General features: G+C 32.7%; 9 protein-coding genes across 13 annotated transcripts; 4 read left to right on the forward strand and 5 right to left on the reverse strand.

Moving 5' to 3' along the window:
* Positions 1-496: 496 nt before the first annotated feature.
* LOC25494212 (peroxidase N) lies at positions 497-2,585 on the forward strand. The gene is made up of 4 exons (XM_013603004.3): positions 497-795; positions 1,054-1,239; positions 1,430-1,595; positions 1,976-2,585. The coding sequence occupies exons 1-4, from the start codon at positions 577-579 to the stop codon at positions 2,395-2,397; spliced, it is 993 nt and encodes a 330-aa protein (XP_013458458.1). The 5' UTR covers positions 497-576; the 3' UTR covers positions 2,398-2,585.
* An 11,423-nt stretch (positions 2,586-14,008) lies between these two features.
* Positions 14,009-29,530, forward strand: LOC25494213 (uncharacterized). Its single transcript, XM_039832830.1, has 18 exons — positions 14,009-14,278; positions 14,370-14,401; positions 14,526-14,621; positions 15,431-15,507; positions 16,419-16,464; positions 16,889-16,949; positions 17,037-17,090; positions 17,202-17,282; positions 18,129-18,168; positions 18,266-18,378; positions 19,217-19,327; positions 19,866-19,965; positions 20,112-20,344; positions 20,921-21,035; positions 25,875-25,944; positions 26,059-26,165; positions 27,531-27,961; positions 28,558-29,530. Exons 1-18 carry the CDS (start codon positions 14,066-14,068, stop codon positions 29,191-29,193), a joined length of 2,616 nt encoding a protein of 871 aa, XP_039688764.1. The 5' UTR covers positions 14,009-14,065; the 3' UTR covers positions 29,194-29,530.
* LOC25494214 (uncharacterized) lies at positions 20,462-22,065 on the reverse strand. Of its 2 annotated transcripts, XM_024781286.2 has the most exons (3): positions 21,937-22,065; positions 21,709-21,799; positions 20,463-21,365 (listed from the first exon to the last, which is right to left on the reverse strand). In XM_024781286.2, the coding sequence occupies exons 2-3, from the start codon at positions 21,773-21,775 to the stop codon at positions 20,707-20,709; spliced, it is 726 nt and encodes a 241-aa protein (XP_024637054.1). In that variant the 5' UTR covers positions 21,776-21,799; positions 21,937-22,065; the 3' UTR covers positions 20,463-20,706. The 2 variants fall into 2 exon arrangements, with proteins under 2 accessions (XP_039689917.1, XP_024637054.1); XM_039833983.1 differs by having other exon boundaries at positions 20,462-21,365; positions 21,709-22,065.
* Positions 29,531-31,259: 1,729 nt separating the features above from the next.
* LOC25494216 (diacylglycerol O-acyltransferase 1A) lies at positions 31,260-40,654 on the forward strand. 4 transcript variants are annotated; one of them, XR_003011529.2, is made up of 16 exons: positions 31,260-32,104; positions 32,770-32,856; positions 33,341-33,414; positions 33,514-33,589; positions 33,767-33,834; positions 35,053-35,176; positions 35,537-35,632; positions 36,535-36,636; positions 36,766-36,902; positions 37,658-37,739; positions 37,856-37,876; positions 37,981-38,225; positions 39,280-39,327; positions 39,590-39,652; positions 40,103-40,156; positions 40,270-40,654. XR_003011529.2 is itself a non-coding variant. In XM_024782430.2 (16 exons), exons 1-16 carry the CDS (start codon positions 31,775-31,777, stop codon positions 40,372-40,374), a joined length of 1,530 nt encoding a protein of 509 aa, XP_024638198.1. In that variant the 5' UTR covers positions 31,264-31,774; the 3' UTR covers positions 40,375-40,654. The 4 variants fall into 4 exon arrangements, 2 of the variants coding, with proteins under 2 accessions (XP_024638198.1, XP_013458467.1); XR_003011530.2 differs by having other exon boundaries at positions 38,002-38,225; XM_024782430.2 differs by having other exon boundaries at positions 31,264-32,104; positions 38,163-38,225.
* A 1,106-nt stretch (positions 40,655-41,760) lies between these two features.
* Positions 41,761-42,655, forward strand: LOC25494217 (uncharacterized). Its single transcript, XM_013603014.2, has one exon. It carries the CDS (start codon positions 41,981-41,983, stop codon positions 42,350-42,352), a length of 372 nt encoding a protein of 123 aa, XP_013458468.1. The 5' UTR covers positions 41,761-41,980; the 3' UTR covers positions 42,353-42,655.
* A 5,330-nt stretch (positions 42,656-47,985) lies between these two features.
* LOC112421398 (putative disease resistance protein RGA1) lies at positions 47,986-51,534 on the reverse strand. The gene is made up of 2 exons (XM_024783053.2): positions 49,874-51,534; positions 47,986-48,239 (listed from the first exon to the last, which is right to left on the reverse strand). The coding sequence occupies exon 1, from the start codon at positions 51,507-51,509 to the stop codon at positions 49,998-50,000; it is 1,512 nt and encodes a 503-aa protein (XP_024638821.1). The 5' UTR covers positions 51,510-51,534; the 3' UTR covers positions 47,986-48,239; positions 49,874-49,997.
* LOC25494218 (putative disease resistance protein RGA3) lies at positions 48,068-53,034 on the reverse strand. Its single transcript, XM_024780827.2, has 2 exons — positions 52,687-53,034; positions 48,068-52,633 (listed from the first exon to the last, which is right to left on the reverse strand). The coding sequence occupies exons 1-2, from the start codon at positions 53,032-53,034 to the stop codon at positions 51,650-51,652; spliced, it is 1,332 nt and encodes a 443-aa protein (XP_024636595.1). The 3' UTR covers positions 48,068-51,649.
* Positions 53,035-54,232: 1,198 nt separating this feature from the next.
* LOC25494219 (casein kinase 1-like protein 1) lies at positions 54,233-61,999 on the reverse strand. The gene is made up of 14 exons (XM_013603016.3): positions 61,400-61,999; positions 61,281-61,321; positions 60,620-60,689; positions 60,367-60,515; positions 60,183-60,278; positions 60,016-60,086; positions 58,429-58,490; positions 58,265-58,328; positions 58,104-58,188; positions 57,887-58,013; positions 57,659-57,741; positions 57,510-57,573; positions 56,878-56,954; positions 54,233-54,990 (listed from the first exon to the last, which is right to left on the reverse strand). The coding sequence occupies exons 1-14, from the start codon at positions 61,473-61,475 to the stop codon at positions 54,691-54,693; spliced, it is 1,365 nt and encodes a 454-aa protein (XP_013458470.1). The 5' UTR covers positions 61,476-61,999; the 3' UTR covers positions 54,233-54,690.
* Positions 62,000-66,138: 4,139 nt separating this feature from the next.
* LOC25494220 (IQ domain-containing protein IQM1) lies at positions 66,139-69,594 on the reverse strand. Its single transcript, XM_013603017.3, has 8 exons — positions 69,122-69,594; positions 68,446-68,906; positions 68,254-68,319; positions 68,044-68,132; positions 67,826-67,916; positions 67,495-67,725; positions 67,137-67,238; positions 66,139-67,033 (listed from the first exon to the last, which is right to left on the reverse strand). Exons 2-8 carry the CDS (start codon positions 68,884-68,886, stop codon positions 66,632-66,634), a joined length of 1,422 nt encoding a protein of 473 aa, XP_013458471.1. The 5' UTR covers positions 68,887-68,906; positions 69,122-69,594; the 3' UTR covers positions 66,139-66,631.
* Between the last annotated feature and the right edge of the window lie 830 nt (positions 69,595-70,424).

Genomic DNA, 70,424 nt, shown 5'->3' on the forward strand with positions numbered 1-70,424 from the left:
AAATAAAAGGAAGAAGCAAGCATGCATGAGTACATATATTATAAGCAAACTTGGGGTGATTTAAATATATATAACAAGATTGATTAATTAAGGATTTTATAATTGATGCGTGCGCAAATTGAGCTGGAGTGTCTTGATTCATGAACTTGAAGAAGTAAATCGAGAAAAAGATTGACCTATCTTGTATTTGGTCCACTATCCTTCATTCAGCTAAATTATTTGTAGGTGTAAACAACTTAAAAAAAAATTAAAATAATAAGCCAATATTCATATTGGCCTTTGTCATCTACGCTGATCTTTGAATTTAACTTGAATATCACCTATAAGAATACCATTTAAAATTATTTACGTAATAAGGTGATGAATTCAATCAAACACGATAAGCACTGAGACGAATAGCAAATTATGTCAAGTGGTGAATTTATAGGAATAAATAAATGTGTTACTCTAACATAGGATCAGAGTGTTGTGTACTATAAATTAAGCCTTGTGGTTTCCACATTCATCGTGGTCTACCCTCTGGTATAATCTGCATATCGCTGCTTTTGTCTTAGGCTACTAATTAAGTAATTAACGATGAAGAACTCATTTAGATGGAGCTGTTATTACTTTGTGCTAATCAATATGTTCATGTTGCATTTTACAGTAAGGTCCCAACTGACAACAGACTTCTATAAGTCATCTTGTCCTAACCTTACAAAGATAGTAAGGAAAGAGGTTGTAAAAGCTCTAAAGAATGAGATGAGAATGGGTGCTTCTTTGCTTCGTCTTCACTTTCATGATTGCTTTGTCAATGTAAGCTTAATTACTTGAGATACATGTACATGCATGCATAGTTTTTTATTTATTATATGCATACATAGTATTAAGAAAAATGCTATTTCTAGCGAAGGAACTACCTAGCGAATTTTTTCCGGAAACATTATTTCTCACAAACATGACAAAGTCCAAAACAACGTACAAATTCGTGATAACAATATTTTGTGACATTTAGCATTTTACAACATTTTTTATAACAAGGATTCACTTTCAAATTATTATTTTGATTATCAGGGTTGTGATGGATCAATATTATTAGATGGTGGCGATGATTTTGAAAAGTCTGCATTTCCTAATATCAACTCTGTTAGAGGATTTGATGTTGTTGATACAATCAAAACGGCAGTGGAAAGTGCGTGTAGCGGAGTTGTCTCATGTGCTGATATACTTGCCATAGCTGCCAGAGATTCTGTTCTTCTTGTAATTATATATTCCAATCCCATAACGTTCTTAATTTATTCATATACATATTTTGTTTATAGTCAAGGAGCATGCATAAAACTAAATATGAAATCTAATTTCAATTAATTACTTATATAGACTATAATAATAAATTTCTTTCATACTTTTTAGAAAAACTATATCATGACCATTATATAATGTTTGGCAGAGTGGTGGTCCTTCATGGAGTGTTATGTTAGGACGAAGAGACGGAACAATCTCAAATGGATCTCTAGCAAATGTGGTGCTTCCTTCTCCATTTGACCCACTAGATACTATTGTGTCAAAGTTTACCAATGTAGGGCTCAATCTCACAGATGTTGTTTCTTTATCAGGTAAATAGTGAATTTCACTGTGGAGATCCATAGAAATTATATAGGCCTAAAATAGGGGATGATCCTATTTTTAGAATTGAGTTAGACTCAAATCTAAAGCCCTTAAAGATTGTTAGCTAGTTTGGAAGAGATGGCAACTCTTAGAATTTAAGTTTGATTTTTAATTTTTTTTATATTAACCTTCTGATTTTAGTAAAAGCGAACCATAGTAACTAGGTATTCAACGATCGGGTACATAAAGTACGGTCAATAATTGTAAAAATCAAATGTTGAACTTGTTGCTCCTAAACGATTTGACCTTAAGTAACACTTGAATCGATCTACTTGCTTAATTTTACCTTTAATTAAATTGCTCATATGTATATGCTTAATTTGTGAAGGTGCTCATACGATTGGGAGAGCAAGATGTGCACTGTTTAGCAATAGATTGTTCAATTTTTCTGGAACAGGTTCACCAGACAGTACACTGGAAACCGGTATGCTAACCGACCTACAAAATTTGTGTCCTCAAACTGGGGATGGAAACACAACTGCAGTTCTTGATAGGAACTCAACTGATCTCTTTGATAATCATTACTATAAGAACTTGCTTAACGGAAAGGGTCTTCTTAGTTCTGATCAGATTTTGATTTCTACTGATGAGGCAAATTCAACTTCTAAACCATTAGTTCAAAGCTACAACGATAATGCTACGCTTTTCTTTGGAGACTTTGTCAAATCTATGATCAAGATGGGGAATATAAATCCAAAAACTGGGTCTGATGGAGAGATTAGGAAGAGCTGTAGAGTGATAAATTCGTAGAAATATGTTTTAGGGCTTTGCAAAATATTAAATAAGTGGAAGATTAGGAGTGTGTCTTCCTTGTGATAGTGCAGTTATGTTGTTGTTGCTAACTTGTAATGTTGTTTGTAAGGGTGTGCTTCTCGAACAAAATATAATCATACAAAAATGAATAAAATTCTAAATATAGGATTGTTGTTTCTAGCTTATGTTGGATTGGATTTGAAGAAAAAAAGAATCTAGTATCTCTCTCTTTTTTTTTTTTTTTTGTTATATAGATAAAATGACAAAATCATTATAAACTCACATACAAGTGGAGGTACCGGGATTCGAACCCCGATCATAGCATCCAGCCTAACAATTTCAGCATTTTGTCAGTTGAACTAAGACTTTTGGATAAAATCTAATATCTCTTTACTTCGTGAAAATATTTTTATTTTCATTTTCTAAAATATGTCTTAATTTTACTTGTTACTAAAGACGTATGATAAAAAATGATAAATTGTTAGGTCGGATAAGTATATCTTTTTATGCCTATTTTTCTTCTTCTTGGAATATAAGAAAATTGAAATAGCCATCTTATAATCCTTTCTGGTCTATGATTTTTTTTATTTTTTTTTATGAAGTTTGTGATATGAAACTTATATATTGAAGGGTTAAATAGGTTTTTAATATTATAAACTAGTGTTGCCTCTTCAAAAAAAAAATTATAAACTAGTGTGATTATCCGTGCAATGCAAAAGATAATATTATAATTTCAATATTATTTATTTGTTCATTTTTTTGAAGGATTATTTGTTCATAAGTATATGCATAATTTTAAATGATTTTTACTCTTCCTGTGTTTAAAATATTCTTGACAAAAAAATGTATAAAATATTCTTGACAAAAAAATGTATAAAATATCAACTTTAATTATCTATAGTTTGAGATGATATTAAGTATAAGTAACCTCAATTAGTAAACTCAAATTGAGTTATTTGACAAGGTAAGGCAGTGAGTGATCGGTCTCCCGCTCCTTGTCCTAACCCTATAAAATATTTTCAATGACCACGGGCGATTTCATTTCCCTCACATTCAAGAGGCCTATCCCCGCAGATATATAAAGAAAAGCTATTAAAATGAATCATGATTATCTTATTCCGTTAGGAAGGAATGTAATGAAAGCAGTAAAGGATATTTCCATGTATTTGGAAAATGAAATTGGAATATAGGTTGCCATTTATAAATTTTGTTTATTTCAAGGAAAAACGACATGTTAGATTTTTTTTTTTTCCATGAGGATCCCTGGGAGGCCTTGAAACAAAGTCTTGTGTATTTTTTTTCAAGGTGAACTACTTGGAATTTTTTTTTGTCTATTTTTAGATTAATTAACTTGTGTCCTTAGGATACAACTTTTTTAAATCTAGAGGTCATCGGTCACGCTAAAAATTTAAACTTGTTAAAAAGCAAAATGTTGGAACTTTGCATTGGAAAAATAATTTTTTAAACTTTAGACAGCTTTATCCATCATTTTCGAAAGAGAATAGTTCAAATTTAATTTTCTTAACAAATGCTTTATGGGAACACTTTAGCATTTTCTAAATCTAATACTTCTTAAGATTTATTCTATGAATCCAGGACCTTCTAGTGAGAGTGTCTCAGTGGTAAATACCACTTCTTCCATAAAGCTATATATATATGGATGTATCAAATGAGAGGAGTTGTTATTGTGAGAGGGTGAGAGGAGCTATTATTAGCCTTTGGATGAAAATGAAGGGTTGAGATTACATTGTATGGATTAAGTCTCACGTGAGTTTATGTTTTCTTCATAGTCCTGCCAATTTCTTTTTCCCAGTTCATGATGCATCTTCATTCTTCTCAAATTGTTTAAAAAACCCATTAATATTTTGTGAATACAAAACTGAAAATTAAGAGATTCATAATTCTTTGATGAAGAAAAAAAATTAAAAATTAAAAGGGTTATTTGATACAGTTGATTTTAAGAAGAATTCAGAGTTCTTGCTATTTAATCTTTTCTGAAGAACAAATCTCCATTCGTTTCAGAGACCTTCGATTGAAGAATTATGAGGTTTCTCACCATGGATTTTTTATGAAGAAAAAAAAACTCCCAAATATAAGAGGTTTTTGACGGGGAACAAGGAGATATAACCAAAGGGTGATAGGGTTTCAAATGAGAGGAGATGTTAAAATGAGAGGAGAGAGGGTTAAATGTCACCCATTAGATTAAATGTAAGGTTCAGATTAGAGGAGTTTTTAAACCACCTCACGTGACACTCTTTCTCTCTCATTCAATTGCCTTCTCTCCCATCAAAGTATGCCTCTTCCACTCCTTCTCTTCTGGGTATGAATCAACGACACAAATCAAGCATTCATACATCCTTCTTATATTTTATTTATGACAAGAAATTGATTTAAGATTACCAAAACTTCCAGATTAATATACGAATTACACTACTGAAATCACACTAAGACTTTTCTAATTTATTGGCAATTTCATTGCATGGAATCACACCAAAAAGAAGTTGGAATAATTTATTAGATTCCAATCTACCCAACAAGAATTGAATGAATTATAAAAAAGGAAAAAAAAAAGAAAAAAAAAACAGAAACGAGACAAGATGGAGAGGTGGGAGAGTTCAAATTCAATTGGAAATCAATATGGAGAGGTGCTTGATCTCACTTTAATTTTGTGAATCGGCCATTCCAAATGGATTTTGTGAATCAGCCTTTACAATTTTGTGTTGACGAAATGGTGAAATCAATATTATGAAAAGAAGAAGACACAGAGACAGTATTGAGAGAGAGAGAGAGAGAGCTACAAAGTGTAGAAGAGGAAAGGTGTAGATTACAGTACTTGACCTTTTTTAAAGAGCAATTTAATCTCAGGCGTTGGTTTAGATCCAAGGGTTGAGATTTAACCCTCTCACCCTCTCATTTTATAGAGTCATCTCATTTGATATGTCCTATATATATATATATAGATGTATACTGTGAGAATGACAATCTTATATGAGAATGATGAGAATGATCATCAACCATTAGATTAAAAATAAATGGTTGAGATTAAAAACTCACATATGTAACTTTCCACACTCAATCAACATGAAACCTTTCACTTTATCGTCTTCTCCAGATCCACCGTTCTGCAAAATTGTATGTCTGGTTTTAATTCATCAATTAACCACACCATGTTCTAATTGGTTTTAATTAATTAATTTATCGGTAAATCACCAAGTTCCAATCGTAAGAATTCTAAAACCCTCATTTCTAAAAAATAAGAAACAAAAAAAGAATTCTCAAACCATAATAATTCTTAACAGCAACTCATGTTTTGGATCCTAGTAGCGATGGCAATGAGATGATGGATAAGCAAAAGGCAAACAATTTTACTATCTCTTAGATTCGATTTTATTTTATTGTTTTCATGGAACAACCGCAGTCGGAAGCATCGGTGATGGCAGAGACGGTGGTTGATGTCGTCTTGCCGCCGCAGACAATCATGTATTGTAGAAGAAGCTTAGATAGTTAAATCGATTCAATCCAACACAAACAGTCAGATTCCTGAAACCATTGTTTTGCCTCGATTCAATCCAACACAAAAAATTCATAGTTCTGTAACGTTCACACACACCATTAACTTAAGAAAGCAATCGTACATAATTTAAAATTCCATTTTCACATGGTGGTTCGGCGTTCTGTACCCAACAATCAAGAAAGAAGATGAGGAGTTCAATCGGTTTAGAAGAAATAATATAGTAGGGAGAGACACATGTATTGTTTAAATGGAGTTTTTTAATCTAAACCATTAATTTTAATCTAAGGGTTGAGAAGTATTCTCATAATTCTTATATAAGATTGTCATTCTCATATATATATATATATATATATATATATATATATATTTGCTAGAACACACCCACTAGTTTTTATGGGAGAGTGTTTTAGCAACCTACACCTTAAGGTGTATTTAACTACTTTTTAGTTATAAGTTGTTATAACACACCTTCTAAAAAATAAGTAGGTGTATCCTAGCAAATGTCTATAGGAGTTGCTAACATACACCCACTTATTTTTTATAAGGTGTGTTTTAGCAACATTCACCTTAAGGTGTATTTAACAACTTTTTAGTTATATATTTGCTAAAACACACCTTAATAAAAACTAGTGAGTGTATCCTAGCAAACCTCATATATATATATATAGCTGCTAACTTGCATCTTAGGTGGGTGCAAGTTAGCAAGCTGCACCTACTAATCTTTTACAAAAATAACCCAATTTTCATTATCTTAGATAACTTATAATTAAAGGGTAGTGCTGTCAATTCCAAAAAAAATCAGAACAAAAAACAATACCAGCGAAATAGTCGGTGAACATTGAATTTTTTAAATGTTCTTTGGTGCAACAAAAATATTTAATTAAATACACAAAATCGCAGAACTGAGAACCCATAACAAGAAAAACACAATCGATTGAAGAACAACACTTGCTAACCTGATTTGCTTCGAATTTTCTTTGAAATCATGAATGGACGTGAGAAAGTATGGTTTTGAAAATCATCGCAGAACACAATCGATCGATTGGAGAATTATGGTTTTGGAAGAGGAATTTTGGGGTGTAACCAAGAAAGAAGGAATAGGCTTTTTGAAAATTAAATTTTATGAAAGGATAATCTTATCATTTTAGGATGCAACCATGATTAACTAGGGTGTAAGTAGAAAAACTCAATACTATAATTAATAATGTATTATTTTTTTAACGTCAGAGTCATAGTAGTGTATTATGTACATGTATATTAAAAAAGCTTCCGTTGATATTTTATTTGTTTTTTCCACAAAAGCTTCAATCTAATTTTTTTGCACAAGTTTATTAAAGAAAAAAAACTTCAGTGGCTTATTTGATAAAAAAAAAAACTAAAAAAGTTAGTGTCTTTGAGTACATATAGGCCACAAAGCAAGCAGCGTAAAAATAGGAGTCAGTTACCAGTGTTTTTTTGTTTTTAAATTAAAATTGACAAAAATTATAAGTGGGTGTAGCTTACTAACCTGCACCTTAATGTTTTTAGGTGGGTGTAAGTTAACAGCCCCCTATATATATACATATAAATATGATGAAGATGTGATGTCTAAGTCACTTCTATGTTGCCTAAAACTAAAATGATGAGGATGATGATGATCTACTCGACTCCATTTATGCTTCATCGATGGTATCCGAGTTAATGGTTTGACCGACTCTAATGTCGTAAGTCTCCCTGACCATGGTAGTCAGGAGACATACTCAGATGAATGAATGGATTCGTACATGAAATTGTTATAGCATATTAAATGTGTATAATAAATGGACCAAGAACGATTGTTGTTACAAAAATACGTAGTTGTTAGCTATTTTGAATCCAAGCCATTTGTTCTAAATAAGATGCTTTAGATTATATACCATCAAAACAATCTCATATGTTGATCTTAGATCAAACGGTCTGAACAAGCAATTGTGTGACGTAGTTAGTGCATTAATATGAATCCATGATAATTCTACATTGAACATAGAGTCACGTGCGGATCCGATAAGGTGTGAGGGTACACACCTGCACACCCAATAGTTTTCAAATTTGCACCAGCAATCCTATTTTTTTCTATTTCGCATACCCTGAGTTTCAAATCTACAATTCTACAATGATCACTTAATGAATGAATGTCCTTCCATGTTGACAGATTTTTGAATGGATAATTTGTTAGATTGACTTATATCAAAGATTCTGATCGCCTAAGTTCTAGTTCCTACTCTGTTCTTAGTCGAATTAGGTCATATTCAACGTTCGGATTGATTGTATTTGACATTGTTAGTCAGTTGGGCTCGTTTTGGTCATTGAAGAATTGTCCTTCCGTTCTATGAAAATCTTCCAAATATTAATCATCGTTCTATGAGAACTTCCTAAGACTTAATTCCATTCTTTGAGGATCTTCTTAAGACTAATTTTCGTTATATGAGAATATTCTAAATACTATCTATTGTTTTATGAGAATCTTTCAAGGACTAACTTTCGTTATGTGAAAATCTTTTAAATATTAATTATCCCTAAGACTAACTTCCATTTTTCGATAATATTCCTAAGACTAACTTCCGTTCTACGAGAATCTTCTAAATACTAACTATTGTTTTATGAGAAACTTTGAAATACTGACTTCCGTTCTATGAGAATCCTCCAAAGGCTATCTTGAGTTCCAAGAGAATCTTCATAATACTAACTTTTGTTTGAAAAAAATCTTCTTAAGACTAACTTCCACATACAATTGCAAATTTTGAATTTATGTTGATTTCATACTAGAATAGTCAATTGAACACAAATGAATTGGATTGGAAATTTATGCAATCTCCAACATAAGGGAGGGTAATTTAATCCTTTGTATGTGGTTGATGAATTTTGTAATTTATTGTTACTATAAAATGATTGATGTAACAAATGAGTTTTATATTGAGATCATACGATTGCCTCAAGCGAAAATTGTCTTATTCAGACAATCTTTTTATTTTGTTGAATTAAACACAAAAAACTTTTTAGTCCCAATTCTATTAATTTAATATAATACAAATATTTATTCATTTCAACTTAACATTTTTTTTAGTAAATGTCAAATTAACATCTTATAGCTTAACATTTCCTTTCTTAAAAAAAAAACCCTAACATTACGTTATAATTTTTTTTTACAACGGTATAGTAATGTTATTTACTGAGGTTAATATGAGTGAAAGGGGAGTACAAATGAATTTAATTAAAAGAAAATTAAATTATACAGGGGTTTAATGAAATGAATTTAATTAAAAGAAAATTATATCTTACAGATGTTTAATGTTGTAAAAATTGTAACCCAAAAATAAATAATTATTAATGTCTCTCAAACGTTTGTGGGGACATATCAAATTTTTCAAAGCAATTTCCCAAAACACCCTTTACTCTATTAAATTCCAAGTTCCATTACATTATTTTAAATTAATATTAAAGTGTAAATAACAACATTTCAGCCGATTAAAGTACCTTTAAATAACAGTCATTCACTACTTTCCATGTATATTCAATGGCTCATATCAATTTTGCAAACAAAAAATAAATAAATAAGTGGTCTCGTATGGTACACGACCCATTGCGGTCTCGACCGGAGATGCCGCCCAAGTTTTTCCCTAAAAAAAACATATTACAAGTTTTTTTCCCAAAAAAAAACATATTACAAATAGTTTTGGCACACTTTTGTGGACCTTCTGACACCTTAACGTCTAAACTTAGGTCACAAGCTTCCATGGTCAACTTGGCAACATATTACAAATTAAAAACAACAACATATATAACATATAGCATGATAAATAAAATTAATATTATGATGTAAAAAAATATCATTTATATTTGTAACTTACTAATGAGTATATTATTAAAAAATTGATAAGTCCACATGTTTCAATTTGACCAGTAAAAATGTCAAAAAAATTAGGTTGAATGTCGTGAACATTGTCAGAATTCCGACTCTTCTACTTTATGTGTATGACTTTTTAAGTGACTATTGTCACTTAGTCTATCTAAAAAAAATGATAAATAATATTTTAAAGCATTATCTCATACTAACAATAAGCATTAAAGATTATATTTGCAATCTAATTCGATTTTGAAAAAGAATTTAAAATTCATTATGATTCGATAACAAAAGATGTTCGATAAACAAAAATAGTGTCATTTGGTTATTCGGTATTTAGTCTGTCATTTTATTAAGAGATATGCACACCCATAACTGTACATTTTCTTCAAATTATCTATCCATGTAAAAAAAAGATGCTAGACAGTGCAAGAATAATGCTACATATTATGAAATCTGTTATAAAATAAACTAAAAGCACAAGATAAAAAAAAATAAAAAAAATCACTATTACCTCATAGCTAGAACCAAATATCATTTGATGAGCAACCTCAACAAAGCATCATAAAAAGAAGGCTTAATTGCACTTTTGGACCCCTATCTTTCCAAAAGTTGCGGTTATGGACCCCTAACTAATTTAAATACAAAACGGCCCCCTATGTTTTGATTCTTTGGCAGTTTTGGACCCCCAAGGCAAAACAAAAAAAAAATATTTGACACGTGGCACCTCACTTAGGGTGCCACGTCAGCGTTGACCGAGTCAACAATGGACTGGGGGTCCAAAACTGCCAAAGAATCAAAACATAGGGGTTTGTTTTGTATTTAAATTAGTTAGGGGTCCATAACCGCAACTTTTGGAAAGATAGGGGTCCAAAAGTGCAATTAAGCCTAAAAAGAAGTAACGAGAATCAATATTACCTCAAGTACTTGTAGAGCCTCGTGCTTATAACGTGTTATAAAATAAACTAAAAACACAAGATCAAAGAAGTAGAAGAAGAAGATGATGAAAACATTTTGTATTATTCTCTTCACAAATGTGTCTTTACACTGCAATATGAATCCTATTTATAGGACACAAGATGACTAAGTGAGTGATCAAAGAAATTAAGGTCCACTAACTATTCACTCACCAATAGGGGTTATAGGAAGGTGGAAGACTAGGGATGGACATTCACTAAAGTCATTTATTCATAACAAAGATAAATTTTCAATTCAAAGGTTCAATCTCGCCCTCAATATCATGAACCAATGATTGTGTCTTTGAACATTTTTAATGAACTTGTTTTAAGAGATTTATTTTGAGTTTTACATCCTACCGATAAGTGGGTTTTAGAATATTACATCGTATTTGTGCAATTCATACATATTTTCAATGCTACGTCATAAGTAAGTTGGATGTTACTGTAACACCCCGTTTTCCCAACATAAAAATTTCGTAACAATAATCAGAGTATTCACATAAACGCAATGTCACATTCTTTTCTTAAAATCATAAACGGAATAATTAACTAATTATCCTTCAAAATTCAATAACATAATATTTAATACTTCGCAGGGGAATTTATTCGAACATCTAAAAATAATTTTGGCACAAAGGCCTCATCAAAGTATCTCATAAAAATCCAATTAACAACTTAATCATGTAAATTCATAAGCAATACGTAAGGAATAGAAAAGCATGCAACAAAGTTTCCATCCCGTTACGTATCAGAGCACCTAAAGACACACATGAGAGATAATCCACTCACGAGAGCAATCTAACAACAACTTAATCTCGATCACCTGCAAGTTACTCATACGAAGAGCAACATTTCCAAGCAGAATGAGTGAGATTTCATAAAACAGTAATATTAAACATATAATTCAACAATTATATTTAACAACCTAAAATCATCATAATATTCATCATAGACAATAATATATCATATATCACATCTTTAATGGTTCATATAAAGAATCACAGCTTCAACAACTTGGCAACTTAAACATCTTTGACTCAACAAATGCGACTCCAACTTGACTATGCAACTTAGACCTCTTATATGCATGTGGTACCAATCCAGGGCATCAAGTCCCCAACGTATTTGAGCGTAAATAGGCTCCCAGAGCATCAAGCCCTCAACTTATTTGAGCGTAAAAAGGCTCCCAGGGCATCAAGCCCTCAACTTAATTGAGCAAAGGCTCCAGAACATCAAGCCCCCAACAATGAAATGCTAATGGATGGACTCGACCTCTTAACATCTTAAATCGACAACCTCTTATATAATCCAATAATTTGGAACTTCATGATCTTAATCAACTTAGACCGACTCATGCAGCTTAGTTAAATAACAACCGCAACACAACAGTATACAAAAACAGCATGACATAATAATATCAAATGCAAGTCAACAACGTCTCAATTATTCACATATAATTCAAGTAATGCATATACAATTATATCACAATATAACAACATCAAATAATAATCAACATCTTAAAACATCATATATACATATAACACTTCATTAATCATGGACAATATCGTATTCACAACATATACATACATATACTAATTCATCAATCATAAACAACATCATACTCATAAACATATACATTCATATACTAATTCATCAATCATATTCAATTATTCACTGTGACCTGCGTGCAGTAATTGACTATAACTCAAGTTCTATAAATCCTTTTGAAGTAAAACCAACGGCATTAGAAAGCTAACATTCATACCTACAACTTTCGTGTTTACACCTAAGACCAATTCTGTACCAATCAATACCAGTTTTCATTTCAAATTCGGACAAACTTGTGCTGAAATTCATAAAAATTCACTGTGACCTACGTGCAGTAATTTGACCATAAATCAAGTTCTATAAATCGTTTTGACGTCATACCAAAGGCATTAGAAATCTAACATCCATACCTACAACTTTTGTGTTTACACCTAAGATCAATTCTGGACCTATCAATACCAGATTTCATTTCAAATTCGGACAAAGTTGTGCTGAAATTCATAAAAATTCACTGTGACCTACGTGCAGTAATTTGACCATAACTCAAGTTCTATAAATCGTTTTGACGTCAGACCAACGGCATTAGAAAGCTAACATCCATACCTATAACTTTCGTGTTTACACCTAAGATCAATTCTTGACCTATCAATACCAGATTTCATTTCAAATTCGGGGCAGAGATGAAAAGAAAAATCAGAAAAAGCACCCCATATTATTTAACTTCACTTTCATTCAAAATCATCACAATCATCACTCTTAACCTTAATTCTCTAATTCTCAAAAACTAAACCTACAACATATTAAATACAATTTTCAGAATCATAGACTTAAGATTATTGAATGTTAGTCCCACCCTTACCTTGGAATATAAAAATCGCAGCTTCCTAGGTTTCTATCCCTTCTCTTGGCTTTTTCTCTATTTTCTTCAAAATTGATCGTCCGTTATGTTTTTCTAAACTAGGTCTCTCCTATTTATAACTTTTCTTTTCTATTTTATCTTATTTCTCTTTCTCCCCCAAAACTCTCTAAAATCTCATAACAACCCCTAAACTCCTATATATATATATATAATATAAAATATTTATATAACAAATAACAAATATATCTCTATAACAAATATATTTCTATAACATATATATTTCTAAATCAAATAGGATATATATTATACTAATAAATACCAACATATAACATAACAAAATATCACTCATCAAAATAAATCATATAAATCACACAAATCATATAAGTATATTCTAAACTCATTAAAATAATCAAATAATTAAAGAGGGCGTTACAGTTACACTATTGCCCAAAACATGAAGGTATTTAACTAAAACAAATAAGAAAAATAAATTCTAACTTAAAAAAAAAAAAGCTAAATCATCAATAAACGAAAATAAAGACATTCAAATCCTCAATACAAAAATTTATATAGCAGATTAGCAATCTGCCGCTTTTGTCGACTCAACCATCTCTCTTCCATTCAAAAAATAGAATTTATGATATCTCTTTTAAATAAACAAATACTTATGAAGATAATTAAAGAGAACTAACCTTCCTTGCATAAGAGAATAAATAAACTATTTTTAATTATGACACAAAATACACAATGAGGCAAAAAGTTTGTTTGTGTCAAAACCCCCTCCGTTGGTAGAAAAATTAGTTAGTGTTTAAAAATAAAAATGAACTAAATCAACACACACACACAAAAAAAAAAAAAAAAAAAAATTAGTTAGACTAGATTAGTACATGTAAACACGGGTAGGTTGAAGAAAGAAAAAGCGAGTGATGGGTACAATGTTGGGTGACGCCACGAACTGGAACGAAGATTCGTACAGAGAAGCCGTATTGAAAGAAAGAGAGATTCAAACACAAACTGTTTTCAGAACAGCTTGGGCTCCTTCTCAATCTCAACCTCAATCTCTCTTCGTTGCTTCCAGTGATGGTTCCATCGCTTCTTACTCTCTCCCTTCCACCATCACCGCTTCTAAGCTCAAAAATGTTAACTATTCTTGTTCTTATTCAATTCATCATTTCACTGCTTTTAATTTGAAACTACTAATTCATATTTAATTTTTTGTATTTGTTGTAGCCATTTGGTTTTGTTAATGCTTATGCGGATGAGTAAGTTTGCATTTTGCATTTGTTATTGATTTTGTTCTTATTTATTATTATTAGTTCAAGCTTATTAGTAATTATTATTATTATAGGGTTTAATTGTGTTTTCATTGCAATGTGATTGGTGTAGTTTATTGGCTGAGCCAGATTGCTTATTTCAAGCGCATCATGGGTCTGCTTATGATGTCAAATTCTATGGTGATGATGAAAATGCTCTCTTGCTCAGGTTCAAATTACTTACTACTTCTTATGATGAACTATTAGTCTCTTTGGATTGACTTATTTGAGTTTATCTACTGACGTAAGTTTTGTGAGATTGTTTGGAAGAACTTATCAAAACAACTTATCACATTATTCATAAGTTGCTTTCAGCTTATTTTCATAAGTTTTCCAAAATAGCTTATGGAAACAACTTATAACTTTACTAAAAACAATTAAACTTTATTTCATCTTTTGCTGTAGAAATAGCTTATACATAGGCACATCATATCATGATCAACACTTGTCTTATAAGCTGCAAATAAGCTGTTATCCAAATAGGGCCTAATTCTAAACTAGGATACTTATCTATCCACATTCATATAGTTTTTACGCATTATTATAGAGGAAGATTAAAATATTGGAGCATGATATTTGTTTTTGGGCAGTTGCTTCTATCGTTTCTTATTTTCCTCTAAGTTTTTTTTACAAATAAATTTGAATGCAAATATACATCCCAACTATGATGACACCGTATTTTTTTACAGATCCATTTAGAATTAGAAAATCTTGTACTAATCATCTTGATTCCGCTATTGAAGGGTCAGAATTTCAGCTGCTATATTTTGTGTTAACATTTTGATTTTGGTTAATTGAATTTAGTTTTTTTAAGTTTTTTTTTTTTTTTTTTCATCATGCTCTCCAATGTTGTGTTTAGTATTATGGTTTTGAAACAATTGTTTGAGTGATGGCCTATTTTGTGAACATGCATTAATATAAATGAGGGTGTTCAGTTTACCATTTGGCATAAATCCTGACAGTAGTTTTATTTGACAGTTGTGGTGATGATGGGCGGATTCAAGGATGGAGATGGAAGGAACTTACAAGCTTCAAGTATACTATTTCTTCAGAAGGTAATAATATGTTACAGTTGTGATAGAAATTCAAATCAGTTCATCCATTTTGATCTCTTTTATTTCTCTGAAGCAACTTACATCTCTATTTTTCTCTCCCTGATTATTGCATGAAGTTGTATATGTCTGTGATGTTACACCTACACCTATGAATCTTAGCTCATGGAGTTCAAATCAGTATTTTATTTTAACTTGGATGTGTTTCTTTTTTTATATTGAGACCAACTCTTGGATTTATTCATTTTCATAGCATGGCTAAATCTGGTAATTGCATTTTTTAAATGTTTAATATTAAATCTGGTAATTTCCAAGGGTCAATGAGAATTGTGCTTTGTTTCTTTGTAATTATAGAGTAAAGATGGAAAGAGTAGAGAAATACAACTTGAGTGATATCATGAAAAATCAATCATATTGGTACTATGATATAAAACACTGAACTTTTACTCCTATTTATTTTCATACCAATATTTCAGGTCAAGTACTTGCTATTACAACTTGTACATAGCACAAACCAATAACACATTGTACATTATAAGACTCATAAAAGGATGTGTCAATAAGAATCCTATCATCTTACTGTTGAGTTCCATCTCATTTTCATTTTCTTAAAGAATTTATAATTATAAGTTTACATCAACATAGTTAATGTGATGCAATAAGGCTTTTGACTTTTTTTTTTCCAAATATAAATATTAAGCTTCAACCAAATTTCGCTGGTTTTCGAAGGCCTATCGTGATATTTTTTACCCTCTACCATACACTCACAGGATTGATTGTGCATATGATCTGATTACAGAGTTGCACTGTTCACATTCACTTACTTCTTCTATGTCAGTATATAGTTTCTTATTTTTTCTTTTGGATTGGTAATTTGTTCAAGGTCTTAGATATGATATCCCTTAATGTTTCAGGAAATGATATCAAGCCCGTCCTTGATGTGGTAAATCCTCAACACAAGTAAGTGTTTAGAAAAATTCATGCATACTTTCTATAATTACAACAGAAGTAGGGGATGATGTTTCCTTCTTGACTTCCGAGTCATTTTTCATTTTTCCAGTTTCCTGTATATTATCCGAGTTCCTCACCTGGCATTATTATTAATTGCACCTAACAAAATAATTTAAAATAGGGCATGGTGTTTGAAATTATTGCTTATCTTACAAGGAGTATGTTTTTACTTTTTACAATTGTTGGTTGTAATATATATATATTTTTTTTGCTATTTGCCTAACTTGAGACCTGTCAGAGAGAGGGATTCTTCACACGATCTGGGCATTTGTAGAATCTTTCTAACTTATTATATAGTATCATCAGTCCTTTATTCCTCTATATGTGGTTTTTTTTATTATCGCTGATATGCCCACTTACTGTTGTCTTTCAGAGGTCCTTGGGGTTCACTTTCACCTCTCCCTGAGAATAATGCTATTGCTGTAAATACTCAGGTTTGTTACTTTTTGCTTTGTCCCAATGTTTTTCTCTCTCGTTATTTTGTGATTGAAGTAGTGTCTTTATTTTTTACTTAACTGCAGGCGGGGTCTGTTTTCGCTGCGTCCGGTGATTCTTGTGCATATTGTTGGGATGTGGTATGCATTTAGTGAGGGTGAATTTAATTTACGTGTATTAAGTTTTTTGATACAACTTGACTTATAGTCGCACCTCTGTTGATGCTGGTCTAACAAGTTTAATGTTTCTAGGAAACTGGTAAATTAAAAACGGTATTCAAGGGACACTCTGATTACTTGCATTGTATTGTTGCTCGCAACTCATCCAATCAGGTCTTGATTCTTAGCCTTATACTTCTTTTCCTTTTTTGACTTAATGTTGGTTATTGACTGAAAATTGCTAAACCAGAGGTGAAGAAAGGAACTTGCTTTACTTACTTTTACAGCTATGCAAAATAAATAAAATAATAACACATTGAACTGAAAATACAGAACTAAAACAATGAGCCTAACGGAAACATCTTTATATATTTAATCGTAACGATTTTACCACTTGAAACTTTGTATATTAACTACTTCAAGAATGTTCGCTTTTGATTTTAATATGCTGTTTAGATTTCTCCATACGTGTTTTGTTTGTAGACATATAAGCAATAGAATGTCGCGCAGAACATTTTGTGTGCAATTGAGATAAAATTTATGAATATAAGAAAAAAAAAGAACCGGTCCTAGCAGATACAACAGTATTAAGAAAATAAGGAGAATGGAGAGATAACACAGAGTTCAATTATTTAAAGTAAAATTTATAATTTATTTTAAAAATAATAATGGTCTATATGTGATGTTCTCTTTATTAATATTATAGTTATATATAAACTCTTTTCGAACGTACAAGAGATCTAAACAGAACAATAAAAAAAGTTACCTTATAAAAGGACATTGAAGGGGAAATGAGAAAAAAAGGGAAAATATATACCGTTGAACTTAAAGCAAACTAAGACATTGGAGAAATAGTTTTTCCACAAAAAAGGTGAACCCCAGTAGTAGAATTTAAATTCCACTATTCTTCTGGTGCCAGATATATGTGGGATGGAATTCTCTTATGGTAATCTTACTTGTCTTCCCACACACGATGTGTTGCTTGAGATTTTAACTTGCTTTCTTCTGAACGATGTGCAGATCATAACCGGTTCAGAGGATGGGACAACACGAATTTGGGGTACTATTTTATCGCGTAAATAAACTGGTTTTCTTAAATACACTGGATAATCTTTATTGGTTACTTAATACTTATGTTATTGTGACTTATTTTCTAGATTGCAAGAGTGGAAAGTGTATCCAAGTGATTGATCCAGCAAAACATTTGAAGTTAAAAGGACCTATTTCATGGGTTGGCTCTGTTGCTTTAGATGCAAGTGAGAGCTGGTTGGTAAGTGAATATCTTTTATTTTGTAATACCTTATCTCGTCCCTAGTATTTGGTTTACTTGTGCCACTATAGTAAAAGGAACATGAATGTTTAGACATATTGGTCACTACTGGGTGAATCTACTGATGTATGAAGATATGAGAACAGATATTAATGATTTCACTTTTAATTTATATTTCTTTTGGAATATAGAATAGTTATGCATGTATGCGTTGCTATTGGTTTATGGTGTATTGATGATTAAAACTTAGAAAACACTTTGCTAGCTATGATACAATTTCTATATTCTATGCGTTTACTATTGTTGCTAATGTTTTTTCCATTTGATCAATAAAATAATCACACCTTTCTGGTCAGTATAATCTTCGGGTGTGTTTGGTTTGCAAAACAGCAAGTACTGGACATAACAGTACAAGATAGAACAGTACAACACAAGGCAGAACAACACAGGACAAATTTTTTATGGCATTGAGTAATTTGTTTTATACGATTTTTGAGGGACAAAATGTTATTTTGACATTTTAGACAACTTGTACGTGGGACAAAAAGTTGTGCTGTGGTTTGGTGAGGGACAAAAATATGAGTTTTCGTCCTGTCCCTTGCCTCCAGTTTGTCCTGTACCTGAAACAGTTTTACAAATCAAACATTGGACAACTAGAGTTGTTCTGTTCTGTCCTGTCCTTCATTTTTTAACAAATCAAACGCACCCTCGTGTGCTAAGATTGTCCTTATCTATATGCAATCTAGTGAAAAGCTTACATGCTTAGGAAATTATGGTGTGTTTTGTTATTATTCCTAGTTCTGTGATTAGTTATGTCACCATTGCCAACGTTCTACAGGCTTGCAGTAGTGGACGTAATATATCACTTTGGAACCTTCCTGCTGCAGAGTGCACGTTAAATTTTTCCACTCGAGCTTCTGTACAGGATCTGTTATTCGACAGTAATCAAGTTAGTTGGCTACCTGTCTCTTATTTCAGTTCTTTTGAACATGGCATAGCCTCTGAATATTCCCAATTGTAATTTGTTACGTGCTCTTTTTGTGGGGGAGGGGAGGGGAGTGAATTTCCATTTCGTTCAATGTTCTTTGTGATATTAATTTAATATATGTGTGATGGACTGGTATGATAACGGTGTCAATTTATTGGGTCAAAAGTTAATATTAACTTCAAAAAGAAAGGATAGGTGCTCTAGAAAAAGATCAAGTTACCCCTCTTGGATGATGATTCTGTAGATTCATGTTTCAGCACCCTTGCTCTGTCTTCATATTTTTTATTGTTGCCTTTTATGTTTTTCTGGGGTAATTGACATGTGAATTTTCCTTCTCTGTTGACCATAAATATTTCAATATTTTAATTATCATCCATGTTTGTCTTTTAAGAATTGTTGCCCTGTTATGAATATTGACTCATTAGATGTTCTTATAATAACCGTATTTGTCCCTATTATTGTAGCTATCTTATTATCGTTGTTAACTTTTGCATTTCAGATTCTGACAGTTGGTGCAGATCCTATACTCAATCGCTTTGACATGAACGGACTACGTTGCTCCTCCATCAGCCTTTTCTATCTCCTTACATCCAGCAGGGGTATGTTTTTATTCAAAACTGTTTCCTATTCAAAACGGGGTTAGAATCTTTGTTTAGGTTACCAACCATCTATTTAGCTCAAGCATTCTGCATGGCTCCTACTGTCTGCTTTAGCTTATTTATTTGGTCTATTCCGCTCGTTTCAGGTTATTGCCGTTGGTGGCTACGGATGTCTTGTGGATGTAATCTCGCAATTTGGCAGCCACATGTGCACATTTCGATGCCAATGTGTTTAGCTAGGTTCGCAATATATAGTTGTAGTCAAGAGCCAAAAGCCCAAAAAATATTCCCAGCTCAATGTATAACAAGATCATTTAGATTTATAATTGTTGATTTGGCAGTAGATAAAATAATTATCTATTTCCCTAAGGTACCCTATTAAAAACGGTGTATCCGATCCCGTGGCGGAGTTGGCGTAATTTTTCAAAGGTCAAATATATGCTCTCGGTATTTCACCTCAAACCACATATATGTACACGTACCAAAGCTCATACTTCAGTGTAAATTGAAACCAACAAAATGGAAAAATAGTTGCTACTGAAACCAAATCAATGCGTGACTAAATGCAAGGAAAAGTCATTCATTACATTGTTCAAAGAAACGTGAATAAAACGGCTAGCTTAAAAATACGTAAGTTAAATAATAGCAAACTATCATAGTATGACCAAGTCAAAACAAAATTAATTAAATATAGTGATTAACCTAAAAATAATAGATTAAATAATTCTAACGCTGTCATTTCTATACTGTTGAGGTCGGTAGAAGAACCAAAAGCCTAAGCCTACTTCTGTATCTTGCAATGCGCTTCAATCGTTCTTCCCTTAAATGTGTACTAACCCTTTTTGCACGTTTAATATGTCCCTTTAATAGATCTTGTGTTGATAAATGTTCAACAGACTTCTCATCCTCTTCTTGTTCATCTTTGTCATTTTCATTATCTTTCTTGTTGTTCAAGGTACATTTAACCATCATAGATGCAGGCGATGGTTTGGGAAGTGCCAATGTTACACCTTTATGTTGTGGTGGCTGGCTTTCATCATTTAAGCCATTTCTCAACCATGATCTACAAAGTGCATAAAGAGAAGCATCCTCGGTTATTCTGACTTTTCGGTCTCGGACAACAGTGAGTTCATCATCTCTGCTTCTTTTCCTCGCACTTGCATCTTTATAGCCATTGACATCTGAAACTGTTGATCTACTAGTACCCTTGCGGTGTCCTTCAATAGGTGGAGGCATAGTAGCAGCAAGATGAGGGAACTGCTCATGAGAGAGGGGTCTAGTCATATGCAAGGTGTTACTTAAGTTATCCAAATTCACACCACGAACACTGCCCCAGTGAGAATACAAAAGTGGTGGCCAAGGTGGTGGATAACTGCCAACAGCTTGATTTGCGGTAGCACCTGAGAGAGAAGCGAAAGAGTTTAGTGAACGAGGAGGAAGCCCTTGTTGGTTTGAATAATGAATTGGTTTTGAGTTTGGGTTAGGGAATGGAAGTAAAATAGGTTCTTGTCCTAATGCCTCATTGCTGGCAGGAAAATCATCGTCCACTAATCATCATGATTCATAACAACAACAACAATAAATAACAGATTAAAAAAGGGTAAATTCGTAGGCAAAACTCGTTAATTTTTTTTTTTGAAAATGGACTACCATTGGATGTGAGGTGAATATTAACCAAACTCCAGGACTACCATTGTATTCATCTTTAAAAACTAAGAAAAAGGGATTTTGCGATTGACTTACTTGGAAGAGAACGCGGCGGCGTGGTTGATGGATTGATGTTGTCGATAGCACGATATTTGAACTCCATTGAATAAAAGGTTGAAACTTGAAACTATAATATTCACATAGGAACCAACACAAAAACAAAACTGGTATGTTAACAAGTAAGTACTAATAACGTAGTTGAAATTGAAAAAGCTAAAAAACAAAACAGAAATAAGAATGTTGTTTGGTAGGGAAGGAACTCACGCGTAGGACTTTAATTCGGCTTTTTTTAGGTTTATTTGATAGTTCTATGAAAAAGAAGAAGAACCAGTCTCAGTTTCATAGCTAAGTTATATAGGAACGCGTTTGTGGTCTAAACTCTAAACTAAACAAAAAAACAAAAGCCTACAAGCAGATACGGAGAGAGAAAGTGACGTTATTTTCTCAAAATAATTCTGTATAAAAAACTAACTGCCTATTTTGATGATAACTTCATGTCCAAAAAGGAAAAGATAAGGTAAGATTTGATGGTACCTTTTTCTGGGTAATAAAATTTTTTGATAAGAATATTTAGAAAAAATCTACCAAAAAGAAGAATATTTGGTAAAAGTATATTTCTCCTGACATGAATTATAAATTAAAAAAACTTTATTTTTTAAATAAAATATTCTCTCATATTTTTTTTTTTTTTTTTTTTTTTATGGTGTCTGGGGTTCGAACTCTGGACCTTGCATATATTATTGCATTGTCCTTACCCATTGAGGTAAGCTCACATGGACCTCTCATATTTTATCTACAATCAAAGCTCATATCCTTAAGATAAACAATTTGTTGTACACACGTCAATTGTGTATTTGGGCGAAAGTGGCAAGGTTTGATAGAGCTGATGGGCAGGAGGAGAGGAGGGTGGTGATGGAGGAGAAGGGAGGAAGTTCGGTGGGGAAGGAAGTTGTTAGGATTGAGGGAGAAAAAATTATTTTGAAAGGGGAGCATGGGGATATATGCATGGGGGAGGGAGAAAAAATTGAGTTTGGGTAATAGGGTTGTTGGAAGAGAGGATGTGGGGGTAATAAGGGAGAGGGTGGACGAGGGGGAGGGAGTATGGGTGGAAGAGGTGGTGCTATGCATGGAGGCCGTGAAGGAGAGGAAGGGGAAGGGTGAGAAGGTGGTCGTGGTGCTCATGTGAAAAAAGGTGTGGTAGATGAGACGAAGGCGGTGAAGGATCCTATAACTACATGTAATATTTGTTATGAAAATAAAGTTCAAAAAGTTGGTGCATGTGTATAGGTCCATCACGTAGGATTTGAAATGGGCAAGAAACGGAGTGATGGCAACGGTGATTAACGGGGAAGTTGTTCCGTTGGTTTAAGAAAGAATTGAGGATGCGGGTTTCAAAGAGTTTGATATTATACAGATGCCGACAAAGTTTTTATCCATAGCCTGTCGGAGACAAGAGTTCTTTGCGAGTTTTGAGGGGAAGAAAATGAAAGGCTAAGAAAAGGAAGGGAAGTAAAGGGATGGAAGGGAGAAAGGAGGAAAAACCTTCATCTTGTTTGGGAGTTAAAAAACCAACAAGGAAAGTAGATGGAAGACTTATGTTATAATTTTACTATTTTACCCTTTTTTCTCTTAAAATCAATACATTATGTTATACTTTGTAATTTATCTTGTAATTTATTCAAAACAGCTTATCTCTGAAAAACAAATTATTACGATCTATTTTTAAAAAACAGCTTATACAAAACAACTTATTTATAAAAAAAAAACTTATTACAATCACTTTTTAAAAAACAACTTATTTATACAAAACAGCTTATTACAGGGGAACTTCTGCGGTACACCTCACAAATTGAGGTGTACCGATACTCCTGCTACATAAATTTATAAATTTACAATCATTTTATGAAATAAGTAGTTATTTGTCAATCTTTATATTTTAAAAAACACCATCTCATGAGAAAAAAACATAATTTCATTGTTTATAAGAATTATATTAAATTTTTAACATTTTCTCATAAAAAATAATCAATATTCTTCGTTATGAGCAATAAAAATTCAAAAGAGTAAATTTTATTCCATCGAAGCTTTTGGTAAATAAGATTTAATTATTATAATTGTCAATGATAGAAAATATTTCTTTTTTCTTCAAAAAAACAACTAATTTAAATATTAATTTAATGCTTTGGTGTACCGGTACACTCAAAATGTTGGGTGTACCATAAAATTTGCCTTAAATGGGAAACAGTCTCTTTTTGAAAAACATCTTATTCAAAACAACTTATTTATCCAAAACAACTTATTACGACCTCTTTTCAAAAAACAACTTATTCAAAACAGCTTATTTATACAAAACAACTTATTTATCCTAAAAAATTTATTAAGACCTATTTTCAAAAAACAACTTATTCAAAACAGCTTATTACGACATCTTTTTCAAAAACAGCTTAATACGATCTCTTTTTTAAAAACATCTTATTTATCCAAAACAGCTTATTACGACCTCTTTTCAAAAAACAACTTATTCAAAACAGCTTATTTATACAAAACAACTTATTACGATCTCTTTTTCAAAAACAACTTATTCATGCAAATAGCTTATAAGAGAAAATGACAGAATATTTGGCCATAAAATATTATTAAGATAATGTTAATTAGAAGACAAAACTCATATCCTTAAGATAAACTAATTTTGTTTATTTCAATATAAAAATTCATATTTAATTAATGTTTTATTGATTTTTTTTTTTAAGAGAGATTCTTATATGGTACATTATAGGATGATGACTCAAATAAGTCTCTCACTCATATATCATTTTATAAACATTCATGAAAAAACTCATTCAAAACTTCAAATGATATATATGAATTGATTAAAAAGTAAAGATCAAAAGTGGTGATGAAACAAATAATTTGGACTAAAATAGAATTTTAATTAAAAAAAAAAAGGTATCATCATGGGGTGCGGTTATGGTGCAAAGAAATCCTTACGCATCTTGCATAAATCCAGAAATGATTTTGAAGTACAATCACAGAAACCATTTCCACAGCAAAATGGTTTTGACATAATTTAATACAAAACATACTATGATTTATGTAGGGTGCTGGAAACCATTAAGTACATCTAATGATTTTAGAGTACAACTCGCAGAAACTATTCCTGAATTTATACGGGTTGAATAATTATGCACACAGCCATCATCATGGGGTGAGAAAAGATGACACTTGGTAAAATGGTTTTGGGTCGAATGAGGGAAAGGGAAAAGAATTAGAATAAATCAAGTGATCTAGTTAGTTTGACCAATTAGCATTGACTGAGAGGGGTAAATTAGGAATTACAAAAAGCATCATCTACAAACCCTTCACCTTACCCTGTTATTCGTTTTATCGTATCACTTTACACTCTCGTACACTGCTCTCTTTCGTTTTCATCCCTCAACTCCGCGGCGTAGATCCGGGGAGTTTTTGGGAAACCCTAAATCCGTTCACTAACTCCGTTACTTTTTCCGTTCCTCCACTCTCAAGGTATCTCGTTCTTCCCTTTCAATCCTCTTTCATATTTCACCTTTATCGCGACAATGGAATAGTTTTTTTATTTTCCTTTTATTTTCGTTGTATGATTCATCACTTTATCACTGCGTTCTATTCTGTTAATAAATTACTCTATTGTTTTCTTCGATCCTCTTTGCTTTTCCATCTATTTTTATCTTATTTTATTATTTATTCAATTCATAAATTTTATGTTTTTTGTTTTGTTTAACTGTTAAGTTTGGTTAGCTTATGATGTTTTTTTTGTTTTGTTTTATACTGTTGGGTTGGGTTAGGTTAGCTTATGATGTTTTTTGCGTGTTTTGTTTTATGTTATATGTTATAATTGTTAGGTTAGGTTAGGTTAGCTTTAGGGCTGATTTGACTGGTTTATTTGAGCTTATCTACCGACTAAATGACACAAGTAAGACAATTTGGGCAAACTTATGTTAATAATTAATGACATTATGCATATGCTTATTTTCAAGATAGTTTATGAAAAAGGCTTCTAGCTTATACAACAACAATTTAACTTTATTTTATCTTTTATCATTAAAATAGCTTATACATAAATAAGCGTTTATGCTATTGCTGCAAATAAGTTGTTTAGCCAAACAACTCCTTACTCATGTTGATCTTGTTGATAAATTGTAACAATTACGGTTTCTATCTTGCAGTTATGGCTGGACTTGCACCCGAGGGGTCACAATTCGATGCTGGGAAATTTGATCAAAAAATGAATGACTTGTAAGACCCTTCATTTCTTTCATGTACTAGTTTTTTTTAATGTAGGAATTTTTGGTTTGTTTGAAATCATTATTACTAGTTTGGTTACCTTTTTTCTATGGCTTTTTCTCTCAGGATTGCAGCTGATGGAGATGAGTTCTGGACTTCTTACGATGAGGTTTATGATAGTTTTGATGCTATGGGTTTGGCAGAGAATCTCCTCAGGGGAATTTATGCATATGGTGAGTTTAATCTTCTTTTTAGTATATTTTTCTTAATGTCTTTGGCCTTTACATCCGGAAAATATTGTTATTCTCTGTCATGGACGTCCCTTTTTATCACTCTCACTTTCACTTTTCACATATATTGAGAAAAATTGGTAGAAGTGTTCCTTAGAGCACAAATATCGGCAGTGGTATTGACTACGTGTGCCTGTGTGTCAGTTTGGATACTGCTAATTGATATTGTGGTGGTGGCAATTGTTTACTACGGTGCCAAGAATGGCAACGGTGCCATTCTCTTCCTTTTTCATCTTTTATCAATATTTTATTAGTTGAAAATATAAAATTGAAGTATATTGTAAGATTAGTGGGACCTATTTTAGAGTTTTGGAGAGTGGTATGGATATTTAGAAAAATGTAGTTGAGTGATTTAAATAATTGAAAAGTGTGAAGTAATATAAAATATTATGTGGGACCCATTTATACTACTCATATGGGTGGCATGGATGTGGCTGCTCTTAGATGGTAAAAAGGAAACATTTAATGTGTTGGGATGTGGGTTCGAACCTGCAATACCCCACGTCTCTGCTCTTCGGGTCTGTTTGGCAAGTCACATTTTTGAGCCTATAGCTTATATGTTTATACGACCAAAAATGACCCGTTTGGTAACAATCATTCACTCGTGAGCTCATAGCTTATTTGTATTACCTTATTATAACGTTTTTTGATAAGCTAATTCAAGTAGCTTAAAGCTTATAATTTTTTCTCTCAATTTTACCCTTGTAGTCTTAACTAAAAAAAATTCATGAAATATAATTTTTGAAGTAAATTCATATTTATAAGCTAGTTCAACTGCTAATTTTACCAAACACTACAAATTCAACCAGCTAGCTTATCCGCTGTTAATTATAAGCTAGCTTACAAGTCATCAGATTTAAGCTAGCTTGACAGCTATCCGCTATTTTTTTAGCAAACAGAGCCTTAGTTTATGTGTGTTTTGTTGCTAACTTTTTGAAACAAAAAATAAAATAAAATTGTGTTGTAACTAATGTGTATATTTTGTGCATAACTAATTAACTATTGGTTAATTACCCTTTGTGTATAGGTGTATCCAAGACAAATTAGTAGCATCAATTAGTTTTATGTTTGAAAAAATCAGTAATAGATGTATCTAGTAATTTGAAAGATGCCTTATTTTTGGGGGCATTTTTTCTCCAAATTGTCCTTATAATTAGTCATGGAAGGAGTATTGTTCTACCGTTGTACTCTAAAAAATTCAAAATATATGGTAGTAACTTAGTACTAGACACTTTATGTTTTCTTTGGTACTGTTTTTTTTCTTTATGATGGGTTCAAATAATTTAACTAGTATGACTCGTGCTTTAGGTTTTGAAAAGCCATCTGCCATTCAGCAAAGGGGCATAGTTCCCTTCTGCAAGGGACTTGATGTTATTCAACAGGCTCAGTCTGGAACCGGGAAAACAGCAACTTTCTGCTCTGGTGTTCTCCAGCAACTTGATTACAATGTGACTCAGTGCCAGGCCTTGGTTTTAGCTCCAACTCGTGAACTCGCTCAGCAGATTGAGAAGGTTATGCGTGCGCTTGGAGACTATCTAGGTGTTAAGGTGCATGCTTGTGTTGGAGGTACAAGTGTTCGTGAAGACCAACGTATTCTATCAACTGGTGTTCATGTTGTGGTTGGTACTCCTGGTCGTGTGTTTGATATGCTGCGCAGACAGTCTCTTCACCCAGATTACATCAAGATGTTTGTGTTGGATGAGGCTGATGAAATGCTTTCTCGAGGTTTCAAAGATCAGGTACTATCTATTTCATAACTGTTGTATTCCTTTTTCACTTTTGTCAATTACTTGCCTTCTGTGTTGTTTTTTATGTGTACAACCCACACTTGTCTTTTTACTTTTCTATATTGATGTTTAAATTCGTTCATATCAAAATCTATTTCTCCCTCGCTTTATCTTATAATTGTTTGATTTAATATGTTCCATTTTCAGCCATGTTAAGTGTTTTGTTTCTTTTTGGAATTTGGAGGGGAAGAGTGAAGAGGGCATGGAGGGGTTGGAATAGCTATGACTAATTTTTTACTTGTTGAGAGTAGTATAACAAGATAGGAGGATCTAGGGGATTTTTCAAAGTCCTCCATAATTCTCTGAATTCCTTCCCGAATTCATTTTTTAGTTCCCCCCCCCGCCACCCAAACATCTGCCCCTCCCAAACAAACGCTTCACTTTTGGAATTTCTTATATAGTAATAATGTAATAAAATATGCAAGTAATTCTCTTTCAATCAACTTAAGAATTTAACCTTTTTTCTGGCCTTACTGGTCTGTAGTCATATTTGGACTAGCTTTGATCTATGTAAACCGCTTTAACCTCCTTGGTTTTTTTGTTATCAGATCTATGATATCTTTCAGCTGCTGCCGGGTAAGATTCAAGTAGGAGTTTTCTCTGCTACAATGCCTCCTGAGGCACTTGAGATCACAAGGAAGTTTATGAACAAACCTGTGAGGATCCTTGTGAAGCGTGATGAGCTCACCTTAGAGGGTATTAAGCAGTTTTATGTCAATGTTGAGAAAGAGGAGTGGAAGCTGGACACACTCTGTGATCTTTATGAGACATTAGCCATCACTCAGAGTGTCATTTTTGTGAACACCAGGAGGAAAGTTGATTGGTTGACTGACAAAATGCGAAGCCGAGACCATACAGTCTCAGCTACTCACGGAGACATGGATCAAAATACCAGGGACATTATTATGCGTGAATTCCGTTCTGGGTCTTCTCGTGTTTTAATAACTACCGATCTGTTGGCTCGTGGTATTGATGTCCAACAAGTGTCTCTGGTTATAAATTTTGATCTCCCTACGCAGCCTGAGAACTATCTCCATCGTATTGGTCGTAGTGGAAGGTTTGGTAGAAAAGGTGTTGCCATTAACTTTGTCACGAAGGAAGATGAAGGAATGCTGCGAGATATCCAGAAGTTTTACAATGTGTTAGTTGAGGAGCTGCCATCAAATGTTGCTGAGCTTCTCTGATGAGATTTTGTCCTCCATATATTAGACGGAAATTAGTACTTTTGGCATGTGTTATGAGTATTTACTTTACACCCTCCCCTTTTGGTTTTATTTCTGCTTTTGAACTTTGTCTGTTTGATAGTCTTGGTAATTTATGTTGCATTTTGAAGTTGTCTGAATATCCAAGGGGTAGGTACTTGCATTGTTGAATTCATTATTGGCCAAATTGGTGTTAGACACTCTTGCTTATTTCTAGAAGGCAATTTTTCTAGAGTGAGTTTTAACGTTATTTGTTTATTTGTTTAACTTTAAAGACATTGTTATGTTTTTCTTAACGTATTTAGAAATTGTGTGATTAGACGTAGTGGCCATTAGACTCATTGATATTATGTATATGCTTCTCTTAAATTGAATCATTTTATTCTCTTGCTTTTATCTTTTAAATTTGCTTCTGTTTCTTTTGCCAAGTCTCGAACAAGTACCATAAGGACTTGTAGTAATCATACAACCAAATGGCTTATCTGGAAATTGACTATCTTTTGAAATTTAATTTATGAAATATTAAGAATATAAGAATAAAATAATTATATCATTGTGTGGGTCATTTTTTTATAGATAAATGAATGTGCAAGAAGATTAATCAACAGAAAAGCTAGTCCTTTGTTTTGTCCAAACTAAGTTCTATTGCATTGCTTGCGTTTTAAGGGGAAAAATAAAGATACTTTTTTTTTTGAAAGAAAGAAAGAAAGATAAAGATACTTAATGGTGATATATTCTGGCCACTGCATATTAATTTAAATTGAATTTTTTTACTAAATTATTTTTCTTTTGTTAAACACTACTTTCTCCATCTCGAAAATGATTGACCAACAATTTAACCTCGTCTGCTACAAGGAGAGTATTCAAACTATAGGGAGGGTATCTTAAATGAACTGATGATTAGAGTCACCTCTCTATTCTATCTTAACATGAAAATCAGCAACTACTTCTATTTTTGGAAAGTATGGACCAACAATACAGACCCAAGACGAGGTTCGGAAGATCAGCAACAACATGCGGTGGTTGCCACCGGAAGAGGATCACGTGAAATGTAACATAGATGCAAGGATCAAAGGAGCTATAGTATTGTGTTATCAGAACAATTATTTTATAACAATTTATAAGACAACGAAATATATATTGGATGCTGACACAGAGAGCAAAGCAAGTAAAAAATAATTAAAAGATCACTTTTTTTTTTTTGGTCAAGTAGCTTAGTGGTTGGAAATTCACTTTTAAAGTGAATAAGTGGGGTGTCCGGAGTTCGAACCCCGGCCCCTGCATATATCCACATGATCTCCACCTAAAATCTTACGACATATGAGTCATATCTATTATATATCCAATATTTTGCGCATTCATAGCAAATTGTTACAACAATAAGAACAACATTATAAGCAAATTGTTACAACAAATATATTACTCTCTCCACTGAACCCAGTAAACCAACAACATTCAAAGCAAATGCTTAATTGCATCTCACAACACTCTGATCTGACAAGAGTATAAGAGAAAAGGTAAAAAAAAAAAAAAAAAAGAGTATAAGAGAAAACAAAAGAAAAAGTTGAATACAAACTTGACGTGTTTTCTTATGGTGTGTCTTGTAACAAAGAATTTTCACATTATCTTCATCAACAATCATAATTCTAAAGAACTAGCATACTTCATCGTAAAAGGTTATACTTAGTTTGAAGCCAAACACCCCAAGAATTTCCACATGTCAAAAATCAGGTTAAAAATTTATGATGCAATTTCGATGTTGGCATGAAACTCTTGAACCACCGACATAATCTTACAACACATCTAACATTAATGTCGGTCAATGCTTGTGTGCTCGTAATTTCAATTGTATCCACACATCCTTAACTTAAAAATTCCATAAACCAAAATTGATTATTCCATCAATTTTCTCTACCTAAACTTTAAAGCGTGTAATTGCAACACTTTCACAACGTTACAATGTAACACACTAAGAACTCATACGTCTAGACATAGCCAAAAGCTTCGATGGTGTATTAATTAATCAATCCATAGACATAACCAAAAAAAATCTCTACGGTGGTCACACATTAGAATTTTTGAATAAAATAAGTAGAAGATGAACCGACATTAGTCAGGGCATAACAGAAAACGTGGCTATGAAGCAGCAAAATAACTGGGTTAAGATTGACGTGTCTCCTTCAAGTTTAAGTAAAGTTTTGTGGTGGTGCGTGCGGGTTCACCTTTCTTTGCTTTGCTGCATGCATTTACCTACCTACCTTCTTCGCTTCGCATGTGCTCAACCTCAAGCGATTACCATTTAAGCATTTTCCTCTATCTCCCTAAAATATTCCCCACCACCTTTTACTATTCGAATTCGAATCAAATATAATCAGATTCTATTCTTCCCTCCCTGCATTTGCGAATCAACACTTTCCCCTGTCTCAACTCTCTATTAATAAATAATAAATAATATAAAATATTATTATTTATTTCTTCGGTAAATCTAGATAGATATCTAAATATAACAGATCGTTTGAGGAGGAGTAGACCCAAGTAAAGTAAACTTTGCTTTTATTCTCCGATGGCGATTTCCGACGACCCTCACGGCGCCGTCCGGAACCCAAAGGTTCTCAACGACTCCTCTGTTTTACGTCGCAGGCCGAGCGCAGCCTCCGTCAGCGGCTTCTTCGAATCGTCTGCCACGGTGGAAAGCGAGAGTTCCGGTGAAGAGTCGGTGAAGGATTCTAGTTCCGATGACTCTATCAGCAGTGACCAAAACATCGCTGCTGCCAATTCTGATCAAAATCGAGGGCCTGATATTTCTTCGATCAAATTCACTTACCGGCCTTCTGTTCCCGCTCATCGTAGAATCAAGGAAAGTCCACTCAGCTCCGATAACATTTTCCGTCAGGTTCTCGCTGTTAATATAAGCTCGTATTGTAGTAAATTGCAATGTTAATTACTCGCTTATATAAATTGTTTACAAATATGTTACCTTATTTGGCAGTGGTTTGGTTGGTAAATTTTGTTTTTATTTCTAAATTAGATTATAATTATAATTTGGCAAGAGACTATAAAAAATTGCAATGAAAAAAAGTTGGTTTGAATAAATAGAGCAAAATCAGTATATGTTTGGCAGTTTCACCAAAATCACATTGAACCACATGATTTTACTGAAGCTAGAGAGTGCATGTTTGTTATCACGATAGGATAGGTTAGGTTGTCGGATTGTGATAATCACAATGACCCATTGCGATTTTATAGAAAGTTATACTTCATAGCTTGCAAGCTTTTCCAAAATCACAGTGGCTCATTGCGATTCTGGCAAAGTTACTATAATACCGAACATGTAAAAAGTGCATGTTCGTTCTTCATTAATGTGAAAAGGAGAACATTAGAAAAATATGAAGTGTATGTACAGTGTACTAGACGGTACTAATTGTTACTCCAGTATCAATTAATGCTTTGAATTGAATAGAATGGCAGAGTTGTGTGTTTTCTGCTTCAGTTTTGTTGTTATAAATGAACATGGGTTCTGATCAGGTAACTGTATTTCTTTACTAATTATTGAATCAGTTGCAGAGTCATGCTGGCCTCTTCAACCTCTGTATAGTAGTCCTTGTTGCAGTGAACAGCAGACTTATCATTGAGAATTTAATGAAGGTTTCCCTCTTCCTATCCTCTTTAATATGATGAACGTTTCTTTATGGCATTAAGATGCTGTTTGGATAAAAAGCTTAATTTCCAGCTTATAGCATAATCACTTATCATGGTAAGCGCTTGTCATGTTAAGCGCTTATGTATAAGCTATTTCAATAATAGCAAATAAAAAAAAGCTATATTGTTTCTATATAAGTTATAGGCTGGTTTAATATTAATTAGCTATCTAGACGAGGTTATAAAGATAAGCTGAAAACAGCTTATAAACTGTTCTCATAAGTTTTTTCAAATAGTCCCAAGTGCTTACGTCAATAGATAAGCTCAAAACAGCTTATAAACATGTCTTAAGCCGTTTTCAAAGTTTTTTGAAATAGTCTCACAAGTGCTTAGGTCAGTAAATAAGCTCAAATAAGCCAATCGAAACAGGCCCTAGGTTTGACAGTTCATTTTTTGTCCCTTTTCAATGTGTGATTTTTTTGTTCTGCAGTACGGTTGGTTGATTAAGACTGGCTTTTGGTTTAGTTCAAAATCATTGAGAGATTGGCCCCTCTTCATGTGTTGGTAATGTCTCTTAATTATTTATTATTTATTTTGAAGAATGAATTAGGATTCTTTCTTTACACTTAATTTGACAGTAAGTGCTTTATGCTTGTTTTGCAGTCTTAGTCTTGCAATATTTCCTTTGGCGGCCTTTATAGTGGAAAAGTTGGCACAACGAAAGTGTATTTATGAACATGTAAGCTATCAGAATTCAAACCAGTTGTACTTTTTGAGTGCTTGGGGGGACCACATGAGATCCTTGTTTCCTTTATAGCTAAAATAATTGGAAATGATGTAGGTTGTACTGTGGTGTTCTATTTCAAACTACATGATAAATATTTAATGCATGAGAATGTTCATTTGAATTTTGCAGATTGTTGTTCTACTTCATATAATCATTGCAACAACTGCAGTTCTCTATCCTATTTTAGTAATCCTCAGGTCAGTTTTGTACTTTGTGTATTCCTCAGAATAGATTTTGGAGCTTCAATCTAGACTCGTTCTCTTAGTTTTAACATTTCTGATTAAACTATCAGTCAACTTTAATAGAATTTGCTAATGAAATATGAAGTTAAAAGAAGTACACAATGATAATAATTGTTATTTAATTAAATCCTCAGAATATGATACACTAATTCCTAGGTACCCGGGTGTTACAGAAGCCTGGCAACTCTCCTCACAACTGCTTCCAAAATACCTGCTAACCCCCAGTTCCTATTTTCCCACTTTTTTGTAACTACCACTGTATGTTACTCTGTTACAGTAACTATTGCCCTGAAAACTTTAATCCCGTATTGTACTGGTTACTTTTTCTAATGTAAAACTTCTGCATTGGAGCTCTACTGTCACCGTGACATCATCTTTCACAGGAAGTTTATCCATAAGTCCTTTAGTTAGTTAGTGGGTGAGGATGTGATGTAATATAATAAATTGGAAGAATTGGGAAATAGAAGGGTGTGATGGATGTCTGTGAGTTTGGAAGTGTTGGGGCGCTCACAAAGCAGCATGGATTTCGGCATTCTTTCCCTCTGATCACATTGATCCAGGGAATAATTCATGATACAAGTCTCCTTTTCTGTTGATTCTTCTTGTTTCTCCTCCTCCCAATACCAGCTGAGCTATCAAAAGTTTAAAAGCATTATTTTTAATTGAGATATGAAGCTCTTGGGTGAACCATGGGAGTGTTTGTTTTTATCATGTCGGAATTGAATGTCTAGAAAATTATTATTGGAAAGTTGAAATGGACGAGTAAGTTGATTCTTCTTGTTTCTCCTCCTCCCAATACCATTTGAGTCTATCAAAATTTTAAATGCATTATTTTTTATTTTTAGTTGAGAGATATGAAGCCCTTGGGTGAATCATGGTTCCACGTTTGATTCTTAACTTTTATCATGTCGGACTTGGAAATTATTATCGGAAAGTTGAAATGGACAAATAAATAAGGAAAATTGATAAATTAAAAAGAAAAAAAAATTGAAAACGAGCAGGACCTTCCTTATTTTCCTAATATGATACAGGAAGCCTGTTTGTAGACATGTGAGTTGCTTTATGAGGGACAAAGTAAAGATGACCACTGAGGGAAAACTAATTATATACTTGTGCATTTTTGGTCATTTCAATAGATAAGGCTATAGCGAAGATGCTTGTGTTTCTCTGCAGGTGTGATTCTGCTTTTGTGTCAGGCGTCACATTGATGCTACTTGCTTGCATTGTATGGTTAAAACTGGTTTCTTATGCACATACGAACTATGATTTGAGAGCACTTACAAATTCAATTGAAAAGGTAATATTTGTGTTCCACCTTTTAATTTGTTAGACAGCTAGTGCAGAATATCATTTCAACTTTTTGTAGGATAAAATACTTCAGGATGAGGATATGCCGCACAATCTATGTGATATTCAGTTTTAAAACAGGAACATCCTGATTTACTAAGCTGTAGCTTTCGGATCTCATGCTCTCTTAACATATCATCAGATATGCCAAAAGCACAGTTTTATTTCATCTTCATAAGAATTACTTCCACAATGTTATCCCCTTCACCTCTTATTTTTTTCTGGAATGACTTGTCTCTTCAGATGTGTGAATGTGCGGTACATACGCTTTCTGTTTTTACCCCATTTAATCTTGTTTCCTGTATTGTAGGGAGAAGCACTTCCCAATACTCACATGGAATATGCATACGAAGTAAGCTTCAAAAGCCTGGCTTACTTTATGGTTGCTCCTACATTATGTTACCAGGTAGCAGCATTTTCGAGTGATTTATTTTAATTTTAATATGCAATTTCTTTTGACTTGTCATTGTTTCCTCATCTAGTTTCACCAAATTTACTTTTGGTGATATTCGCATTCAATTTTATCTCATTAGATTGGTTATATAAGCACAACCATATGGACTTGTTGATGTATCTTCAGTATGGAATATGTTTAAGGTTTTTATTGAAGAGTCTAGTCAGAATGTCTGAGTTTTCCGTGTGATCACTTGATTAGTAGGAAATGGGTTTTTATTGAAGAGTCTAGTCAGAATGTTTGAGTTTTCCGTGTGATCACTTGATTAGTAGGAAATGGGTCCAATTATTAACTTATCTTTCCATTTGGTCTTCAAATGTTGGCCATTTGACCTCATGCATATCACACTCAATTCTGCTTTTCTCTTGGTGTGACTTTAGACAACAAAACAATTTGCAGAATCAAATACGAACTCTGTGGCATAACTCCCGAATTCTTTTTCTAGGTTCCCTTGTATGTTCCAGTTGTACAAAATTCCCTTGCATTCCACTACTCATATCTAACCTTTATCTCACCGTCACATTTTGATTTGGTTGTGTTTTGTATTTGTCGTTGCTTCTGGTTATTATATATATATTTAGGGGCTGAACCTATTTTAGGGGATTGGCTATTACATACTAATTACCATGAAAATATAAACGTAGCATAGTTTTCTTCTGCTTCTGAGAATACTGTATTGGCTGCGCCATCTTATTTTATTTTAGTGTTGATATCCTAGGTGGCAGTTTGTTTTCTGTGTTTTCCCACATACATGCACTGCACTTCTTTTTTTTTTTCTAAGAGCAAAATTTCTCCCGATCTTTCTCACATGTATCTTGTTCTCATTTAATGTGTGCTATGAACTATTTTTTTAGCCAAGATATCCTCGCACCCCTTCCATTCGAAAGGGTTGGGTGTTACGTCAATTTGTCAAGCTGATAATATTTACCGGAGTTATGGGATTTATAATAGAGCAAGTAAGTAGTCCTTGATAATAGATTGTGTTAGTTTCTACCGTTCTGTTCCTTTATTTTTAAGTTGTTCTATTTTAAACTTCACCAACTCTGTAGGTATTCTGACAATGTTTTGATCATATAATTTTGCAGTATATTAATCCTATTGTAAAAAACTCCCAGCATCCTTTTAAGGGTAACATTCTATATGCCATTGAAAGAGTTCTGAAGCTGTCTGTTCCAAATCTATATGTGTGGCTCTGCATGTTCTACTGCTTCTTCCACCTTTGGTATTCCATCTCTTATTCAGTTAAACATGTGTGATGTGTGTTTTTCCTATAAAACATTACTATGAATTGTCTTCACTTGCCGTAAATTTGAAAGAAAGAATTTCTTGTTTCATTTGTTTAATGTTTTGGCTTCTGTGCCCTGTCAATTTTCTAATGCTGATAATGTCATATATCTATCTGTTTGCAATTGATTAATCTTTGAAACAATCCTCAATATCATATCCATCTTAGTATAAAGTATAAGCCCTCAAAGTGAATAATTGATGGGAAGATCTTAGATGATTTGATGCTGTGTGTGTATGCAGACTGTTGTTGTCTGAAGTATACGCTCATGGCATGTAAAGTTATTTTTATAGTCTATCTTTGGTGGCCCAGGGATTTATAGAATTGTGAGTTGTGACCCTACTTAGTAGAATAAAATTTAATAGCGGTTGTCTTTGGTGCGCCACTCATGGTTAATTGAAGTGATGCTCTGACCCAGATGCATAAAGGGATTGGAGAACTTTCTTTTATTGATGAATTTTGTATGATTTTCCCATGTCTTGTGAGAATATCTTATTTCTCTTCATTCATGCTCCTTTTTTTTCTTTTATAAATTCATTCTTTTAAAAAATGATTTATGTCTACGCATGCAAATGCTGATCTGTATGTTTTAGTTGTGGATATTGGAAATTTGGAAGTATATTTAAACTTTGTATTTTCAAAATTGATTAGTATTTGAAGCAATTTATCCATGGGCCACTGTTTGAATCTAGGTTGAATATATTGGCAGAGCTTCTTCGATTTGGTGATCGTGAATTTTACAAGGATTGGTGGAATGCAAGAACTGTTGAAGAGGTACAATCTCTACCTTAATACATTGTTGTTTATTTGCAATATTTCCATTCTATTACTAAGATTATTTGTGACTTAATTGTCTTTCTTGGATGTATTTGTGCCACTGCTGCCATCAGTATTGGAGGATGTGGAATATGGTATGTCTTTGTCAGACTTAATTTTAATGATCAAGTTGTATAAGCCTTTCTTTATTTTTGTTATCTCCAAATAATTTACTTGTCCCTTCAATTCCTTTGAACATGTCTATGAGGCTATGTTACAGAGAGCAAAAGGAGTAGTCACAGGGCTTGTCTCCATTGTTACATCTGTGGTTTTTATGATTCTAAATCACTGGTGTTCAAATGGATGTCTCCATTGTTACATCTGTTAATAAATGATTCTAAGTCACTGGTGTACATCTGAGCGGTTTCTTTCACGTTGCAGCCTGTTCACAAATGGATGATTCGTCACCTATACTTTCCATGTTTGAGGACTGGTATACCGAAGGTAATCAAGCATCTTCTTGTGTTACTGAACAAACCCTGTACTTTTTCGGTCTAAAACCTTATGTGTGAATGGATTTTCTTTTTTGGATATTGCCAGTCTGTGTTCACCATCTCAATTTATTGCTGTCGATTTGAAATTAACATCTTACTTCAGTCCAATAAACATGTACTTGTGTGAAGAATTCTCATAGATTTTACGTTGCGTGAGTTGTAATTACGCGCGCACACACTAGTTGTATGCTAATATATGTTTGATGCACTTGGGAGCTATGTGTAGAAAGTATTCAATTGATAGACAATAGTCTAAGTAGAAGTTTCCTATTCTGTCATTTCAGATTAATGACTTTGGAACTTTAGAACTAAAACTGAATACAATTATAATATAATTTAAAAAGGGACCAATATCTAAAATTTTTCATTTTTATATGAACAAAAACATACTAACACATTTTGTTTGGAACCAAAGAAAATGGATTGGAAAAAATAAAATGAAAGAAGGCTTATATTTATACATTTAGTCCCTGCAAATAGGGGTCATTAGAGTTTTGGTCCCTGAATTTACTAATCCTTTCAATCTTTCCCTGCAAATATTAATCACTTGACTTTTGGTCCCTCGTGTCATTTTATTGCTGCCATGTCATTGATTAGCTGACGTCACAACAGAGCCACTACTATGTTAACTATAGGCCAATGGCTTGCTGAGTCACAACAGAGCCACTACTATGTTAACTAAATGTTCGCAAATATTATTTCTATCCATCTCCCCTTGTGTCCTATTTATTATGTATTATAATTCCCTCTTAACTAATCAATTAACTACTCTAGCTGCCACAAACTAAATTCTAGCCATCTTCTGTCGTAACACATTTTTTTTTTCACTTTTCTTTTTCATTGGTCTTTGTTATCAAACATTTCTTACTATGATAATTGATCTTCATCGGTTGATATTTTTTGGATTGGCTATTCACATGTTGAGCATATCCTTTTTTTTTTTTTTCTTGAGCTCTGCCTCTAAAATATTTTTTTCTTGAATTTTTTATCATCTTATTGTACAGGGTGCTGCTGTTTTAATTGCCTTCATGGTTTCTGCTTTGTTCCATGAGGTGTGTTGTTCGTCTCTTTTTGTATATACATCTTTCACTACTCCCTTTTTGTTTATACCATAATTCCGCCTAGATACTCTCGATGATGTGATTTAGCCCTGAATCATTTTGTGTGCATGTTGTAATCATGTTGTTTTTAATGAATCGGTCATTTATTCCTCCTAATAAAAGTATGCATGTAAATATGAATTACTTAATTTTATTGCCAATGACAACCAGAGTTATACAAGTTTCTCACGGTTTTTAGTCTGTCTGAGTGCAGCTGTGCATTGCGGTTCCTTGCCACATATTCAAGTTGTGGGCGTTTAGTGGAATTATGTTTCAGGTAAAATCAAATTACCGTGTTGTTCTTGTGTTCGCTCATCTGTTATTATGAACTTGAGTTTTCTTTTATTGTCAAATTAATACAATTTTTCGAAGAAATCAATCTGGCCTAGAAAAAGAAAAGCCGTTATTTAAGAGCTGGCCAAGAAAAACAAAAGCTATTGTTTCTGTTTCTGTTCTTCGATGTCTGAATGAAAGAAAATGTTATCTAGGTAGAGAGTAAGGAATCCCTACTGTCTTTGGAATATTTTTCTTATTAGTCTTTCATAGGTTCTCTCCACCGCAAATAACTTTTTCGGGGTACTGTCGCACACTAAATGTGGGCATCTCTCCCAATTGAGATTCAAACATTAGTTTGCCACATTGTGGAAATAGTCGATAATCATAAAGATCATCCTTATTATTAATATTTGGTTCGCCTTACATGATAATGAACGTCTTTTTTATATAGGTTCCTTTGGTCTTGATAACTAATTATCTGCAAAATAAATTCAGCAACTCAATGGTAAGTGTGCTGTTTACGCATATTGGCTTATCATAATGTATCTCATCGTTTCGTTATCTTGATGTTGCTTCATTGGTTTGCTTTTAATTTGTTTGTTATTTTCTTCATGCCAGGTTGGAAATATGTTTTTTTGGTTCACATTCTGTATTCTTGGTCAACCTATGTGTGTACTACTATACTATCACGACTTGATGAACAGAAATAGTAAACTTGATTAAAGTAGCATTACATCATTAGTAGTGCTATTTATCTAGATTTATATACTTTGTTAACTCAACTCCTCTGGCAGTTCTATCAATATGTAAATTTTGAATCAATGCCTGGCATTGATAACTGCCAAAGAACAGTAGAACTAGTTTTTGGTAGATGTTATTAGAAGGATAGATCATAAATGTAAATGGTTTGTGTACAAAATATTTATTCCTTCCTAGTTTTGAAGCTCCCACGGATGATGTTTCTTAACATGTGAAATATTCAATGTGATTTTTTTTCTTCTTCCGGGTGGGTATTCTTTAATTTTCTCTGTTATAATATTGAGTCCTGGATTTCTTAATCGTCTTAGTTTTAGAACACACGGTCCAATTCCAACAACTATTATTTAATTTTTAATTTAATGCTGTTGTATTTTTTGCTCGATCTCATGAGCAATTTGAAGAATTCTAGTTATTTTACTAAAAATTGTTGAGTTTCTCGTCATCAGCATTTCAGTCAAAACTCTTCAATATTATATCATTCATTGAAAAACTTGAAGAATATTAACGTGTTAAATCAATTTGGATGTAACGTTATTAACGTTTACAAAAAAAAGAGTGATTACATTGATAAAAGGGTTTGTCTAACATGTATGCTAACAAGTTTCTTAAAGACACTTGTTAAGGAAACCAAAATTAGTATGTTTGCATTGGATTCAACAACATTTTGACTTTTAAAAAGTTAAATTCATCATTTTTCATCATTTTCCAACATAATATTTCTATTTGTATCCTCTCAACCAATTCTTTAACCTAGTTTTGTTGTCATATGAATATTCAAGAATTTTATATTTGCCTCTACTCAAGGAAATTAAGGAGCTCAAACTCTGCATGTTTATATCTAATATTTAAGATCGTTCTTTTTATCTCTTGACAAATTCTATTTGGTAAAATGTATGTTCGGTTTCACTTCTAGAAGAATTAGAATTGAATTCTGACATGTTTGGTTGTTGTTGAGTAGAATTGATTATACTTAAACAGAATTTGTAATTTTTTATTATATAATTAATGTTCATACAATTTATTTTTATAGTTCAGTGCTTTATTTTTTTTTTAAAAAAAAGTTCAACTCATTTTTACATGAATGTATTCAAACACAAATTACTTAGTCAGAATTGCTTCTAGAAAATCATTTGTACATGATTAATTTTATCAAAATTAATTTTTTCCTCTACACAATTATAATAAAAGCATAAATTATTATATTAAATGTAATAAATATTTCTTAATATTTAATGATTATCTTAGTTTATGTAAAAAAGTGAGAATTAAAAATAACGACTTAACATGTGGTTTTATAAGGAGAGATGAATGAAAGTATTAAAGTCAAAGAATTCTCAAAATAGTTGATAAATAAATGAAGAAAGTAGTAGTAATAAATAAATTAGGCACCGACGAAAAAGCATTGTAGTCAGCGCCCCCAGTAACTGGAATCCAGACAGAATCACACTGTCCAATTACCAAAATACTAAAATCCATCATTCATCACTCTTTTCCTTTTCCTTCCTTTTTATCGAACAATCTCGAAACTGTGAACAAAGAGATAGATAGATAGGGTTTTAGTACTATTACTATGGAAGATTTCAGATCCAAATCCTACGCTGATGGAAGGATGCAAATTGAACCCTACTCTGCACCTTCCAACGGAGCAAGCAGCAACGTTTATGGCATGCAAGATCTACGCTGTTACAGCGCTTCTTATGCTTCCTCTGTTCATCCAACCCAAAACCAGATTGGTAACAACAACGATGTTAAGTTCAAGAAAGGTAAATCCACAAATGGGTCAACTTCAAAAAGTTGGAGCTTTAGTGATCCTGAATTGCAGAGGAAAAAAAGAGTTGCTAGTTACAAGGTTTATTCTGTTGAAGGTAAACTCAAAGGCTCTCTTAGGAAGAGTTTTAAGTGGATTAAAGATAGATGCAACAGAGTTGTTCATGGTTGGTAGTGTACTGCTTTCAAATTGAAATTGAAATTGAAATTGAAATCAAACCCTAATTTTTGTTATTTTGGGGGGTGTTGAGTCATCATCTGAATCGAAATTACAAACAACTGGGGTTTGTCATATTTATATATATGAATAACTATTATTTGTTTGCCTTGTTTATTTATTGATTGATTAGTGTTTAAGGATCATTGGATTGTAATTTGTAATATGGAAGAGGAATTGTGATTTATGTGTTCTTCAATATGCAGTTCATTTTTGTAAAGAGTGTAACTAATAAATAATCTTGCTTGTTTAGTGCTTCAATGGAAAAGTCTACTAGTCTAGACCTGTATTTTTAGGCGTTAACCATATTCTAGAATCTAGATAGCTTTCAGTTGTAAGAATGTGTCAGGAAGCCATCAGCCATCTCCTCAGTCATAACAAAAAATCAATAGTTATAACTGAATTCATTCCCCATTAAAGATTTAAAGTCATATGACAGGAAGCACATCTCACTCAAAATCTCTACTACTAGCTTATTTTACTGCCTACATACAAAATGGAGATGCTACCCCTTAGCTTTTCCATCTGACACATCCATCTGCTAGAATTTCAACATGTTTCCTTGGTAGATAATATTAACAACTTTGAACACACTCCTATATATAAAGCCAAGTTACCCTCATTTTTTTTTATTCCTTTACATGGTTACAGTTACAGATACCAAATTCAGAGATTTTAACCTTTTTATTTGCATTTTTATTGTTTGATCTTTAACCGCTCATCTTCTACCCTAGCCACCCTCGATGAAAATTGTCACCTTTTAGTTTCTGTAGTACTTTTAATCCACCTTACTCTCTTATTATTTCATCCAATATCATCAACTTTTTTTTTTAATCAAACTCGAGTTTGGAGACTAATGTGTGAGCCTCGTTTGATGGTCAGGATAGGATAAACATATCATATGCTACTTAAATCTTCCGTTCCGTTTGACGCACCAAAGGATATGATAAATTAAACATTTTCCTTTTCTTAATCCTATCTGTCTGACATTTGTGATTTCTATCACAAGTTTATGTTGTATTAGAAACTTCCCCACTCTCTCACCCTCGCTCTTTCCCTCCTTTCCTCTCTTTCTCATCCACCATTAATGACGAAAGGAACCACCGAAATGATTAATTGATTCATACAATTCCCATCACTCTCAGACAACAAGTTGGCACACAACAACTTTTCAATCCCATGTTTCGATTCTCACAGAACCCAGCAACCTTGACCAACCACTCATAAATCGTTTTAGGAACAAACAAATCTTGGGTTCTTGTCCCATTTCATAGATTGATCTATATGAAATCATAAAATAAAATAAGTATATATAATATATTCTCTGATTACTATTGTTGCTTCAATTGAATGGGACAGTCACCGTCAACCTCTGTTCTCTCACCAGACCTAACCCAATTCCACTACGGTGATGGTGCTTTTATCGTTTAATATATTTATTTAATTGAAAAAAAAGTCAAAATATGCAATTCATTACAATGGTAATTTTGTTATTTAATTATGATATATATCTCATCATTACTATGAGTTATGATATATATAAAGAGTTTTGCTAGAAGACACATTTTATGAATGTATCATTTAATATGTTATTCTATAAGCATTTGTTAAAAGACACCAACTAATATTTATGAATGTGTCTTTTAGCAAGTTTATAATTAAAAAGTGGATGATCTCACCTTGAGGTGTGGGTTGCTAAAAGACACCATCATGGGTGTCTTTTAGTTTTTATTACGGGTGTTCGCGGTGCGGTTTGGGTTGATTTTGAGCATAAAAGTCATCCAAACCGTGAGATAAAAAAGCATGCGGTTTGGTTCGATTAATTTTTAAAAAGTCATCCAAACCAAACCAATGCGGATTGGATTGGTTCGGTTTGTGCGGTTTATCACAAGATAAAAAAATATTCCATTAACTCTAATATTGCCAACTTGTTACAAAATATAAACATAAGATATTTTATTTTGCTGTTTATATGATAAAATATTAGGTAAAATTAAGAAGAAACATAAGCATGAAACAAATTATTGGAAAGTAAAGGAAACAAATTCATCAGTGAATATGAATTGAAAGAGTTGGAAATAAGTTAGAATCGAACCTGATGTGCAATAATGGAAAAATCAAATCAAAAGCGACTATTCTTGAGCTATGCAATCGGACTAGTACATGTTTAAGTAATATTCATTATTCTTGCGGTTTGGTTTGGTTTGGTTCGGTTGCTGAGATGCAAACCGCAAACCGAACCGAACCGTGCGGTTCAGTGCAAAAGTCAAAAGCGACTATTCTTGAGCTATGCAATTGGGCTAGTACATGTTTAAGTAATATTCATTATTCTTGCGGTTTGGTTCGGTTGCTGAGATGCAAACCACAAACCGAACCGAACCATGCGATTCAGTACAAAAGTCATCCGAACCAAGTGCGGATTGGTTTGGTTTGCGGTTTTTCTATTGGGTTGGTTCGGTTTTGAATACCCCTAATATATATATATATATATATATATATATATATATATATATATATATATATATATATATATATATATGTATAGGGAGCATGTCAAGTGAGAATGGTATATTTATGGAGTAAATAGTCAATTTCCTCCCTGAAATTGTAAGTTTCATCAATTACCTCCCTGAAATTAACAAAACTTCAATTACCCCCTTGAAATTTCACAACGTTAGTCAATTTACCCCCTCCGTCAAATTTTTCTGTTAGTGAACATGACGTTTTGCAAATACCCCCCCTGAAGTTTTGCACTTATGTGCAAAATGCCCCCCAAACTTAAAAATTTATATTATTTTTTTCCTAAAAACAAACAATTAATAGTTAAATATTAAAACTAACTGAATTTTGGAGTTTGGAAAAACTACATACATATATACATCAAAATAGGGAAAAATGTGTATTTTTAAAGTGACAATAATGGTTATTTCTAATAGACAAATTATTATTTTTAGAGGTTTATAAACAAATTAATAATCAGATTTAAATTTATATTTTCTCCTTCACCATCTTAGTCTTTTAACTCCTCCAACTCCTTCAACAATTTGCTCAAACCATTTAAACTACACAATCCCCAATATTAATCCACAAATCATCCCATTATTGTCAATTTAAAAAATACATATTTTTTCCATTTTGGAGCCTATTTTGATGTATATATGCATGTAGTTTTCCCAAATTCCAAAATTAATAGTTAGTTTTAATATTTAACTATTAATTGTTTGTTTTTAAGAAAAAAATAATATAAATTTTAAGTTTGGGGGGCATTTTGCACATAAGTGCAAAACTTCAGGGGGGGTATTTGCAAAACGTCATGTTCACTAAAAGAAAAATTTGATGGAGGGGGTAAATTGACTAAGGTTGTGAAATTTCAAGGGGGTAATTGAAGTTTTGTTAATTTCAGGGGGCAATTGATGAAACTTACAATTTCAGGGGGAAATTGACTAATTTACTCTATATTTATGTAAGAATGATAAGAATGATTTTCAGCCGTTAGATTAAAAATAAATTGTTGAGATTAAAAATATTGTTATGTTCCATTCTCATTTGATTCACAATTCTCTCTCCAGCTCTTGACCCTTTGCTCCGTCCAAGTTATGTTCGTTCATCTTCCTCCTCTCATCACAGCCTTCTATCTCCACCAACGGCCAATCTCTCTTCCCCGACGATGATCTCTCCCTAAGTCCCTCTCCTTCACATTCTCGTCATCTGTACCGACGTCCCACTCGTCACACATTCATCTTCTTCCTACCGCACCAACCTTCCACATCCGTTGAACCCACCTCCGTCGCTGGTCGTCACCGACCACCAAGTTGTCGTTTCTCTCTCTCTCTTACACTTGCTGGCCATGCGACGGAAACGCCGACAAGGTGAGGCGGCGCCGACCGGATCTGTTTCTCGTTCTTCTTCCATTTGATAATTTAAAAGACAAAAAAGAATATATCCCATCATTATTATGAGGTGTGTATCAAATGTTTGATATAGAATAAGCGTTTATCTTACTCATATCATATTCTCTATCCAGCTTCATATTATATTATGTTTTTATCATATCTTGACTATAAAATGAGTCTAATGGCGTGTTTGATCTACTAAAAAAATGAAGCATAAGACATGCCAATTTCAGTTGTATAATGTTTTCTTTATAAGACTGTTTCATGGACATGACAAACTGGAGGTAAGAGAGGGACAAAAACAGAAATTCTTGTTCCTTTTTAAAACTAGAGCACAACTTTTTGTTCCAAGTAAAGTTGTCTAAAATACCAAAAAATTGTTAATGCCATAAAAAATTGCAGATATTAAGTTAGAAGAGACGTATGTTATATCATCTAAATCCTCTTAGGTATCCCATTGCCAACTCTTTGGAAGCTTACATCTCTATTAACAATGGAAGAGAAGTGCATCTCTACGAAGTTTAACAATGGAAGAGAAGAAAAAACAGGCAATTTCTTGCTTGTGTCACTTGTTTGAGTTTAATGAGTATATTCATAGAAATACATTAATGACACTTAAAATTTTTGGTATTTTGCTTGCGATTTGGATTCTCTACATTAATATACTCGGCTAAATGGCAAGGCGGTAATTTAATTCTCATTTTCTCTCTCATGTTGGGTGATTGAGATTCCACTTGAGAGGATTTTAAATGGAGAGAATCCAAATCCCTGTCTTCTTTGTCCATATACCAAGATGATAGGCCAATGACATTAGAAGCAAACATCGTAAAAATGCTATTGAATTTCTCGAGGAAGGCCTTGAAACAATGTGCAACTATTAATCAATATTTGAAATTGAAAAAGAAAATGTTGATCAGGACATTTTACATGAGAAATCATGAATTAATGAGTGCTTCTGGAACACTTATTAAACATTTTAAATTAAGAAAATACTTTAAAAAAAAAAGTCAAATAGTTCAATACAATGAATACCCAAATTTTTATAAAAGATTTACCTTTTTAAGATCCATAAAAAGTGCACAGAGGCACTCGTGCAAAAAATAAAATAGGTTCTAAGAAGAATGAAGAGTGGGATCAAAAAAGGCCGTAATAGAAATTCTTATTTTTATTGCGATTTCAACTTTAGCAAGATTTATCCATTTCTAATTTTAGCAGGATTAATCATTGTCATGCATTATTTGTGAGTTGTTTAAAAAGAAGCAATAATATTTCCAATGATGAAGTGGTGGTGGGTGCAACCGTGCATCAATAATAGCATGAAACCACAGCTTTTTGTGATATGATATTTAGTTAGTACTAGCTACATTTTGCGTTTCCTCCTAACTACCTTTCGTTTTTGTCATTCTTTTGAGACATGATGTGGTTGGAGTTTTGTAAAAGACAAGATGATTGAGCTGGATTCAGTGTCAGTGATACTGACATGATCATTATACGGACTTTTTTTCTTTTCCTTTTTTTTTAAAATTGTGTTGCAATTATCTTAGCATATGGTATTTTTTTATTTAGACATGTTTGGACTTTGGATATTATTATTTTTCTGCTCTAAACCTGTTTATTTTGGTAATCATCAATCAACAACCAGCATCTTCTGTTGGTTTGTCTGATATGAATCTGTCTTGCAATTGTATCAATCGAAAATGCTTTTAACTTTGAGTGGTATAATAATTACTCCATCAATACTAGTATGTTAGAAAATACCTCATCATAATGTACAGATTAATTGGATTAATCATTACTTCATCAACATGATTAAAAGTTACAATTCTTGCACTAAAGTTACAATGTGAAAATAAAATAGCTACTTTCTTCCTACTTCATAGATCCATCCCTGTAGAAACTCTGATGCATTGTGTCTGGAGTAAACTCTTATACTCTTCCTGCTCTTGATAGTACTGTGTATAAATAATATACATATACAATAATGTACATTTTTTTTTTTGCTATTATGAGAACTAAAGAATATAAAACGCAATAGAATAGTAAGAGCAGGGCAGAACAAAAATTTGTGGTCATTTTCATTTTCTCTATAACAACTATATCTCCGAGAATTTTTTAGGCACAAACACACCAACAAAAGAAGTAAAAAGAAACAAAAACAACCGACAACTTTTTTTTATACTCAATGTGCAATTTTTACGGTGAAAACAATTGCAAACTCTCATGACATACAGCTATACTCAAGCATCCGATACACCAAAAAGACTCAAGTTGATTTGCTGAAGAAAACTCAAATTAACTCTCCATATTTATAATAACATTTTACCTCTTTTTTCTTCTCACTACTCGATTTAGGACTTAGCTAGATACCCAACTTGAAACGACAAAAGACCAGACTACATGTCAACAAAAACACACATTTATGCATTCCCAAGGTTAGATTCAAACTCAAGACTTCTGACTAAGGTCTACCTATACATTTCCCACTAACTTGACTCCTATTGACAACTTGTCAAACGCATCCTTAGATATCTCAAAGGAACTGCCACTCTTAGCTAGCTCTCAGTTCTATCTCTACTCAACCAGTGTGGCTCATCACCATCCTAGCCTTTGTAAAGCTTGCGAGGGTGTATTAAAGAAACTCTTGACATGTCAGTTCACACTAAACTATCATAGACCTGTTGTAGCTTAGAGCTTCCACTGTAACTACTCTAACTATAAATAGATTCACTTCACTTGTAATTGGTAACTGAGATTCATTAAAACAAAATCAGTTCAACAATGTAGCTTTCTCTCATATTCATTCTCTCATAGTTTGGTTAAGTATCATAGATTCAAAAAATCTAATAAACCCGATAAAAAATGAGTTAAAAAATAGTTAAGAGAGAAGAATGCTAGTACTTTCTGCTTGCTTAATTCTACAACTCCAGTTGAGGTATAAGGCAATAATTAGACTCAACAATGCAAACAAAGTTCAAGACAACTGCTAAATGTCAATAGCCCTATAGTGTATGAAAGTCTTGTTGCATAACCTCACTCTTGACAACAGTTATTTAATTGCATTAATTTTTTTCTCATGATAATTCTCTCATGGTTTGATTAAGTATAGATTCAGCAAATCTAATATACCCAATAAAAAATGTGTTAAAAAATAGTTACAAGAATATTGTTAGCACTTTCTGTTTGATTAATTCTACAACTCAGTTGAGGTATAAGGCGGCAATTTAGACTCAATAGCCCTATAGTGTAGACAAGTCTTGTTACATAACCTCACTCTTAATATATGAAATTTTTTAACATTTTCTGTTATTTTTTCTCTTATCAAAATACTCATAATTATTGCACAGATTTTTTTTAATAAACAAATACTTTAATAGAGTTTGAAAAATTCTTCTAAAAGTTAAACTAAAAAAAAATAGTATAAATTGTAAAAAAAATCTAATACAACTTTCTTAATTCACATAGTCTCATACTTTCGATCAAGACGAACACATCTGTCAATCTAGTTTAATGGTAACCTTTTCCCATATTGTCACTGAGCTATAAGAAACACAATCAAAATAAGGTCAGAGAGGGAATATAGGCCTACCGGATTTGGTGGAAATGTGGCAAATGAGAAGGAGCAGCAAGCAAAGGTAATAACAGTGGTGGTGGAAGTATATAAGAATAAACAAGTTGACTCAATGTTCTTCAAACATGTCTGCTTTTTTATTCTATTCAATACCAAATTTTGGAATGTGCGCTATTTTGTCATAGTCCTCCCCTGTTCCTTCATTACATCGCTCCTTTAATGTTGGGCAATCACAAATAGTCAGTACCTCAAGTGAAGTGAGATTTCGAATACATTCTGGCAAGGATCTCAATCCACAACTAGATATTTCAATTGTTCGAAGGGATTGAAGACCTTCCAACATTTGCTCCGGTGAAGACTCAAGGTCACCACAACGAGAAATTTGCAGACGTTCTAAAGCCAGGCTTAAGGGTTCATTTGGTAGTTCCTTTAATTTCGGGAAATTAGTTAGTATAAGAGTTTGCAGACAAGTCAAGTTTCTCAACATGCCTTCTGGAAAGGATGTCATTTTGTTACCTTCACTAAGCAGAAGGGTGGTAAGACAATGGAAACTAGATATTGGCCTTAGTAACTGACTGTTACATCCAATTACAATGAGGTCTTTAAGGGATGGAAGGAATTGCAACACAAGTTTAGGGCAACCACAAATGGTCAAATCAGAAAGACGGAACATCTCCCGCCTTTCCATTTTCAATAACCGTTCAAAGTTTGGCAAACCTAGTAATGAGACTTTTTCCAGAGATGGGAAAACCCTCACCCCCACACCATCGTGAGATTCATCAACGTCCACATACCGCACCTCATCCATATTGCTTAAAATGAGTTGTTTTAGAAATGGTAGTTTACCAAATGGTGGAAATTGCACACAGTTCTTGCAGGACCTAAGTTCAAGGTAAACTAAACAATTATGAATCTCAATCCAGCTTGGAAAATACAATCCTTCATAGTGAAGAATTCTCAAACACTTGAGATTTGAGTGAGGTTGAAGCAGATGAAGTACTTCAATAGCATTATTGGCACGTGTCTTAGTTTTACCACTGTTGCTCCATGACAGGCATAATTCTCGGAGGTCTTTTTTACCCATCAAATTGGCCTCTCGAACATCAGATAAGCTGCTAACATTTTCTAGGCCTTCAATGCTCAGTTTTCCTTCTAGCTTTAGATCACGTAACTCTGCCAAGTTGTGCCCCGTTTTTGATCTGACTATGTATACACTTACTGTTCTTAGGGAAGATAATCTTCCAATGTAAGGGAACATACAAGACAATGAAAAACAATCTTCAATGATAAGATGTCTGAGATGTTTTAAGCAATTCAAACGTTCTGGTAGACAAAGAAGATCCGGTAAATGTTTCAGTTTCAAGATTTCCAATTTATGCAAGTTGTAAATAGAGTTAGGGAGCTTCTTTGTTTTAATATGATAAAGCTCCAAATACCTCAAATGAACTAAACTCCCAAGTGATGATAACTTGAATTTCCTCACACGTAAAACTCGCAGAGAGGGATTTGTGGGGAAGCAACCAGAAATTCTTGAGCCATAAAGCTCTAATTGATACAATGTTCGCAAGGATTCATTGTTTGAAGGCAACCTCATTGACTGATGAAAAATAAGTATGATGGACACTAATATGGTGTGTGCACCTTGACAAATCATGGTTTGTATTCTCCATAATCATACACTCTGGCCCCACAATTGATTGAGCAAGATCATGTACAAGATCATGCATCTTGAAAGAAATGTCTCCTAAATAATCATTGATCTTGATGTCTTGAAAGAATGACTTTTGGTACAATTCATTCCAAATCATATTGCCAACTTCTTTCTACCTCCAAATTTTCCTTAGACGAAATAAATCCATTGGCCATCCAGAGATGAATCAAATCGTCTTTTAGGATTTCCGTATCTTTGGGAAATATGGCACAGAAAGAGAAACATTGTTTTAAGGTTGACGTTAAATGGAAATAACTCAACCTCAAGGCAGGCAAAATAGAATTCTCATCTGATAAAGACCAAAGCTTGCTCTCTTTAATTTCAACCCATTCCTTTTCTCCATTTCTTGAGCGCATTAGACCTCCTAATGCTTGTGCAGCAAGAGGCAATCCCCCACACTTCTTTACTATCGCTTTGCCTATTGCCACTAGCTCTTCTCGTTCTTCTATATCATGTTCAAATGCATATTGTTTGAATAACAGCCAACATTCCTTCTCTGAGAGGCCAGATAAATGATGAGTTTGACATGTTCCCATGATTGTCGCAACATCCTTATCACAAGTGGAAACTAAAATGTAAGCACCTTTGGATCCACAGGACAACACAGATTTCAACTTGTTCCATTTTTCTTGGCTTAATCCTAGTTTGAATTCTAGATTTCTATTCCACACATCATCCAAAACCAACAAATATCTTTTACCTTGCAACAATTCTTGCGCTCTTCTTTGTATCACATCTAAATCTAAGCCATCACACTTTTCTCTTGTAATAGATTCTATAATGGAACACAAAATCCTATTGACAGAGAAATCCTCAGAAACACAAACCCAAATTTTTCTATGAAATTTTTTACTCACTCTAACATCATTGTAGACCAATTGAACAAGAGTTGTTTTACCAACACCACCTAAACCAACAATAGGATACACAACAAGGAAGTCAAACTTACTCGCTTGGGTGAGAAGAAACTCGGCAATCTTCTCTTTATCTTCTTTCCGTCCAAAGATTTTCGGTTCAGTAAAAATGGAGCTGGTTTGGCGCCATTCAGCTATTTCAGTTGAGCTTTCCTAACAGTTCCAGTACCCTCTCGTAGAAGAAACTTGTTCTTCCTTTCAGCAACTTGATCGAATCTCCTTGTAATTTCTTTCAATCTGTTTCCAATATCATGACGAAACACAATATTTTTTGGTTTGAATGACGATAAACCCATAAGTCGACTAGATTTGATCGAACATTCATCAAGGATATCATCGAGAACGTAAACAGCATCTTTGAGTTGCTGAAGCCATACTTTAATAGAGCGGTCTGTGACTTGTTTCTGCTCAGCATCTTCAAGAACTGCCTTGATGAGATCTAACGTGTTTGACAGGTTTTCAGCTTTTGACTTGATTGAAGATACGGTGGAAAATTCATTTTGAAGTAGAGATGTTAAATTGTGGAACACAACACCAAGTATGGCATCAACCATTTTTGTTAAAGATAAGTTGAAAAGATTTAGAGAGTGGAGAATGGTTAAGCAAACAGAAGATCCATTTTTGTATCAAATTGCAACTAGATAGTCAACAACGGGTTAAAATAAAAGTGCCCATTCATTTCAGAAGATCCACAAAGTTTTGAGAATGTCAATATAACTAATTAAGGATTGAATATGTTTTTATCTATATAAATATGTCACATTTTTGTTTTAGTCCCTTTAAAAAAAAAAAAAATTTAGTCCTCCAAAAAAATTTCATCTTCAATTTTAGTCTCTTCTTTAAAGTAAACTCATATGTAGAATTCATATTTTAGAATAACATTGTGCAGATTTTTTATTTTATATGGATCTAAAAAATAAATAGATTTTTTTACCAAAGAATTAAATATAAATTTTTATATTTTTTGTGTTAAAAAATTCATATTTAATTAATGTTTTGTTAAAAAATTCTAATTTTTTTTGGAGTGATTTTTACAATATTCTATAAATTTCTGCATAATTTTATTAAAAAATACAAAAATTTAATTAAAAATAGAGACGTGATTGAAAATTTATAAAGATTAAAGTCGAAGGAAAATTTTAGAGACTAAAACGAAAAGTTTGTATATTTATATAAGAAAAAAAAACATATTTAACCCCATTAATTAATAATGTGATATTTGGTGTGTTCAATTATTTAATATACATTTCCAAACTTTTTAAATTATATCCTCTCCGTCATTAATTATAAAAACATTTCTAAAAAAAGGATTTGTCAATAAATATAAGATTTTTCAGTCCCTCAAAAAAAAAAAAAAAGATTTTTCCAATATATAAATTCTGTATTGATACTAACAATATATTTTTTTTAAAAGTTATCATCATATATAATTATACAGAAAAGACAACTTGATTATATTATAATCATATACATTTATGACAAAATTTTTACTTTATCAACTTTTTTTAACATCATAACTCATTGGGCACGAAATGAAAATATCTTAGTGACTAATTAATATTAAAAAATTATGAATGAAAGAGATGTGCAATTGGAGGAGGATACATTCAGGTATTTAAATGGAGAATCACCACAGTAGATACTCTTAGGATCAATAAAAGAAGTTCAATTAAGACCCGCATTTTTAATGACAATTTTTGTGAGCTTAGGGTGAATATTCTCTGTTCAATAAAAGAAGATTACTATGAAAGATAACTCGAAGAAAGCTGAAGAGATAATATGATTTCAGCTTGATAGCAACCACACAAGGTAAAACATTCCAAGTTTCTAATTCCAGAATAATTTCCAGACACTTGCATTGTGGAAACTAAAGGAATCTTATCCAACAAGAGTGCAATTTCAATGGCTAATTACATTTGATAATTTTGACCTTTGTGGTCCTATAAAGTGTAAACATCAGGTAAACCAATACAGTAACATACAGGAAAATATGTTAAAAACTTTGGTGTTCCGGCCAGAAGTGAAGTGCCAATTAAACCTGAACTTTACAGCAAAGCACAATCACCCATTTTGAGTGGATGAGTTAATAATACAAACCTGGAAATTCAAGTTCGGATCCAAATTTTCTCACAGCTCAACTTCACAACATAAGCAACTTTTGCTTTTGCGGAGGCTATCAACTCACAGTCACAAGATGAGAAGATGAAAAATTAATAATGGGTTCTCTCATCATTTTCTAACTGCAAACCGTCCATGCCCCTAAGGGCACTTTCATAGTTATTGCCTTGAGAAGCATTTCTTCCAGCCCGTGCTACTCTCTGGGGATCAGAAGATCCGATTAGTGAACTTCTTTGACCGCTCAAAATTCTATGTGCTGCTGCTCCAGGGCTAGCCTCAGCGGTGCGTGTACGAACATCTGACTCAGCACCAACAAATGCATCACGACTACTAGAAACAGCAACTCGCCTAGATGATCCACTTGATTGACCCAAGACATTGGAACTTGATAACTGCATGATCACATATGAGGCAATTATTGCATTTACGAAGTCAAAAGCTAATGATGTGGACATGAATATCAGACATGCAATTAAATTCAGATTCATCTTATAAATCCACAACAAAGATCTGAGTGCAAAAGGAACTAGACAAAATATGCACTCTAAGGCTTTGTTGGGAGGGCTTTGGAGAAAGAGGGGGAGAGGGAGCTTTGCAGAAATGATAGTCCCCACATAACCACCACCTTGCATGAGGGGTTATTTTTCTCCATAATAAAACTTAGGTTTAATAATCTACAGGTCCCTAAACTATTTAGGATTTTTTTTAATAGGTCCCTAAACTTTTAATAGGGAGCTTAAAATGGAAATTAAAAATAAATTTTATAATGAAAATATAACTTTTGAAACTTTTAAGACATTGAATGCACAATTTCCAATAAAATACTACTAAATTTGGTTTCTTAACTTATGCCTCAAGGGCACAAGTTAACATTTCCCAACTTTTAAAAATGTGTAATCTGATCCCTAAACTATTTATAACTTTCAATTAGTTCTTTCCGTTAAACTTTTGTTAGTCACCAGTTAATCAACGCTGACAAGGACAGTGACATGTCAACCAATCTTACACATCTTCCTTCGCCTAATATTCACATCATCATATTTTTATTTATTACTTACAAAATTAAATCATATTCCAGTTTTCATTAGAATGTCACGTGATACCCATTCCCATTTTCCAACTCAAATCGAGATCGAACGTGAATATGTATGTATGTATGTATAACAATCCAAAATTGAGGACAAATAAAACTTCATTATAGTCAACAACACTCAAGCTTCTCCATCACAAGTAATTGAGAGATACAGGAACATCCTTCAACCCCAAAAATCAGGAACATCTTTTTTTTCGGCCCAAATACAATAGTGTGGGTCAGTACACAGACACATTAGCATTAGTCAATGGTGCCACAAAAAGATCTTTTTTTTCTTCCCTTATTTCCCCCCTATATTATCACCTACCCCTTTTAATTGAATACTCATTTTACTCAATTTCCCTCATTGTCCAAAAACATGTTTAAGCGGAACCCTAAATATTACTGCAAAATCAATTATAAATGCATTGCCTTTTCATGTCACGTACAGATTTTAAGATGAGATTATCATATACCTATTTCTCCATTTTCCAATTTTGGTTTTTATTGACAATGGTTTTTGTTTCAATTACTCCTTTTAATGATTCTTTATCATTTCAGCCATTGTTGCACTTTACAATGCTCTGGGTTTTCCAAATTGCCGCGGCTGAGAACAGAAAAGCACTCATGTAACGACGTGACTTTTTAATGAAATATTGAAATATGATTTAATTTTGTAAATAATAAATAAAAATATAATGATGTGTAAAATTAGTTGGCATGTAACCACCCTCGTCAGCGTTGACTAACAGAAGGACCTAATTGAAAATTATAAATTAGTTCAGGGACCTGATTACATATTTTTTCAGTTTAGAGACTATTTAAAAATTCTCAAATAGTTCAGGGACCTGCAAATTAATCAAACAAAAACTTAAATATTCATATAGGGGGGTAAATCAATAATTTGATCAAACCAAAAACTTAAATCTTCATACAGGGGAAGGTTTTAGAGGGCTTTGGCAAATGCTACAAATCACTTCCCTCTTTTTATAATACTCTCAAACAAACAAAAATATCAACCATAGGCATTCTTCTCTCCCTCCTCTTTAACAATTTTCTCCCAAACAAAATGAGAAATCCCCCACCCTTTCCATTTCCCAACACTCCCTTTTCCTCCTAACTCCCAAATAAAGCCTAAAAGGCTCATCAAAACATCCTCAATATCAGTGAAATATATGGTGACTGAATTCTTTTATGAGAAACTTACAGTATTCAAAATGGGTCCCGACATTCTGCGCCTCGAGGAATCCACCGAAACCAAACCAGGGGGTTGCCCTTCTGCTCCTGTAAGAGACAGAACATTAAATATGTCCAGCTAAGATGCCAAGTAGATATCATTTAAACTTGGGTGAAGAAGTTCAATAGACGTGTCATTGCAAAACCTACTTCAATGGGTAGTTGAAAAATACTTAATAAAACTACAATAGAAAGTTATAAAGCCAATAGTTTTGGTAGAATGAAAAGAAAAAAAAATCACACACTTTGGAATTATTTTGGGTCTTAATTTTAGGGCAAGGAGATGGGGACTTAGTTCAGTGCACGAAAAGTCTCCGAGCTCAAATCACATACAGGGCTCACATTTCCTCACCCCTAAGAGTTAAGACATGAGAGGGAGGCTCAAACCTGCAACTTATTAACTACAAAATCCTTCCTAACTACGCTTCACCAACCCCTCTAGGTTCCACTTCAAAATTAAATTCACTGAACTACAATGTTAGCCGACCTCACTTAGTGGGATAAGGCTTGGTTGCTGTTGTTGAACTAAAATGTGATAAATGAACATAAAAATAAAAAATATTGAAGGCCTGTTACACTTATGGGAGATCTTAAATGAAGTACCTGTATGTCTATCAGCATTGGTAACAGCAGGTGGCAATGCAGAACTGGTTCCAGCACCAGGAACCTAAACACAGGTGATCATTTATGAGTTTCATCCATTGCAGATGACATGGTAATTACAACTGGGGAAGAAAAAGAATAACACTTACAATGCCCCGTGCTGGAGGTGTGGCAAGCTGTGATTGCTGATACTTCAAGATGGTCCAGTCAAACACATAATCAAACTGGAATCCTGTTGAAGTGTCAATTTAATAATATAAGCAAATTTAAACAAAGATCCACATAAGACTCAAATGCAAAGTTTAAGAGAGTATATAATTAATAAGCGTGAGAAAAGAGGAAAAAGTTATCCTTTCTATATGATAATAATTTCAAACCTTCACGGATAAACAGGTCGCGGAATATCCTTTTGAGATAAGCATAATCTGGCTTATCATCAAACCTTAATGAGCGACAGTAATGGAAGTATGATGCAAATTCGGTTGGATAACCCCGACATAAGGCCTGGAGTAAGGAGCAAATTCTTAGTGTAGGTTGGGAAGGAGTAGATAACATAAGCACTAAAGACTGATTACAACATACAATTTAACTTACTTCAATCGATGTAGAAACCTTTTTTTCACTGATTTTCTCATACTTCTGTTTCTTGGTTCCTGCTTTAAGTCCCTGCCAAGGAAGACTGCAAAAAGAACATGAATCAGATAAAGTACACAGTGCTGGAAGACACCAAAGTATAGGTCGACAGTAATAATTACCTCCCTCTCAGGAAGTACATCAAAACATAACCAAGAGACTCTAAATCATCTCTTCGACTTTGTTCTGTGCACCAAATTCACCAGAGAATTAGAAGCAGTATTAGATAACAAAATTTAACCATTCAAAATACAAGTTCAATGAAGGATCGTGAACTAACACATACCAATGCCAAGGTGAGTATTCATGCTAGCATATCTTGCAGTTCCAGTCAAATTTTTATTTTCCCTGCAGTGTTGATAATTGAATAGGTTACAGAGATCACCTCAAAAAAAGGATTTTCAAATAGTAACAGCCAGGTCTACACTTTCAAAACGAATTGCTGAAATATTGATGATATTGTGGATAAGAATCATAACCTGACCCTGGTAGAATCTAGAAAAAAGAAACTAAGGTGAAAGGAAGCGTTAAAACAGTGTGCATATATAACATTTCCTACCACCAAGGCCCCAACCATCAGCTTAATAAACTATGTCTTACAAATTCAAACAATGGTGCCAGTGTAAAATGAGAAGTTGATCACAAATATAGATGGTGACAGGAAGAATAGGGTCGCAATTCAATGCAATGCATGCATAAAATTCAAGTTTTCTTTTAACTGGAAGGATATTCTAGCGGATGCAGGCATAGGAGAAGAATCATAGTTTCAAGAAATGACATGCATTGAATTTCTACTATCAGATGCAGGAATATATCATTTAGGATATTCTAGAACTAGAATTCAACAAAGCATTCTTTTGGGCAACACGTTTATAATGAAGTGCTGCCTCCTTACTCTCAATTTACGAGTTAGGAATCCTGGTCTAAGCAGACAGAATGACATTAATACCCCATGTCAGGGATAGGAACATAGGAGCCCTCAAGGAATATATGAAATCATGATCAAGTTAACAATAAAATTAAGAGTGTACTGTTTTGATGTGGGTTAACAAGAATTTATGTTATAAGACTTGCAAGTAAATATTTGTCTCTAATCCCACCACGTCTTTCAGTTTTTCTTTAGTTATTATTGCTTAGTTACTGTGTACAGTCATACAGTGATTATGTATCTGTTTGTTTATCTTTCATTAACCAAACACTACAAGGAGTTAAGCAAATTAAATTATATTATTGGTAAGATTATTAACCATTGAAATCAATTCAAATTTAGATACATTTATCTCAACAACCAAGCCTTACCCCACAAAGTGGGGTCTGCTACATGGATCAAATTATCATAAACCAAATTTTGGTCCAACTCATTAATCTCCAAATCTTTCCTAATAGTTTCAACTTGTTTCTACATGTATGCCATTGCCACATTTAACCCCAGTCCTTGTCAAATTCCCAATATAGTAGCAGCCCAGATATCACAAATTCTATATACAATACATCGTGTGGAATCATATCATTGATAGACTGGCATTCAAATCTGTCATACTAGAGTGAATGACCAGAAAGAAAAATAAAAAACATAAACATTATTGGTATGCATATACTTGGTGCTATGGTTGCCACCAAAAGGTTTGATGATGCATATTTATTTGGTATTACATTCCCAATAAAACTATAATAGTGCATCCTCCCTAGTCGTTATTCTTCCCACATATGACCAGCCGTTTGATATATGATATGATAACTTGTAACTTACAACTACCATTGGATAAATGTGAATCCAAATAGGCTATAATACTTTTACCATGCTATCAGGAATGTAAAATAGGAATAACCAAATAAGCATCTCATTTAATGTACACCAACTAAATCATCGTACCTGTAAGGAATGTGTTGATGGGTTGAACTATCTCTGTATTTCTTAGCCAGACCAAAATCAATAGCATAAACCTACATGCATGTCGATATGCATTAAATTATCATATACAGAAAATTAAGTATCATAGATACAATACATAAAAAAAATGCTTTAACAAGATTGACTACCTGGTTCGCACGCCTTCCTAATCCCATTAGAAAATTATCCGGTTTGATATCTCGATGTAGAAATGATTTCGAATGAATGAACTCAACACGGTTGATCTGGCAAAAATAAATAGGGGAGTTCTTAAATATTACTAAAAGAAAGGGTGGGAAAATTTGATAGTTTGCAAAGTCAATCCGGGCCTACCATTTGATCAGCAAGCATAAGAACTGTTTTTAGTGATAACTTTCTACTACAAAAGTTAAATAGATCTTCAAGACTAGGTCCAAGCAGATCCATCACTAAAACATTGTAATCTCCCTCTACTCCAAACCATCTAACATTTGGAATTCCAGCTGTCAAAATCAAGCTTGAGTTAGAACTGACGATAAATCCTTATGGTCCTTGAAGAAAGCACAAAAGAAAAGGCTAAGACAATGAATATGAAAATAGTCATTACTTCCTCCCTGGAGAATTCTGTACAACTTGGATTCGTACAGCAGCTGAGGATGCTTAGTCTTGACATTTTCCTATTGAAAATCACAGCAAGAAACAAAACAAATGAAAAATAAGCTCCAGTGCACTTAAATATATCAACAATCAAGAGCTTAATTAAGAAAAAATCAACAAAAAAAACAATCCTCATAGTGTTCAGTGATAATTGTATGCCATTACATCCAATTCCAATTAAATCCCCAACCAAAGATATTCATCACAATCTTGAATTGAGGGAGACGCCAGTATTTTTCCGAGAAGTGAGTGGAATGGATTCAATTGAATAAACAAAGTATGTTTCATGTTTTCCCCCGACGCTAATCATTTGAGCAAACTGATTTATCATCATTGTTATACAACCATGAGACAATGCAGCAGCTCAGCTTTTTAACATCGCACTTGATCCTTTGCACAGTTAATATTCTTAACAGCTAGTATACAATATTATTACACCAATGTCATTAAGATTAAAGAATGCCACATAAAACAACAACTCAAAAAACTAAATTTGATATCATAAACCCTTGCATATAATTCAAAGCAATGACTAATTTCACAAACAATCAAAGGAAATTTTTTTACAGACTTCAAATAATAACAAGTTCATGAAGGAAAAAAAAACTTACAAGCTTAATTGCAACCTCTTCGTTAGTTTGAATATTAGTACCTACAAAATTAACAAAAATAATCAAAACATAAACATAGAAACAAATAATAAGGAAGATAAGAAGGAAAAAGAAAGAACCTAAGTAGATCTCCCCAAAGGAACCGCTACCGATCTTCCTACCAAGGCGAAACTTATTCCCAACACGAGGTTCCATTCAAATTCAAAAAAAGCAATAATAGAATTTGGAACCCTAATCACAACAACCCTTAATTCAAAATTGGAAATATTATTAATTAAATGCTATACTATATTGTAACTGAAATTCATTCATGATTATTGAAAGAAGAGTGTAACGGAAGAATATGAAAAGGAAATGAAGAATGAAGAAAATTGATAGAGCGAGATCTAGGATAGGATAAGGATGAATAATTAAAGAGTAATTGTGTTTTATTATTGGTAAAAAAAAATGCAGGGTTAGGTTAAAACAAGTTTATTAACTAATGAAAAAGAAAGCGTAAGAATAGATTTTGGATAATGGAGATGGTGTTTTTCTCTCTCTTAAATTATGATGATGATTGTGTTGTTGTGTTTGTCGAAATTGAAAGCATTGAAACTATTCTTTCTTGCAACCGTCGGTTCTTTTAATTGTTTTCCTTTGTCGGACTTCCAAAACTATGTCCACGCGTGTTCTGTACGAGTGGTGTTTACTTCTTTTGGTGTAGCTGGCTGGGAAAACTAGAGTGTTCATGACTAGGTTGATATAGTCCTATAATTTTAGAGTAACCGTATTTGTATTTATGACAAATTTTGGAACAATCTTTTTCTTCTACTATCTTCTTTTTATTGCTAAAAAACAAGAGAATAAGAAGAATACAATTAGAGTATATGATATAGTTGTTCAAAAGTTATTTTAAAATGATTTTACGCATATCTTTATAGGGACATGATCAAATGACATCAAGGTGTTAAATTAAATTTGACATCAAATTTTAACCATTAATCCGACGTCTCTTAACAATTCATTAAATGATCACATGCTTGATCAAACAATAATGCTAGATGTCCCGACAGACGTGTTCCCGAGAGAGTTGGCAGATTAACAGCGATTGGATATTAAGTTTTATATGATTGACTGCTTCATTAAAAAAAAAAAAATCATTGCTTCATCATAAAATAATAACAATCAGATTTAACTACAAACAAAATAACACCAAGGATGTCGTGTATTCCGTCCAACAGAAACTATAATTGGATATAATGGTTTTTCGTGATTCTTTATTGAAAAATTCTTTCGGGACATATAGCAGTCCTCTTGATCAAATGATGCAAATTTTAATTTTAGAAATAAAATATTCTTTCATCTATTGGTTAATTATTTATCAAAAATTATATGATATTATTATTATGGTTTCTTTACGGTTTACACTATTCACTGTCATCTTTTTTAAAGGCTTATCATCCTTATTTCTTTATTCCTATTAACCTTTTTATTGTTATTTTTCTTAAAAGAACCTAAAGAAAAATTTATTTATAGAGAGTACCTGGAATAATGAATGAACGATTGCTTCCAAAATTTAAAAGAACATATTCTACTAAACGAAAGAAAAGCGCAAATGCTTAAACACCCGACACAATAATATTAGCAGCATTTTGTCAAAAAAAAAATAAATTAGCACCATGAACACAAGAATAATACCATACAACAAATGAAAGCGTAGCCAATATAAACATGATACAAAGATAAGCCAACAAAAATTAGTAAATAGAATCTCTACAAAATAGTAGGGAGAAATCAAATGGCAATCATCTATCTATGATTAACTCTATTCCCGCACTTTTTTGAGGTTTTTGAAAAATATTTATGAAAAAAATCCCTCCATAGATTCGAACCCATACCATGTTGGTTACTTCAAAACATTTTAACCACGTAGCAACTTGCAGTTTTGGTTACTTCAAAGCATTTTAACCACGAACCCATATCCAATATTAAACTCCCTTTTCAAAAAACCAATTAATTCCTTTTCATTTTTTTCCAAACGGTTTCGAACCCTTTTTTCCCCTTTCTGCTTCGCAATCTAAACCACAAAGCCTGCAGTTTTCATCCATTTCTTCCTCTTTTTCCTATGACATATGTCTTGAAAAATGAAAATGTAGGTGACCCTTATAGGCTTATATGGTTGAATCACTTGATATGTTTCTCATACTAACTTTATACAGTAACTTTTTTTCTTTGATGTGTATTTTGAACTATTTAATTAGCTCATTGTTTAAATTTTGCTCATTGTTTAGATTTTGTATGACGAGTTCCAACTTCGGTGCATTTGCTCATTGTAGTCTTTATTGAAATGTTATACATAATACATTTAAACATGTCGACAACTAATAATATAGTCAACCTGATGATTATATATGAAAATCGAAGCAAACTCGCGCATCGCACGGGTTAGAGTCTAGTTATTTCCTATAATTTTAAATGATGTTTGGTGTGACCGTCATGTCATGATTCAAACAGTTCAATCAGATAATTAATAATAATATTAATAATAGTTATAGTAAAAAAAATATAATAGCTAAGGAGTAATATTATGAACGCTCTTTTTCTACACTTTATATAACATTCACAATATGGGTGCGTTTGTTTCATGGATACACAATTTATTCCCAGGAATTATCTTTCCCTGGAATATAAAGGTGTGATTTTTATTCCTAGGAAAATATGAAAAAAGTGTTTGGTTAAATAGTTTTGTTCTTGGGAATTTTATTAAAAAAGAAACTGGGAATAATTGAAATGTGTTTGTATTGCAAAATTTGTTCCTGAAAATGAATGATGTAATTCCAATTTTACCCGTTTAATAAGAAATAGAAAACCAACTAATTAAACATGAACTGGAAAAAGAAAATTCTACAAAGAAGCATTCAAGGAAATCAATCAGCAAGTAACCACATGTAAATGATGTCAATCCGATCCTTTCTGCATTATTATTTTTATGCATATGCTTTACGAAAATGGAGCCTAGTCCATGTAGACAATAAAGCAACTTATACGTAATTTTTTTTTTTTGGGTCAAGAACTTATACGTACTCTATTATTTATACACCGGTGATGCAATTGCATTTAGTATTAGAGAGTTTTCAATCACTTTATTGACTCATTAACTAACATTAATTCAACAATATAAGGGATTCTCATCATTTCAGTTTGTTACGATGGTGAAATTAAAGGGTAATAATGGGTTTTCATTTCATCTCATGGGTTTATGGTTACCGGGAATAAAGTTTTCCCAACCCCATCTCATAGGAATAAAATTGAGGAGAACGTGGGTAAACATGGGTGTTTTTTTGTTCCTATCTACCAAACAAAGGCATGTTTAATTCCAAGGTAAGAATCCTGGGAATATTTTTTTCAGAAGGGAAACAAACGCCCCCATATGAGTTTTACCATTTTAGCGGGATTTATTTCCTAAGCATGAGATTGTATTGGTCTTTAATCGAGAAAAAAAGACTATCGTCAGCATATTGCAAAAGTATCATCTTATGAAATTATTTTTTAGGAAAGCAACTCACGGCTTTTCATCAATAATAAAGTTTGCAATACAATAAGGAAGAGAATAAAAAAACTCAGGTTAAACCGAAATACAAACACTGTAGCAAGATTATTAGCGGCTTTATTAGCTTGCCTACATATAAAAGCTAAACTATAATTAGCATTTTATGGGAGCATAAATATAATATACAACTAGATATCAATGTCCTTAGTCTAGGAATTATCAAAAATTTAGAGTAAGTCTTTCATAAACTTATAATACGCAGAAACATGGACCAACACATCAGCAAACGTAACCTGTAATTTAGTGAATACCTCCATGAACTTTTTGAACTAATAATCTAAATCGTTTTTCTTCTTCGAAGGATGATAAAGTACTTTGAAATAGCGTGGAACGAACGAGGTTAACACAAAACAAAACAAAAACTAACACCCTAGAAGTTGTCTCGTTAGGAAATTGCAATGACTCAACATCACTATTCTCAAAACTAACAGTATCTCATTCTAAAATCAACTGAAAACCTATAATATAATGGTAAAAAGACTCTATAAAACTAAAATGCATAATATGATGATTCATCAATTTTTCCTTTCAAAACTCATCCCCATAACAAAGAGTTTGTTGTTACTCGAGCTAAAGTATTGGCTTCTACAGAAACATTTTTCCCTCAACACTCTTCTCAAAATAGAAACTATATAGTTAATTACTATCAAATTTCAATTTTATTTTATTATTTTCGTTTGGTTTTTTATATTTATTAAATGTGTTTAAAATTTACTCCTTAAAAAGGATAGTATAGTGCAATCAACACGAATTTATAAACACTCTACTCCCTTATTAATAAAAACATGTTACTTGTTCCATGAGTTTAACTCATTTGGTAAGGGATAATGCACAATATGTGCAGGGGTTGAAGTTCGAACCATGAACACCTCACTTATTCATCTTGCATGTATAATAAACTATTAATAATTTGAAGGAAACAATTGTGTTTATTTAAATCGACTATTTCTTAATGTACGTGTTTAAGTACAAAGGCTAATGTTTAATATCCCGAATACATCACAAATGTGTGCAATTGGTCAGTCAACCCATAACTCCCCCATGTATTTTAAGAAAAACATGTTACTTCTATATCACTGTTTTTTTTTTTTAACTCGTATAAACATTTTAAATTGTGAGGTCTCTCTCTTATTGGTTTCATTTGATACATTGTTATGTACAAAATTGATTATTTCTACACATTTATATTTTTATTACCTTCTATAATAATGTTTTATTATATTTATTTTATAACAAGGGAAATGAGGGCACTTGTAAATCCAATATTTCTCACACTAACTTCATTATATATAAAATAAAAAATGAGCTACATAATTTGAAAAAATGAGCTACATAATTTGAATCGCGTAAAGAATTAATTGAATTTTCATGCCTTCCAGAAAAAGAAAGAGGCAAAAATTGGGTCAAGGACCTAGACCCTAGTATGTCCCACTAAAGCAAATTCCTAAAAAAATGAAGTAATAGATGAAAAAATTGTCCAAAAAATTGAAAAAGGAAATTTCAGTTAGTGCTCTAATTTTATGATTTACTAGTAGCCGTCACATGAAGTATCATCTGCTGTGACCATGGTCTAAACCTGACCCACTTTTGGATCGAAGAACAACCCTCTAAATTCTTTGTCTTTGTAAACTGCTCTACGGCTTCCTCAGATTGCTCAAGAGTCCATCGATTTTATCGGATCGTATCTTTTGATTGACTTATTTCAGAAATTGAGTAATCGACAAAGCGTCCTGAGTAAAAACCAATCCCTCCAAAGTTTCCTTTAACTTGCAGTTGAAATTGGGTTTCTTGGACTAGGTAATCCCATATACACAAGCCTAGGTGACATCCTAACTTTTGGACTAGGCCTAGGAGAAGGAATTGGGCCAAATTTGTTGAGTCTTGAAGAACTTGGCCTTGGAGACAGACTAACTTGTTCCAATGCTTTTGACTGCAAGTGTTCAGGATAGTCACGAACACAACCAATACGTGGACCAGCTCCAGTTGACCACTTGCAAGACAGCCTCCTTGAGGCGTTAAATGCTGCAACAGCATCCTTTTTATGAGTTGATGTCACATTGTTATCATTGACATTGACCTTAGGAGTAGCAACCTTTGTTTGTTGTGGTTCATTGATGGCATCATTTCCAACAATTGAATAAGTATCATCATCTATGGCACATCTCTGGAAAACAAATGCAAAACAATCATCAGTAATCTTAATTTCATTAGTACTTCACATGGGTAACATTTACTGCTAGTAATTATTTTGAGGATCAAATATTTACCTTTACATTTGTGAGGTCTACATTGTGCTCTCCAAGAAAGCTTATAAATTCTTTGAAGTTCTCTTCTGTTGGATGGTAGTGTCCACTGTATGGCCAAATAGCCTGCATTTTTATGTAGTGGATGATAATTAATAACAACTTCAGCTATATGATGATTTATAGAAAGAGTTTAATTGGTATTTACACATATATTCAATATATTACATATCACCACATCGTTAACTTTGGAAATATTGTATCAACTAATATAACAGCGTAACAGTAAGATATGATTGAATATATATGTGTGTAAAACTTTTTTCAAGTATATATTGATTAAATCCTTATGAAAAGCTGGAGTGGAATTTGGAAATAGTACCTCAAGAACACCTTGATTTGCTACTAATCTACCAGCTGCGGTGGTTGCACCACCAGCAAGAAAGCTTGAATGTTGAAAGGCACCCTTTTGCTTTTTCCCCACGTACAAGGCTCTTGTAGTACTGAGAACAAATATCCATTTTGATTTCTCATCAGTACTCACAAGCCTCCCATCTTGTTTATACACCAACCTTCCCTTTTCAACAATTACTTCATATTCTTCTCTTTCTTTCTGCAATGGCAACACAACAAAGATAATTAACATTAGATACTATAAGATAAGATAGGAGGCTTAAAATCCAAAATTGAGATTGCTCATATAGATAACTTACTGGTCCAAGATATTTAATGCATTGCCGTTGTAGAACAGTGCTTCTTGGACATTTCTCAAGATTTATTTCTTTTCCATCTCCAACATCCAACCTACAAATTATTTATCATAAAACACAGTTAATCACCATATAGAATACTTTCGTTCCTGTATTACAATCTTCATCAGTGTAATTATAGTCAAGAAGAAATAAATATCTGAAAAAAAGAGTTTAATTACCAGTAGAAAAATGGTTGTGTGCTTAAGCTTTTAAACCAGATATCATAATACATATGAAGATTGTGTCCATATCGATGACGCGGGTCAATCTACAACAAACAAGAAAGAATTTACTCTATTAGTACCAGATCAAAAACTATATATATAAAGTGTAATTCAATTTCAAATTAAATTGAATTTGAATGAAATAATGTAAGAAAAGCAACTTACAGCTTCAAGCCAATGTTGAAGTGCTAATTTTTGTGCCTTTTCATCCTTAGATAAACCTTTTCCAACCTTTACAAAAAAGAGTTACACTTAGCACAAAGTAAAAAACATTGTTCCATAAAGTAACATGAATAAGACAAAAACTAAAGTTATAATGTAATATCAATTTAATTATATTTTTAGAAATTTAAATACCTTAGCTGCTCTTGTTCTTGCTCTAGCCCAACGTGACACAGCAGTTTCAGGTTTCTCAACATCAAAGAATGAAACAGAACTTCTTCTAAGAGCAGCAAAATCCAATGCTTTCCACCATAGCTCTTCCACAACCACTGCACAATCGGCAAGGTTTCTTCTAGTACGGTAACTCTTGTAAACTTTTTGAAGAGTAGTTGCAGCAGCATCGAGCTCAGAAACTGGCCTTGGAGAAGAAAAAACAAGTGCTTCAGGCAGAGAAATCAATGGAACTTGTTTATGTTTCAATTGATCACTTTTGGTTGAATCCATGTTCTGTTCTTTATCTTGAACAAATGAATGGTTTCTTTCAAGAATCATATGTTGAGGTCTGCAATCACTCAACCTGCTTGAAGTACTCATCTTATTGGACCCATTTGACAAATCAGTAACAGACACCCCCATAAATATAATGTCCCACAAATCTGCACAAAATTATATATTTATAAATTAGCAGCCATGCCATATAGTAGTTGAATATTTATTATATTGGTCAAAACCAAATAATTGCATTCATTTGTTCAACAAATTATGATATCTGTCATCATCGTATAGTAAAGTTTCATAGTTAGCCTCCAATAAGTGTACTCAATTAACTTTGAAAAACTAGTTAGTTATGTATTTAGTAAGAATGATTTACCGTTGTTGTATGGTGTATGAGAGTACTTGGAATGAAGATATGAGAACTTGTGTTTATGTTGTATTGTTGTTGTTGAAAATAATTGAAGTGTGGGTAGAAGAAATAAATGAACTAAGATGGGTTTATCACAGTGACTCTTGTTTGCTTATATATAAGGCTTTAATCCTTCAAAAACGTGTGAAGAATGGAAAACGAGAGAACTAAGGAGCAGTCTTTGAATTCCAAGTAAGAATCAACGAGCACAAATTTGAATAGAAAGAAACAAAAATAAAGGAATGTGAATATAAGGTTCAAATTCTTTTAGTAGTTTTTCCAAGGTCACACGATTTGGGTGGGTAATTGATGAATTATTCAAATTAGGTTGGTGGTTTGAATCCTATTTTGAGTATTGTTCTTATATATAAAGGTTGTATTTGCATTACCTTTATTTATTTTTGATCCTTAAAAAGAGCAAGAAGCACGTAAGGATAGAGCTGGCAGTCAGTCAAAGAAAGTATGCTTTGCGAGGTTCCATGAAGAAACGCGATTTGCTTGAATAACAATATCGCGTTATATTGGGGTTGAATACTGTACCTCTGTTAAATTTCAATAATTGAAATTGCAAATTGTCGATAAACTAAAAATTTAATGATATCAAGTCAACTTTCATAAGTTCAATTCCTGCTTAAAATAAGGGTCTAGCTAACCAGTATTTTAAAAGCAATGGTTAGAAAATCCATAAATAAAAATTTTGTTTTGGAAATGTAAGCTGTTACAATTGACCAAGTAATAATTACACTACTATTTATTAAAAACTTATTTATTTTAATTGCTTAACCAATATCCTTATATCAGTGGTTAACATTCTCCTAAAAATAAATATATATTGTATTATTCATAAGACGGCAGGCGCACGCAGTGAAGTATATACTAGATACTTTTCTTTTTTTTTAAGTATATGGCATACTCATCTAATGAAATATATGTAAAAATAATATTTAAAAACTTGATGTATTTGATCAAGATTTGTTTCTCTAAAACATTGTTGAACACATTCTTTAACATATTTGCTACATCATTCTCTAGTCGCACGGACAAATTTTAGTGTGCCACAGCCATACCAATTTATTTTTTAAAAAAAAATTTACTCATGAATGATGTCTATAAGAATGAAATTTCAGAGAAAGTCAACGACTCGTTTTTGTTTCAATTAACAATTGTTTGAGTTATAAATGAACTTGAACTAATAAAACTACCCGAATAAAACTATTAAAAATGTTATTTTGGATGATTTAGATGAAATAGTATATAATATTTAATTTCA

Source organism: Medicago truncatula, chromosome 4 (assembly GCF_003473485.1).
Source record: "Medicago truncatula cultivar Jemalong A17 chromosome 4, MtrunA17r5.0-ANR, whole genome shotgun sequence".
NCBI classification, from domain to species: domain Eukaryota; kingdom Viridiplantae; phylum Streptophyta; class Magnoliopsida; order Fabales; family Fabaceae; genus Medicago; species Medicago truncatula.

Excerpts from the sequence above, each read along its gene's own strand:
- LOC112421398 (XM_024783053.2), bottom strand. The coding sequence starts at position 51,509 with ATGATTTGTCAAGGTGCACACACCATATTAGTGTCCATCATACTTATT.
- LOC25494220 (XM_013603017.3), bottom strand. The coding sequence starts at position 68,886 with ATGGGGGTGTCTGTTACTGATTTGTCAAATGGGTCCAATAAGATGAGT. Across the intron at positions 68,133-68,253 it reads TTCAACATTGGCTTGAAGCT|ATTGACCCGCGTCATCGATA; the intron begins GTAAGTTGCTTT and ends TGTTTGTTGTAG. Across the intron at positions 67,034-67,136 it reads TAGACCTCACAAATGTAAAG|AGATGTGCCATAGATGATGA; the intron begins GTAAATATTTGA and ends TTTGTTTTCCAG.
- LOC25494212 (XM_013603004.3), top strand. The coding sequence starts at position 577 with ATGAAGAACTCATTTAGATGGAGCTGTTATTACTTTGTGCTAATCAAT. Across the intron at positions 796-1,053 it reads TTCATGATTGCTTTGTCAAT|GGTTGTGATGGATCAATATT; the intron begins GTAAGCTTAATT and ends TTTGATTATCAG. Across the intron at positions 1,240-1,429 it reads CCAGAGATTCTGTTCTTCTT|AGTGGTGGTCCTTCATGGAG; the intron begins GTAATTATATAT and ends AATGTTTGGCAG.
- LOC25494219 (XM_013603016.3), bottom strand. The coding sequence starts at position 61,475 with ATGGAACCTCGTGTTGGGAATAAGTTTCGCCTTGGTAGGAAGATCGGT. Across the intron at positions 60,690-61,280 it reads AAGAGGTTGCAATTAAGCTT|GAAAATGTCAAGACTAAGCA; the intron begins GTAAGTTTTTTT and ends GATTTTCAATAG. Across the intron at positions 60,279-60,366 it reads TTATGCTTGCTGATCAAATG|ATCAACCGTGTTGAGTTCAT; the intron begins GTAGGCCCGGAT and ends TATTTTTGCCAG.
- LOC25494213 (XM_039832830.1), top strand. The coding sequence starts at position 14,066 with ATGGGTACAATGTTGGGTGACGCCACGAACTGGAACGAAGATTCGTAC. Across the intron at positions 20,345-20,920 it reads ATTTCCCTAAGGTACCCTAT|GTACATTTAACCATCATAGA; the intron begins TAAAAACGGTGT and ends TTGTTGTTCAAG. Across the intron at positions 26,166-27,530 it reads CAGGGGAATTTATGCATATG|GTTTTGAAAAGCCATCTGCC; the intron begins GTGAGTTTAATC and ends CTCGTGCTTTAG.
- LOC25494218 (XM_024780827.2), bottom strand. The coding sequence starts at position 53,034 with ATGGTTGATGCCATACTTGGTGTTGTGTTCCACAATTTAACATCTCTA. Across the intron at positions 52,634-52,686 it reads TTACAAGGAGATTCGATCAA|GAAAGCTCAACTGAAATAGC; the intron begins GTTGCTGAAAGG and ends TGGAACTGTTAG.
- LOC25494214 (XM_039833983.1), bottom strand. The coding sequence starts at position 21,775 with ATGGAGTTCAAATATCGTGCTATCGACAACATCAATCCATCAACCACG. Across the intron at positions 21,366-21,708 it reads GCCGCCGCGTTCTCTTCCAA|GTGCTACCGCAAATCAAGCT; the intron begins GTAAGTCAATCG and ends CTTCTCTCTCAG.
- LOC25494216 (XM_024782430.2), top strand. The coding sequence starts at position 31,775 with ATGGCGATTTCCGACGACCCTCACGGCGCCGTCCGGAACCCAAAGGTT. Across the intron at positions 32,857-33,340 it reads TCATTGAGAATTTAATGAAG|TACGGTTGGTTGATTAAGAC; the intron begins GTTTCCCTCTTC and ends TTTGTTCTGCAG. Across the intron at positions 35,633-36,534 it reads CTCCTACATTATGTTACCAG|CCAAGATATCCTCGCACCCC; the intron begins GTAGCAGCATTT and ends CTATTTTTTTAG.
- LOC25494217 (XM_013603014.2), top strand. The coding sequence starts at position 41,981 with ATGGAAGATTTCAGATCCAAATCCTACGCTGATGGAAGGATGCAAATT.